The following is a 72,089-nucleotide window of genomic DNA, read 5'->3' on the forward strand; positions in this document are numbered from 1 at the left end:
CCCCGTTTATGGAATAGCCTCTCCAGTGAGGTTCGCCTGGCTTCATCACTTTGTTCTTTTAGACACCAGGTAAAGACCTATTTGTTCACCCGGGCCTTTTAAATGCTGATTTTCAGATCTGATCTGATTTTAAACTAAATTTAAAATGAGTTTTTAAGCTACTTTTGTATTTTCTTTTCTCCCTTTTTTCTGTTACGATTTAATGTCTTATGTGCTTTTATTGTATGTTTTAATCCTGTGTTGTGAGCCTCCCAAAGAACAATTTGTTATGGGGTGACTGACAAATAAAAGTTGTATTATTATTATTATTATTATTATTATTATTATTATTATTATTATGCGATTTACACACAGTCTACCAGATGTTATTGACTGGATTTGGTACTTATTGGGCCCTTTCCAAGGGTCTAAGATAACTAAAGAAAAATTAAAGATAGCATTGTAGTATTCGTGCTCTCCCGAGTAGTGTGGCCTTCTGTAGCTGATATGTCATTATTTTATCGATGCCCAAGGTGTCAAGATGGTGTTCAAGTTCTTTTGGTACTGTAACAACAACTATTGGCACCACTACTGCTTTCTTTTTCTAGAGCTGCTCAATTTCAAGCTGAAGATCCTTGTATTTAGTTGTTTTCTCCAGTTGTTTTTCGCCAACTTGTCTATCCCCTGGGATTGCAATATCAATTATCAGAACCTGATTCTTCTCAATGACTGTCAGATCCGGTGTATTATGCACTAAATGCCTATCAGTTTGTATTCGAAAATCCCAAAGGATTTTTGCTGCTTCCTCCTCCTCCTTATCTATTTACACACAGTCTACCAGATGTTATTGACTGGATTTGGTACTTTAATTATCGGGCCCTTTCCAAGGGTCTAGGATAACTAAAGAAAATTAAAGATAGCGTCATAGTATTAGTGTGGCCCAAGTAGTGTGGCCTTCAGTAGCTGATGTGTTGTAATTTTATCGATGCCCAAGATGGTGTTCAAGTTCTTTTGTTACTGCACCAAGGGCACCAACAACTATTGGCACCACTCCTCCTCCCCCCCTCCTCCTCCTATTATTATTATTATTATTATTATTATTATTATTATTATTATTATTATTATTATTATTTACTTTTTAAGGTGGTCATCTTAAATTCAGAGTTGTCTTTGATTCAGGTAAATATGGTAATCTGTAACACAAGGTCCAGACCTAGAGCAAGTAAACTAAGCTCAACTGCCTTGTGCTAGCACACTGTCTTTGCAAGAATAGCAAGGGTCCAAGTATATTATTCTCAGCAAAGAACAAAATCTTTTTGCAAATGTTGGGCATGATTGAAAATAAGGTAGTATTTTCCTCAAAATAGCAGTTTCTTTTCTTTTGAGCACTGTAATGTTTGAATCTGAGTTTACTGTACTTTGTTACTGTCTAGTGCCTCATTCAGTTCTTGGCATTACCCAAGCAGTATTTTTAATGGATGGACACCATTCCCACAGCTCCTTCAGCTGTCAAAGCCTTCCTAGGTTTCTAAGAGAAAGTCTATTCTCCCATAGCTGTGCTTCATCTCTAGCTCCAAGCAATTCTCACTTCTCAACCGGGGCATTGCTTTGGCTGAAATCCTTGACATTGCCTAACTATGCCATGCAGAAACCTCTACTAGTGTGCTTTCTTTCTGCTTTGGTCTGGATGGCACAAGCGGATCTGTTGCAGGAGAAAGGCTCACAAATGCAGGAGAAAGACTCATAGAAAGGCTCCTTCCTTTTAGACAGGTCATCGGACAGCATTGCCTTTTGGGTCTAAAGGTAAAGTGTGCCATTAAGTCGATTTTGACTCCTGGCTCCCACAGACCCCTGTGGTTTTCTTTGGTAGAATACCACGTAGTATGAGATGATGCCTTTCAGCATCTTCCTATATCACTGCTGCCCGATATAGTACCAGCAAGGATTTGAACCAGCAACCTTCTGCTTGTTAGTCAAACATTTCCCCGCTGTGCCACTTAAGGTGACTCCTGCCAGCATAATAATTCCCCTGGCAAGATGACCACCGAATGGTGGATAAGTGGCCAGAGTTTGTACAAGTGTGTGTTAGGAGCCATGGGCAGTGGTTGCCACGGATACAAATCTGGGGCCAGGTCTGGGAGAGCCAGGAACACACCACCGACAGTTACACTGGGATAGACAGTCAGGAGCCTGGGGGTCAAACAGGAGCCCAGAGCCAGGAATGTTGAAGGTCAAGACGAGTAAACAGTCGATAGCCAGAGGGTTGACCAAGTAATCAAGAATCAGGAATAAGCCGGAGATCACACCGAGCAGACAAACAGGAACCACAAGGACAATCAGAGGGGTTGTCAGTGGGGTGGGGGCTAGAACATGGGGAACATGATACTGAAGCAAGGCCTACCTCAACCAGGAAGACTTTTATACTTTCTGCTGCAGATGGATTCAGTAGATGATCCCCTGGAGTGCAGTGAAATGGATTGCTAAAACGGGCAGCAACATTCATAGCATAACTTAACAGTGGGTGGGTGCCAGCCCTAACTTCCTTTACTTCCTCCCAGATGGCTTTGCCCTACCTTTCTTTCTCTTGGTCTCTGTTTCCTTCAGTCCTCTCCTTGTCTTCAACTGCTACACCACCGACCTCTGTCTTTTAGTCTGCTGCTGACTGTGCCCTCAATTTCCTTATCACCTTCTCTTTCCCTAGGCAACCTAAGTAGCTTCACCCTAGATTTCCTTCATATAGCCCTGCTTAATCTGTACTTCATGTTCGAAGTACATAAATTGTTGAATTGTCTTGAATTGTCTAGTACATTCTTTGAGTACATTCCTTGAATTGTCTAGTACATTCCTGAGCATATTATGCTTTTATTCAATTGTGTTCTTTTAAAAATGTGCTTCAGTCTGCCACAAATGTGAAGAAACCCCTTTAATCAATTTAATGGCATATGGAATATATTTTTAGGATGGTTAGATTGTTATAGTATTGATCCTTAAAACTAACCATTTAAAAAAAATAGATCTGCTAAATCACCATCTTTAGAATATTATAGAGAAATCTGAGTGAATCTCTCACACTATCCCTCGCTCTTTCTCTCTTTAAACAAAACTTGTTCCATGCATTTACCTAGATTGAAGGACAAAAGCATTTTTCTGCAATATCCTCCTAGGAAATAACATTCTAAAATGTAAAAAATCCCCCAGACTGTATCTGTTCTGTGAACTTTGGGACCAATGTGTATTCCTTCATTTCTCTTCTATATTAACATTTTAGTTCTCTTTAATTTATCTTCAAACTTATTGTTTTGTTTTTAGATGTTAAAAATAAATAAGACATATTAATTAAAATTCATCATCTTAATCTCGGTGTTTTAAGGCAAATGGTTTCCATAACTGGGAGTAAGTTTGGAACATGTCATTTCCTAAGCAACCTTTTGAGCTAGTATTGCAACTGAAGCCTGGAACTGGAGAGTTCATTATACAAATTTACTCAGTTCAGAAATTCAATGTGAATTATTATTTAAAGCTAAACCTCTCTAAAGTGGATTAATTAGAAGTTGAGCCTAAAACTCTTCAAGGTTTGGGCTCAGCTCAGTTTGTTCATCTCCAGCTTTTCCAGCTGTCACCCTCCTTTCCTCTCTAAAATTAACTTGGCAGAGGCATCATCAAAGAGAAAGGATGCTGTACTGGCCTTTATTGGTCCTGATGCTGCAATGTGGCTGTGAAAACCCCTGGGCAGGGGTGTATTGGAGGGGGGACACACAGGGACGGAGTGCCAGTACTTCTCAGCTTCTCTGGCTGTTGGAGTGGGCATGGCCATGGGGGATGTCATGGAGAGCGGCAGCACTTCTGAATTTGCAGCTACATCACTGCCCCGGGGAAATGTAGTTTCTCAGGGGTCTATAATAAGATTGAGAAGCCCATGAAAATGACAGTTCCCAGGGATTCTAGCACCTTGCATGTGGTTCCAGCAACATAATAGGACAAATCAAACATGAAGCAGCTGCTTCACATGTTACTGCTGCCACCATCGTTGAGGGAAAAGGGGAGAGGTAGTGAGCTAAGGAGGGGCTGGAGGCAGAAAGGCCATGTCATATTCTTCAGTGGCAGGGAGTGGGGAGGACTCAGAAACGAATGGAAACATATTCTGGCTTTTCTGTATTCCCAATGGAATTATTGGAAACTTGATAGGATATAGAACTTGGAATGGGACTAAGCTTAAAACAAGCTGTTTATCTAGTTCACATATTTCCATAGCAAAACACAATCCCTAAGGCAGCTCATAGAGTGAATTTCAGTCTGATCTTAATCATGCCCAAATTAACACACTTTAAGGAAGCCCATGCCAAACTGAACTTGGGAAAGCTTGCCCATCACTTATTTGGATAAAATGACCCAACTTGCCAGTTATAGCTTGGAATTTCTAAACATGTGCTGTAAGTAGGGATGAGATGGATCTTTTAGCTATTCATGTCACCAAGTGCCTGCATACTGAGAAGGCCTTACCAATCTCCCAGGTGAATAAATATTACAGGTTCCCCAAATACAGCCTATTGCCTTCCCTTCCTTCTCACATGTATCTCTCCTGCCCACACTAATAAAGAGGTTCAGGGCAGGGGTGTAGCTAGGGGAGAGGGGGCCCATGTTCACTCCTCTCCCTGGAAGCCCCCCAGAGTGAGGGAGACAATGAAGAAAATAGGGAGGGGTGGAGCTGGGGCCCCCTCTGGAGCTGGGGACCCCGGGTTCTTTGAATCCATCCACTCAATTATTGCTATGCCCCTGGTTCAGGAGGAGGAAGTGAGCAGACACAATCACTGGCCAGCTTGCTTGCAACACATGAAATATGCAGATAAGAGCTGAGGAAGTGGTTCCCTTGGCAGTCTACAGACAGCTTCCATTTGGGATCATGTTGATATAACCATTTTGAGGACTCGGGCCATCAGTCCAAAAGTGAGCAGTTTAACAAAGTGATGAACACCATATTCTGCTGCACGCCCTTGTTTAAGAGCATATGTAAGTAATAATAATAAAAACACAAGAATCTAGATTTGCTATGAAAAACATGAACTACTTTACAGCTACCCAAAGCTGAGATCTTCCCTTGTTCTAGATATTCATGCAGTAAAGGAATTCAAGGAATTCTCTATTGTTTGGAACAAGAACAATAACCAAGGAAAGAATGCAGAATGAAATCTAGATGTGAAGAGTCTTAATGGGTGGGTAACTTTGCTGATGCATAAGTAAACTTTAAACTTTTTTGATCTAAAAGTGTGCATTATAATTAGGATGCAATAGATTGAACCCAAGTAAGCAATTTCCTTACAAATTGCAAGTGCAAATTGCCCCTTCGTAACAACATTGCAATTTTTGTGCCTGTTATTATATTTCATTTCGTTTCCAATTTTTGTAGGCAAAGCTATTAACAAAAGGAGATTCACCCCTCTCTTAATGCAGCAGATTTATCATTATAAACAATAAATGAAAGGCAATATGCACTTTATTGGTTTCATACTGTTTATTGCCACTCACAATAGAGTGCAATTAGAAACATTTAAACTCTGTGGACATTAAAAGGAAACTCTTGTCCATGCATCACTAGCAGTTCATTGTGGTACAAGCCTGGCCTTTGTCCTGGAGTTGTGCATTTGCTTATGTTGGTGCTCCAGGTTGAAAACATTTAACCATTTGCAGGAGGGGATCAATTGTTGGAAGCCCCAGTAGTGAATTGGAGTGCCATTTATGAGAAGAAAAATTCATACATTCATTCATTGGATTTCTATACCGCCCTTCCAAAAATGGCTCAGGGTGGTTCAGAGAAATAATAAATAAATAAGATGGATCCCTGTCCCCAAAGGGCTCACAATCTAAAAAGAAACATAAGATAGACACCAGCAACAGTCACTGGAGGTCCTGTGCTGGGGGTGGATAGAGCCAGTTACTCTCCCCCTGCTAAATAAAGAGAATCACCATGTTAAAAGGTGCCACTTTGCCAAGTTAGCAGGGGATGGCTAAAAATGGCTTAAAATCCTCACTGTAAGCGTGACACCTAGACAGCTGAGTCAGCCTTGTAGCATGTGGGTATGGATTAATGTACCACTGTATTAGATATAAAGGATGAGTACCCAAAACCATTTCATGGATATGCTTCAAACAGGGATATACTTCGAATGTTCCGATTCTCATACTAAGGAAAAATAAAGAATGTAAGCCCAGTCATGCTGAATCAGACCAAAGGACTTCATGAGCCCAACATGCACAGTCAGGGGAGGGACCTGCAGGTGAAGAGGAACTGCTGGAGTTCCTCACTCAACACATGTGACAGGTGGACTTTGCCCAGTCAATGAGCTTGAGACCAAGGACATGTGGGAGCCAGCCGGGCAATCTAGCCAAGCATATCACCACACCTGACACTGGTGGATGGGACTTCTCATGGACTCCACCCCTGGCCTGCCTTTAGAATGTTGAAGGAGGGACTAAAGGAAAATGTTGGATACCTTTTCCAGAGGGAGGTAGTCTGCTGACCATGAGGGGTGGGACCTGGCCATTGTCCCTGCTTAAAGAAGGAGATGGTCACTTTAAATCCATTGGATGGGGAGTCAGATTGAAGGCATGAAGGAAGAAGCTGAGCCCAGTCTGCTGGGAGACAGACTAGAGAGTAACACCACCTATTGTCCTGGAAATGCTGGGTGTAAATAAACATGCAAGAATGACCTACATTGTGCTGAAGTATTGTTTATGGAATTGATGAATAATCAGGGTCTCTTGCATATTGAGTTGCCACCCTGCAGGATGAGAGTCCCAAAGTCTATTTAGTCCAGCATCCTGTATCTCACAGTAGCCAACTGGATGCCTCTGGGAAGCCCATAAGTAGGAGATGAATACTGCCACCATTGCTCTCTTGCAAGGGGTATCCAAAGGGACAATGCTTCTGAACCTGGAAGCAGCATAGAGAAATCATGATTGGTAGCCACTGACTGATCTTATTATTTATTATTTCTCTGTGTAAACCACCCTGAGCCATTTTTGGAAGGGTAGTATAGAAATCGAATAAAAAAAACAAATAAATAAATAATCTTCCATGAATTGGTCTATTACCATTTTGATGCCACCTTGGCTAATTTGGAGCTACTATTACACATTGCTGAAGGCTCTATTTTATCTTCTGTATGTGATATTGATTTCCCACACAATTGTCTGTCTTCCATTGATTTAAAAGCCCAGAAAAATGTTTCTTCTTTTCATTGACAATATTATAGAAGAATACAATTGTCCTGAAATATGTTATCAACAGTTCAAAATATGCCTCAGCAGCTATATAGCATCACATGGGTGGCTGGGCACTGCATATGGTCATAGTGTGCATGCATGTGCCTCTTAATGGATGTGCACTAGAGATTAGATGCTCACCAACTGAAATTTAACTTCCATTGGCTCTGGTGAGGGAGCTGAACCTGGAAAAATGTTACTAGCAACTCACATTAACAAAAGAGAATTCCATGTGTAATGGAATCAGGCATGTTATTTTTATTATTAGTATTATTATTAAAAATATTCATAATCCGCCCCTCCAGTATATTACTGCTTAGGGTGGCTCATAACTTTAATAAAATAGATGCAATGTAAAGACCAGTAGTGGGCAGTATATAAATATGTTAATAAAATAAAATAAAATAATTCTAATACAGTTAAACAAGTTAAGAGATCATTGTTTAGTACTGCAACATCTTATTGAGAAGTATTCCTCACCTAGGACAACCTCTTTACATGCTGCATTTATTGATCTTAAGGCAGCTTTTGATTCGATCTCACGGGTAAAGCTTTGGAAGAAGCTGGGGACTTCCTCTACTGATCGCCGTTTGTTGTATCTGCTTCAAGTACTATATTCGGATACATCTTAGATGCAGCTCTCAAGGACATCTAACGAGAGCTATACCAACCCAGAAAGGTGTTAAGCAGGGTTGTATACTTGCCCCATTCCTGTTTAACTATTATATAAATTCGATGGTTGATCAACTTAGTCATTTAGACTTCCACCCTCCTAAGATGAGCAGGGAGGCATATATCAATATTACTATATGCTAACGATGCGGTTCTCCTTTCGAGGACACCCATAGGTCTTAGGAAAATGTTGAGAGCATTAAACCTATACTGTAAAAAGGAAGGATTGGAAGTCAACCTTCAGAAAACTAAAATAATGGCCTTTGCCAGGAGGCCTAAGATCCATGTTTGGAGGATCGAGGGACACCCAATTGAGCAAGTGAATTTTTTTTTAATATTTGGGAATAGTTTTCCATGCTGGGGGTACCAGAAAAGCTCATGGGAACTACGTAGCCTCTGAAGCTCAGAAAAGCTCGCTTGCTATTTTACAATATTTGCGATTAAAGGGTGGCTCTTACTTACCGTTAGCTCTTAAATTGTTTAAAGCCAAGCCATTGGCCCAACTGCTTATGGTGCACAGCTGGGCCTTTTTCCAAATATGGAGACCCTAGAACGTGTGCAGTCAAAATTTTTGAGAACTGCATTTTGTGTTCCAAGATCTGTTTCCAATACTGTCATCCGACTGGAGGCAGGTCTGATTAAGGTTGAAGCAAATGTTTGGATTACCATATTATGCTATTGGCTTAGATTAATTTACCAGCCAGTTGGCCTAGCTCCTTTGATTTTACAAGATGACCATCGATCTAGATGGTCTCAGAATATTGAGGCTAAAATAGCTACACTCGGCCTCTCTGCTACAATCTTGTCCACTGTGGGTTATGATCATGCGAAGTCGCTGATTAGACAGCGAGTTTTAGATTCTGAGCGGCAAAATGATCTCAGTAAGGTGTCTAACTTTTATATTGCAGAGGAGTGTAGATATATAGTTTCTGCAATGAGCTATTTCACTAGGATAGAAATCACGAGGTATAGAAAAGCTTTTACTTTAGCTCGCTGCCACAGTTTACCTTCAGCAGTACTTGATGGTCGCTATAAAGGAGTTCCATTTTCAGAGAGGCTTTGCCCTTGTGCGCTGGACCAGGTTGAAACCACTGAACACGTTTTACTATTTTGCTTGTTTTATAAGGATATTCGTGAACGTTTTATCACACCTCTATTATGTAAATTTCCAGGTCGACAGGATCAATATTATTGCTCTTTGTTGCTCTCCAACGCAGAGTCTGCTGTTACATCTAGAGTTGCTAGATACTGTGCTGCTGCCATTAATACTCGTCAGCGGATGATTAATAAGGGAATTTTATTGTTTTAATTTAATTTATAATATCTATTTTATTGTTATTGATACATTGTATCTTAACTAATTTTAAATTTTTATTTGCTGATTTCTGGTTCTGGTCAGTGACTGTAACATTAAAGACTGACTGACTGACTGAGATAAACTACATTTAAAATTACCATTTTTTTAAAAAAGTTTCCAATTAAAAGTCATCAATGAAAAGCTAAAAACTGAATAAAATTATAAAAAGCTAAAAATGTTTAAAATGTACAGTCACAGTTAAAAATGTACAGTCGCTTTTTCAATGACTGTAGCCATAAGCAAATTTTCAAGTTTATATTACATATACCCACTAGCAAGGTAAAATATCCTAGTACATAAGAACATAAGAACAGCCCTGCTGGATCAGGCCCAAGGCCCATCTAGTCCAGCATCCTGTTTCGCACAGTGGCCCACCAGATGCCGCTGGAAGCCACAGGCAGGAGTTGAGGGCATGCCCTCTCACCTGCCATTACTCCCCTGCAACTGGTACTCAGAGGCATCCTGCCTTTGAGGCTGGAGGTGGCCCTCAGCCCTCCGACTAGTAGCCATTGATAGACCTCTCCTCCATGAAGTCATCCAAACTCCTCTTAAAGCCATCCAGGTTGTTGGCTGTCACCACATTCTGTGGCAGAGAGTTCCACAAGTGGATCACGCGTTGTGTGAAAAAGTACTTCCGTTTGTTGGTCCTAGACCTCCTGGCAATCAGTTTCATGGAGTGACCCCTGGTTCTAGTGCTGTGTGAGAGGGAAAAGAATTTCTCTCTCTCCACTTTCTCCACACCATGCATGATTGTATAGACCTCTATCATGTCTCCCGCAGTCGTCTTTTTTCTAAACTAAAAAGCCCCAGGTGTTGTAGTCTTGCCTCATAAGAAAGGTGTTCTAGGCCCCTGATCATCTTGGTTGCCCTCTTCTGTACCTTCTCCAGTTCAACAATGTCCTTTTTAAGATGTGGTGACCAGAATTGTACGCAGTACTCCAAGTGTGGTCGCACCATAGTTTTGTATAAGGGCATTATAATGTTAGCCGTTTTATTTTCAATCCCCTTTCTAATGATCCCTAGCATTGAATTTGCCTTTTTCACAGCGGCCACACATTGAGTTGACACTTTCAACGAGCTGTCCACCACAACCCCAAGATCCTTCTCCTGGTCCGTCACCGACAGCTTGGATCCCATCAGCATATACTTGAAGTTGGGGTTTTTCGTCCCAATGTGCATCACTTTACACTTGCTAACATAGAACCGCATTTGCCATTTTGTCGCCCAGTGTAATTTTGTTGTTGTTTTGTAATTTTGTCGCCTAGTGTAAGGCTATATTTTTATAAAACCCTTACATATTAAAATAGTGTCTGAAACATGCAAAATACATTGGTAATGGAATCAGAAATGATGTCCAAAAATTCCGTTACGGACATATTTTGCATATTTCAAATACTATCTATAATATTTTAGGGTTTTGTAAAAATATGGCCTTATAGGAGGATGTATTCTCTTGCCAGTGAGTATATATAAAATGAACTTGAAAGTTAGCTTATGGCTACAGTAATTGAAAAAGTGGTAACATGCCTGTTTCCATTACCCTTAAAATTGCCCAAAACTGGAAACAAGGCATTACTGCCAAGAGGCAACAAATAGGGACACCGGCCCAGATCCAGAGCAACTAACTACATGCAGAATCAGCAACGTTAAAACATGGGGATTTGCAGAACTGTGCTATAGCACTATAGCGCTCTTGTACAAAAGTTCCCATTGAAAGAAAGGAGGTGTGCTACAATTGTGCAACTGTTCACAACTGTAAGTAGGTTTGTAGTTGTGCAACATGAATCTGGAGACAATCTCCAGACTTAGAGCAACTAGAGCAACTAGCTAGTACAGTAGTAGGGTGCTAGGGTAACGTCCTCCTGAATGCAGTTCATTGTTCTGGATGTTGGCCATTTAGTTACAGGGACTTGGGAATGGGACTACAGCTCTGTGACAAGTCCCAGGTTCATTTTCCAGGTTCACCACACAGGGATAGGAAAAATCCTTGTCTGAAGCAGAAGGCAGTACTGAACAAGATGGGCCAATGGTTTGACTTGATATAAGGCAGCATCCTAAGTTCTGCCCATACCCAGAAAACAGGGACTATTCTTGTTAAACAGGGGCAATTGGGGAATATGAAGTTGGCTGAAATGGCTTGACTTACCTATCAGGGCCCTGTGGGTCTCAGATGATTCCACAAAATTGGTGGTGTAGAATGCAAAATAGTTCAGTTAATGGGAATGTGGACAAGCAGTTCTTTGTGGAGGTGGCCTGGACATCTGGGAGGAATGCCAGAGTGTGAGGTTTCTGACTAATTCTGGGAGCCGAAGGGGGCTTCAGACTTATTTCTACTGAGCCACTCTTTCATAGGTGAAACTAGAGGCACTCAGTTTGTGTGCCTCTGGTTCTTGCAGTACAGAGAGAGGGGCAAAGGGGGAGAACTGCCCCCACATGCCTTCAGAAGGCTGTGGGCCCCTTACATATTGTTATGTAATTGGAGCTACACTGGCTGCAGATATGTTTCTGGGCAAAATACAAGGTGCTGGTTTTAACCTATAAAGCCCTAAACAGTTTGGGCCATGGGTATTTAAGAGAACGCCTTCTTCGTCATGAACCCCACCGCCCACTGAGATCTGCTGGAGAGGTCTGTCTGCAGTTGCCACTGGCTTGTCTGGTGGTCACTCAGGGACGGGCCTTCTCCACTGCTGCCCCGAGGCCTTGGAATGCGCTCCCTAGTGAAATAAGAGCCTCCCCATCTCTGACAGCTTCTAAAAAGTCTTTAAAGACTTTTAAAGTACCCAGAATGTTGGGGGCAATATGCTAAAATCATTGTAAACCGCTTAGAGAGCTCCGGCTATAAAGCGGTATATAAATGTAAGTGTTAGTGCTGCTAGTGCTAAAGATGCATCTTTTAATCCAGGCTTTTAATTAATATTGTTTTAATGGTTTTAATGTTGTTTTAAAATATTCTTTTAAAATTTTGAAATTGTAATGTGTTACATTTTTCATTTTTGTCTTAACTAATGTTTTACTTTGTTTTTATTTTGTTGTAAAGCACCCAGAGATGTAAGTTTTGGGTGGTATAAAAAAGTTCTAATAAATAAATAAATAAATAAATAATAAAATCTACATACTTTGGGCTTTGTGTGGCCTTGAGTTTTCTTACACCAAGGGCCATTTCATATTGATCCTCTGTCATCATTGCACACTCTAATTTGCTTGTTGCATTAATGTACTTGGAAGTAGCGTATCCTAGAATATGTTATCATCTACTACACTAGTTCAAAGCTAGCAGCTCTTTGTATTCAGGTTTCTATGTTGCATCTTTCCATGGAGAATGTCACTTTCTCAATAACCCCTGGTCCTTCTGGATCATGAACCTATGATGACAGGTGCCTTGTCTCAGATCTGCTTGTCCATCACTCTGTATGTCTTTGCCATGAAACTTGACCTTAAGCATCTTGGGTCAGGAGCTTCTAACTGTGTCCCGAAGGAAGGCCACCAGTCACCCGTATCTGCAAGAAATCAGATAGCCTCTGAAGCTAGGATGATTAATAGCCCAGTCCTAAAACTTACCACACCAGCAAATATCTGTTTTGCTTGGAATGTAGCTACTGCAGCATTAATGTACATAAAGTCAGCACACGCTGGAGTTGACAGCTATTCTTCAGCTGATGAGAGGAAATCAATAAAGAATATTTTTGATGCTGTTTTTATTTGGAAACTTTCCAGGTGTAATTGAAGAAAAATAATGAAAGTGCCTTAAGTGGGATAATGCTTTTTTCTGAGGATGCTAAGAATGGGTGACCTTTAAAGTTGCTTACACACTGAAAGTAGGCATTTACATGAATAAGACAGCAGGTGAAAAAATGAACAGGACAAAGATGACATCAAAGCAGTTAGAACTGTGAATGGATTAAAAAACATCAAGGGCCATAATGAACTCTGTATCTTCTCTGCCCACATATGTATTTTGTCAAAAGAGATGGATAGGAGCTAAGCAATAGATGCTTTAGAATGCAGGGTCAGTTTATACTAATTCTTAGTGGCTATCTATCTATCTATCTATCTATCTATCTATCTATCTATCTATCTATCTATCTATCTGGAAGGGTTTTATACTGTTTTCATTTGCCAAAGGCAACCCAAAGATATCTACAAACATATAACTAGTCATACAACATAATCAACAATAAAACAACCAACAAATACAGCAACAACAGTAAAAAGAATAATCAAACCACACTACAACTCAATCTGGGAAAACAAATAAGCAATCAGAAGGGCCATAGTGAGTGTAGAAGAAGAAATATACAGTACACCATCATGATCTTGAGCAGGAACTAGAGAGTAACCCGGGGTTTAGAAGGTCGTTTTAAAATTAGGTTCTTCTTGCACCAGGCTAGGAACAAACAAGGACCAAAACTCTATGATCATCCCACAAGTACTATTTCAGGCTGTAATCATGCATGTGTGTGAAGAAGGGGGCTGCATGTTTGAATAATCCCCCATAAAAGAAGGCTCTTTTCACATAAGAACTAGCATGAGAAGAGGCTGACCTAAACTTCTACCGGACATGTTATCTTTTCTATCTGAAGACTGTAAATTCTATTGTAAGAACAAACCATAACTACATGGAGGCTGGCATTCTGCACAGGTAAACACAAATGGTACAGACCCTCCTGCACTGCTGCATGCACCTTAAACAACGCAGGTGGTGTTGTGGAACAGGGAGTTAAGTTTCCAACAGCCCAATCTTATGCATGTATATCCAGAAATTCCTTATGTTGAGTGGAGCTTCTTCTCAGGTAAATGTTTATATGAGTGCAGCCTAAGCCATTCTAAGGGGTGGTCCGAAGGTGAATGAATCTGAACATTCTTTACGTGCAGTTGCGTGTAGATATACACCCACAGCTCCCATTATGTATGATGTTATGAGTCATGTACATCTCTTTATGAGACATACACAATGCCATGATTCTTCCATTCTGCACATACAGCACATGCACTCTCATCATGTTGGACAGGAGTGTGGACAGACACAAGCAGAGGCTCGAACTCCACCACACATAGGAAACCACTAGATTCACCATTTCATTACAGGATTGTCATTACGGTGATTACAACATATTATTGCATATTAAAAATGCGACATGGGATTAGCAGTGGCTTATTTTTACATGGCTAGCCTGCCCTTCCTCCAAAGGTGCTTACGGCAGTGTATACAGTTCATTTTATCCCCACAACAAACCTATGAGGTGGGTTAGTCTGAGAGGTAAGTGACTGGCCTGAAATCACCCAGTGCGCTTCATGGATGAAAGAGGATTTGAACCTGGGTCTCTCCAGTCCTGGTTTATTGATCTAACCACTACACCACATTGGCTTAGTGAAAGCACAGCTATTGTAGGAAACCCTTTTGTCGCTGAGGGCAGGTAGTGAGTGCCCAAAGAATAGTTACCAAAGAGCCAGCTCAGCTGCAGGCTCCTGACCTGCAGATGGCATTTGATCTGCATTTACTCCAATTTCAGGGTCATACTGGTTACGTTCTGGAAAGCCACCAATCCTGTTTCTTCTCTGCCCACTGCCCCTTCTCATTGGCTATGATTAAAGCAATTAAAGAAATAAAATAGATTAGTGCCTGCCGGAAAATTAGATTGGCTTCTCCAATGTACTCTGCAGGGTGGGAACTCCTGATAAGGGGAATCTTCATAAGGTAGGAGATAATAACAAACATTTCCTTATCTTGAATAAGGGCTTTTTGCAAGACATGCTTGGGCTTCAGATGATGCTGCCAGTATAATTTGATTCATGGAAGCAATTATATATATAAAACAAGTGTATAGTTGCAACGAGATAGTTGTTGTTTTCTTGGAGAAAAGTTCGAAATAGGGGTTCTCACAAAGAACTATATATTTAGCAATCCTTTTCTTGCTTTCCACTGTAGACAAATTTTGGGAAGTGGAATTTCTAAGTTATTTCGTTTATGGGCAAAAACCAATAACCCAACAATAATGGGCATATTAAAGCAGAGGGAAGTAATTAATGTTGAAGTGTAAAATTAAGTGCATGTAAAATTAGACATTTGGGGGAAATGTATTTATTGGAAAGGTTTTTTACAAAATACATGCTGCATTGCAGAAGAATGTTTTGCACATGCAAGAGGGAAGGGGCAATTTCTCCTGAAGTTTCCCTCTGCTGCCTCTATTCTTCCAAACATGTCCGTGAACATCCCCCGATGTTCAGGGACATATTTTTAAGAGAAATCACAGGAGAAGCAGAAGGAAGGCAGGATTTGTGGGAAGCAGCCCTTCCCCTTGTGCACTTGAGATGTTTTTCCACTTGTGAGATTAGTCTGTAGTGGAATTCAGACATAACAGGAAACTGGAAGTCACTTCACCTCCGGTTTCCTCACCCGCATGTCTGAATTTGGAAAAATGGAGTTTGTGGCAGAAAGGGACCCATGGTTTCCCTCCCCAAACTCCACTCTGAACCTTCGGTCAGAGTGGAGTTTTGCCACCGCAAACTCCATTTCTGTGGTGCCAGTGTCACATCCGAATGCTGGCAGATTCGTCCCCATGGAACTGGAGTTGAGGGAGGAAGCTCCAGCCCAACTGGCTGTGCAGGCTCTCCTTCCGTCAAGAAGGAAGCCCCCAAAGCTAGCCCTCCTGCCTCTCTGCAGTCTCATTGACTGCAGAGAGTCAATTCTTTTGAATATCTGAATGCGGATTGGAGACGGGGGGCGGGGAGGGAGTGCAGAACCATGGGTCCATTGGACCCGCGGTTCCATGTTATGTCTGATGATGGCCTGTATGTCATCTCTGATGTGCATCTAGATAGGAATGTCCTAGTCATGCACAGTCATACATGCAGCATACAATGTGGTCCCATTCACACTGCAAATCATGAGTTGTGGAAAGAGGGGGGCACACCTTTGATACAGAAATAGCAAGAGAAAAAGAGGTTATAGCTAAACAGCTACTACATAAAATCTGAGGCATTCCTAAGAAAGGATCTCAGGTGGTAGGGCTGGGAATGGTTTGTTTGTTTGTTTGTTTATTTTCATTTATATCCTGCTTTTCCTCCATGGACCCCAGATCCTGTGAGGTAGGTTAGGCAGATCGATACATGACTGGCCCAGAGTCACCCAGTTATGTCTCCCTGAGATCTTGGAGAGCTGTTGATGTTCAGGTAGACAATATTGGGCTAGATGGACCAATGGCCTGACTATGCATGAGGCAATTTCATATTCTTAAGAACTTGATGGAGGTGTTAAGGGCATTCACTGATAGCACAGAAGATGGCAGTCTAATACCATATGGTGACCTTGGAAAGCTGTTGCAGAAGTGAGATTTTCAGGAGGTATCTAAGGAGAAGTGAAATATTTCAGGCATAACCCCTATTAGGACATTAGGTTGTATATGCATACAGGTGTCTGCACATGTGTTTATGTGACTGGCTGTACCTGAGTTCATTAACAAAGTGAATCAGGTCCCCTCAAATGCATACAGGTGAGAAATGCATTGCTGTAAAATGTGAAGAACTGTATGTGCATATGGATTGGTACATGCATACATTGTACATTGATTGTACATGAATTGAACATAATGTGTGGATGGGGCTACAAGGGCACAGATGCAAATCTGAAAGTGGGAGGGAAAGCCCACAAGAGCCCTATTCAGATAGTAAGGCTGTTCTCATGAGCAGCCTAACCCAGGCTAGAGCTAGAGCCTGGGTTGGGTTGCTTGTGTGGAGTGCTGGGATCATTCATGATCCTGGCACTCCGACCCAGCCTGACCCAACTTTTAACCCCACCTTCAGCCAAGGTTAAGAGTGCTAGTGTGCCCTTAACCCTGGTGCCAAGTTTGTGTGTATACTTGGGCTGCACACAGAGACGGGCGCCCAGAGTTCCCAGCTCATGGGGGAATCCCTAAATGCATTGCACTGCTTGCTCACTTCCTTCTAAGGGTGCTTCTAGACATGAGCATCAGATTCATTGATAGTCAATACACTATCAAAACCAGTGCCAGCATCAGGTCAGAGATTCCTGGAGGCTGGGACTCATTTTACTGGCCTCTAGCAATCCATACTGCCGGGAGCAGTAGGGATCATGTGGGTGTGCTGGTGCTGGGGGAAAGTTTGGCCCAACCCTGCCTCCCCTGCCCACCACTTGCACGGTCACCTCCACGGCCTTATTATCTTGTACATGAGTTCAGGTGTCTGTAGTACACATGTAGAAGATTTGGTCTGAATGACTGAAAGTGAACCTGGGTACACACTCCCTGGAATTCAGGGTAGAGACAGGAAGTGTACTGCTGTACGGGCATTGAACATAACATGTGAATAAGTGTAGATCGGTATGTGTAAATACTGTACACAGATGGTACGTGTATTGAACAGAAAGGGTGAACAGTGCTAAAGAAAGGTCCCTCACATTTGCATGGACATTTTTCTTGACATTGCTACTGAGCTGGTGGTCTATAACATATAGCAAAACCTGACTGATCAAGAGCAGGAGCCCAGGAGCTTCAGCGAGGAAAACGACTGAGGGCCAGTACAGAGCCTGAGACCAATCTATATATTACTTTTATTCCTGCCAGGAATTGTTCTAGCAGGAGGGTCTAAATTCGTGAGTTGAAAGATAACAGGTGAGATGTCAGCCTGTCTTGCCAGAAACCAGTGTCCTACCTCATGCCAACAAGACACAGCAGGCCACAATAATGTTTGTTTGTTTGTTTGTTTATTAGATTTATATACTGCCCTTCCAAAATGGCTCAGGGCGGTTTACAGCATGATAAAAACAATTAAAACAAGCTAACAGTTGAAATCAAACTATAAAACAGAATAAAACCAATTAAACAATTCAAACAGCTAAAAAAACCCTGGAAATCAGGGCAGCAATTTAAAACCATTTAAAACAGTTACATTATGTTAATATGTATTGATATGTTAATCTGTATAATTATTATGCTAACAGGACAGAGCAGGTCAAAATAAAAGTGGCAGCCACCAGTTTGGCTGTCTCCCATAAAGGCACTGAGGTCTCCATGAACCAGGGGCGCTGGCACCGGTTTTGTTAGTCTGCTGATTCAGTGCATCTGATGCTCATGTGCAGTAGCACCCTTAGAAGGAAGAGAGGGAAGATAATTGAGGTCCTGATTTAGTTTCATCGCAAGATGTATTCAGTGGGATCGCAAACTGTGTTGAAAATATACACTGTTTCCCCTAAGGCAAGCTGGTAGGCTGGCTATTCCCTGACGTTGAAGGGCTCACTATCTGATCTAAATTGCATACAAAGTGAGAGTGTTTTAAGAAGTGAAAACTGCAAAATTAGATGAAGAATCTCACTGGTGAGCCTTGTTGGACTTCCCCTCTTTCTCTGTAGCAGCCACATAAAAGAGACAGATTATTTTACCGGATTTGTCAGCCACCCTGAATGTTTGGGAGCGGGTGAGACTTGTATCTAAATAAATGGCCAAATAACACACACCAAACACTGACATTTCAAAGTGGGGGAAAGTACTGGATCAGTCTAATATTCACCTCTTATGTTGGAAACATAAGGAAACAAAGACATACTGTATCAAATACACTAACATTTCAATGTTTCTTAATGATATTTTTTTTCTAATTTCAGTTTGGACCAGTTTGGATGATACTTCCCTGCCAAGTGGTTAGGAATGGGACACACTGATAACATGCCTGTCTAGATGTCCTCCATGAACATCCTGATGCCCTCCTGGCACATCTCGTTATTGCATGGAGGGTGCCCGTTCATGTGAATGGCCCTTTTACAGACACTCCAAATACTTTTTAAAACAAGTATTTGAAGTGTGTGTAAAGGGGGTATTTGGATGCTTGGAGGTGCTTGGAGGGTGTAGAGACATCCATGAGGACATGCCAATGGATGTGCTCTTGCTACGTGCCTTTCCTAATTGCATAGGTGTGGATGGTATCATCTGAAACAGCCCCCCATTAGACAACAGAATATGATGGATCAGGAACCCCCACTATCATGAGTACCAACTTCAGGGGGCAGGTTTTAGGTGGCCAGTGGTCTGTGTCTTGTTCTGTTCTGTTATACCAGGCTTATCTTGCTCTGTACTTCCCTTCCAAATATTTTACTTTAAGACTTTTCCTGTGTAATAACATTTGAAACAGACTCTGAAAAAAGCAAAGGTGTCTCAACTCAAAGATTTGCTTCGAATAACATTGTTGCAGAGCCATTTATGTTCGCAAGGTTGTGTCGAGTAGAAAGTTACTCCTTGGCACTTCTCAGATTATGCCTGACTCTGCAGTTATTTTATATGTTTCTCAGTGGTGTTTGTGTGATGCTTTTGTGAATGAAGAACTATTCAGGTACTACTGGGTTTCTTTCCTCTTTTTGTTAGCCCTGGCATTGCCACTGTTACCACTCTTCTGTTCTGTTTGCTGGCGTGTAGCATTTGATAGTAACAGGCCTTTCCAAAGTTTCCTTCCGAGTGTTTAAGTCGGTGTTCTGCTCCAGTACACCTCACAGGCCATTACCTGACTAATTGTTTGAGTTGCAGGACTCGCACAATGCCACAGATTGTCCTCAGCCATTTGGAGTAGAACATACCAAGGCTCTCCTGAAAAGGGAAGTGACCACATAACCTTTCACTTCTTGCTTCAACCTGTTGCCAGCATCTTAAAAACAGCCTCTCTTTTGTCTGGCTCTTGGCTGACCCTCTCACTGGGGCTCTAGAGATGTGTGTCTTATTATCAGCTTATTGGCACAAAGTCCTCTCACCGTACAGGGGATGAAGTGATCTGTGAAGTAAGCAGGCTGGACCTTTGTGTGTGCATGATGATTATGAATCACGTTTAGGCAATGATTGAAAGAATCTTCCAGAAGATAGAACATATTGTATGATTGCTAGCTTTCTGTTTCTATTGACAGCCAGAAGCCCGGAAAACATCCTCATGATCAACCTTGTAAAGGAGTGGTTACAGTTTTCTTTTCTTGCGTACCTAACCTTAATTTAGCCCTTCTTACAATGGAGCTAACAAAATAAATTATTTTATACAGCTTCATACTCACATATGTTTGAAGTCACTGGTGTTTTGGGGAAGATCTATTTAGGAATAAACATGGAGCAATAAAGGCTGGACTCATCAGTTTATAATCCTATCTGTTTGAAGCCACGGGTTAGTTCCATATACACCTTCCACTATGAGTTTAGTTCAAAAAGCTGTCATGTAGAGAAAGATGCAGATCAGCCCTATGTTCTGGGCCTGGTGGGTTGCACTTCTTTTTTGGAACCCTCCTCATGGATACTTGTTGAAGGTGTTAACTACTTTGGGGCACTCAAGACACATGGCCTTTTGCAGAGTGCTAGCACATGAAAGTATACATGCTCATACATATATGCACATGCATTTTAATTCACTGGGTGTCCCCAAATCTCCTTTCAGAAATGGCCTAATCCATCACCTCCCAGCTGATAAAATGATGAGTCTCTCTCAGTATTTGGTGAGCAGCACAGAAGATAGCAAGAGAGAGACTGAGAGAGACTCGCCCTTTATTTATTTGAAAACATTTATATCCTGATTTTTTGGGGTTTATGCAACATCCTAAACTTCTAACAAATGAAGTATCAAATACAACAAATAGAAAAGCTTCACCCCAACAGTGCAAAATATTTAGGTAACTTTTAAAACAACCAAACACATACAACACATAGGGCTGGTTCAAACGATACTTGCCCTCTCACATTATAAATCAACATAATATCTCACATGATAAAGATCTATGCTCTGGCAATGCATGCAGCAAAGAAGCAGTTCTTTTCTGCCTGCATTGCTTCTGCAAGCTTATGTCCCCAGGAGTTGTCTAGGGTTGTGAGAGGGCTAGTATATGCCCTTCCTCCCCTGAATGAGTATTTGGATCCATCAGTTACCTGATGTGACATTTTTAATGAGTTTTTCGCAGATAAAATATCTCATATTCGAGCTGAACTAGACTCCACAGTTCCTGCAGAGTCTACTGCGGAGGTGTCCAGTAGCTCCCCTTGCATGGTTAAATTGGATCAGTTTCAGTTTCTGATGCTTGAGGATGTGGACAAGATACTTGGGATGCTGTGCCTTACCACCTGTCCTCTTGAACCTTGCCCAACATGGTTTATACGATCGAGCAGAGAGATTATTGGAGAGGTTAAGATCATTAATGCTTCTCTGAGGGAGGGAAGGATGCCTCCTTGTCATAAGGAAGCAATTATTAGACCACTCTTTAAGAGGCCTGCATTGGATCCCTCAGAATTAGGCAATTATTATTATTACTACTTCAATTTCTATACCGCCCTTCCAGAAATGGCTTATGGCAGTTTACATAGAGAAATAATAAATAAATAAGATGGCTTTCTGTCCCCAAAGGGCTCACAATCTAAAAAGAAACATCCAATAGACACCAGCAACAATCACTGGAGGTACTGTGCTGGGGGTGGATAGGGCCAGTTACTCTCCTCCTGCTAAATAAAGAGAATCACCATGTTTAAAAGGTGCCTCTTTGCCAAGTTAGCATTATAGACCTGTTTCCAACCTCCCATGGTTGGGCGAGGTGATTGTGAGAGGGTGGTGGTGTCTCAGCTCCAGAATGTCTTGGAGGAAGCAGATTATCTGGACATGGAGATTATTTCTCCATGTCAACTTTGTCAGGAAATGGCCTAACTTCCCTAAACGCCTGCCTGGAGGCGGTAATGGGCTGAATGAGGGAGAACAAACTGAAGCTGAATCCAAGCAACACGGAGGTACTCATTGTGGGAGGTTTAGACCTGCTTGTTCTGGACGGGTTCACACTCCCCTGGAAGGAGCAGGTACGTAGTCTGGGAATACTTCTGGACCCAAACCTCTCCTTGGTTTCTCAGGCTGAGGCAGTGGCCAGGAGTGCTTTGTATCAAGTTCAGCAGATATGCCAGCTACATCCATTTCTGGAGAAAAATGACCTTAAAACAGTGGTGCATATGCTGGTAACATTCAGGCTTGACTACTGCAATGTGCTCTATATTGGGCTGCTTTTGTACATAGTTTGGAAACTGTAGTTAGTACAGAATGCAGCAGCCAGGTTCGTCTCGGGGGCTGCCTGAAGAGATCATATTATTACAACCATTCTGAAAGAACTACACTGGCTGCCAATAAGTTTCTGGGCAAAATACAAAGTTCTGCTTATTACCTATAAAGCCCTTAATGGCTTGGGTCCGAGATATTTAAGATAATATCTTCTTTTTCGTCAACCCCACCACTTCTCAAGATCATCTAGGGCTGTCTGGTTGAGGTTGCCACCAGCTAGGTTGGTGGCAATTCAAAACCAGGCCTTTTCTAGAGTGGCCCCAGAACTCTGGAACTTGCTTCCTAATGAAATTAGTGTTTTCCCTTTTCTGAATGTTTTTTTTTTTTAAAGAAGGAACTAAAAACATACCTGTTTAGTCAGGCTTTTAGATTATAGTTTTAAAGTTTTGGTTTTTAGAGTTTTTCTTGTATTTTAAATTGTTTAAATTATTTTAATGTTTTAATAGTTTTTATATTGTGAACCGCCCAGGGACCTTTTGTATAGGGCGGTATATAAATGTACTAAATAAATAAATAATGAAAATTAGAAGGGAATGTGCTGAGAGTGTGCCCATTGTGATGTTCTCTGTGGATATTCCAATGCCCTCTGAGCGTGTCCCTTTACTGCATGGGGAGGGGAGCTGTCCATCTGAATGTGAATTTGCACTAGGGATGTGCAAAACATTTCTACATTGAAATGTTTCAACTCTAAATAGGCCATTTCAAGTGTCTTGAGCTTGAAACAAAATGCCCTTTAAATAAAGGGCCTGTTTTGAAATTGGAACAAAACAACTCCATTTTGATTCGAAACACCAATGTTTTAAGCACCATTTGGGTGGCCTGTTTCCCCCTTACTGATTGGTTTTATGGCACTGGCTCCCTATTGGTTTGTGATCTATGGGGGTTTGGGGGGAAAGTTAAAAATTTGTTTAAAATTGCCTGCTTGCCCATTTCTTTTGTGGGTTGGGTGGTAGGTAGCAACAATCGTGCCCTACCACCCAACCCACTTTGGTGTCCCTAGGAGCTATACAGAACTGACTAAAAGAGGGAGGCAATATTGTAAAGTACAATTAAAAAAAACAGAATATCCCAATACTGCTGTATATATTCAAATAAAATGTTCTCAAAATAGCATATTGTACTTCAATGTTTATACATTACCTGATCTTACAAAAAGGCGCTTGGCTAAACATCATACAATACATGTTATATTGAATGAGCAACTTTGTATATACAAATATCTCAATGATAATAAATGAGAAACATCCAAAAAGTGGTAATCAATCTGAATACAATAGCTGAATGTCTCTAATAACTGGAAGAGTAATAATCAAACCCAACACAAATGAATGTCCTGGTGGCTGAAATAAAACCAAAAATGTGTTTTGAGCATATTTTTAAATATATAAATATATTTGTACAGCAGTACTGTGATAATCTCTTTTTCTTGATTGTCTCTAGGAAATAAGAGTCTGTTGAAATAAGAGTGTCCCCATCTCTGGCAACTTTTTAAAAGGCACTGAAGACATATTTATTCACCCAGACTTTTAATTAGATTTATGTTTTTAAATTTTTAATGTTGTTTTTAAATGATTTTAATGTTAATGATTTTAATGTTTAAATGATTTTAATTGTTTAATTTAGTTTTGATTTTAATTGTTAATTGATTTTAATTTTTTTTGTTTTGATGTAAACTGCCCTGAGCCATTTTTGGAAGGGTGGTATATCAATCAATCAATCAATCAATCAATCAATCAATCAAATAAATAGGAGCTACTCATGGGGAACAATGGGGTGTTCTGAGTTTCCCCATTGTTTCCTATGGAAGAAACACTCAAAACATTTTGAACAAACAGCTGAACAAACAGCTGAATCAACCGCTGTTTCGACGAAACATTTCAGCCACCTGCATTTCGTTTTGAACTCGAAACAAAATTCAGAATCCATTTCATACACATCCCTAACACACACTCCAAATACTTGTTTTAACAAGTATTTGGACCATGTGCAGAGAGGCCATTTGGATGAACAGCTGTCCCCATGTGATAAAGGGATGTGCTGGTATTGGGAAGCTTGCATAGGATGTCACAAGAGACATGCCCTCAGTACATCCCCTCCCTAATTATGTGGGCCTGTAAGATATCATAAACTATTATGATAAACTATTCTGCATCTGAGATCAGGAAACAAAATTATCCTTCCATTTACAAGAGAGATTCATGAAATGTGTAGGCCATATCATGTCTGCACAATTTGTGCCACACCAAGCCAAATGCAATTTAACAGTCATAGATGGCGGATAACCAGGGGCTCATTAAATCTCCTGTGTTTGCTGCCTGCTTAGCAATTTGCTGTACATGGCATGTGGACTGTGGTTTGGCTTGGTGGGTCTTGCAGTTTTGCAGGCCTGCACCAGAGATAGATAGCTGAGTCTGGTCTGAAGATACATGCTGCAGTAACCATGCTGAAGCAAAGCATGTTTAGACTGTTCATTGCCTATTTAGAAGACTGCCAGGTAGGGATGTGCGAACCGGTTCAGATCCGAACCGGTTCGGAGGTTCGGATCAAACCGAACCACCCCTGGTTCGGTTCGAATCCGAACCGAACTGGGGGTGGTTCGTTTCGAACCGGTTCGGACCGGTTCTGATCGGTTCGGAAAGCTGAAAATTGGTCAGATGGTAGCTGGCACCCAGGGGTACCTGTCAACCAAACCCCAAAGCAATCGGACACTCGTACGATTTTTTTATGAATTTTTGAAAAATATTTTTATTTTTCTCTCATAGGATATAATGGGACCCGAACCAGGCCATTATTTCTTATTGTGGAGCACTCATGGGTGCCAACAACCATGCAAACCCTGAAGCAATCAGACACCCCTATGATTTTTTATGAATATTTGAAATATTTTTAATTATTTTTCTCATTGAGTATAATGGGACCCGAACCAGTCCATATCCCCTGTTGTGGAGGACCTAGGAGCACAAAAGCAGGGTGGGTGGTAGACAGGCATGGGTGCCTACCACCCAAAAAATCTCAAGGCAATTGGACACTCCTCTGATTATTGGTGAATTGTTAAGTGTTTTTGAATTCCTCATAGAGAATAATTAGGATTGCAGCAAATGTATAGCTTCACGTCGGGGGGAAAGGGGTGTCGTAGAGTGCAGTGTGGTGGGTGGTAGTTCCTAGGGTGGGCAAGGAAGCTATCAGAATTATTTGAAAGGAATTGGGCAAAGAGGTGATTTTTAAGTGATTTTTGAAGTTTATGCGTCTTTAAGGTTTTTCCTCATAATAAGTTATAATGGAGCTTTCAGCAGCCCTATAAGTGCACATGGGGGTGCTGGGGTGGCCCAGAGCAAGTGGTGGTGTAGTGCACATAGGGTGCCAACCACCCCCATGGGTTTCTAACCCATGGGGTACAGGGATCTCTGGTAGGGGCACCCCCATGGGTACAGGGTTCTCTTGTTTCTGAGGTATTGAGTGTGGATTCTATGATAGCAAATGAGATTTTCAATGAGACACCATCAATCCACTCTAATATGCTATCATAGAATCCACACTCCGCCTCCTGCTTCTTCTCTGTGTGTGTGCTTAGTAGGGGTGTGCAATTTGGGATTTCGGGTGATTTGGCTCGGACCCGAACCGAATCACCCCTGTTCTGTTTTGTGCCCGAATCTGGGTCACCCGAATCACCCTTGATTTGGTTCGGATTCGGATTTAATCCGAATCCGAATCGATTCGGGGGGTAAAAAGGGGCCCAGGGGCAAAATTTTGGGGTGGGGTGGTAGTGCCCAATGGGTAGAGTCTACCACCCCAATTTCAGGGGGATTGGGCAAAGGGCTGATTTTTGGTGAATTTTTAAAGTTTTAGTGACTTTGGGGCAGTTCGGGGGCATAGCATGGGATCTGGGCAAAAGGAGTGGGGTGGGGTGGTAGTGTCTAATGGGTGCAGGCTACCACCCCAATTTCAGGGGGATTGGGCAAAGGGCTGATTTTTGGTAAATTTCTGAAAATTTCATGTCTTTGGGGCAGATTGGGGCAGATTGGGGCAGAAAGTGGGGCCTGGGGCAGAATAGTGGGGTGTGATGGTAGTGCCTAATGGGTGGAGGCTACCACCCCAATTTCAGGGGGTTTGGACAAAGGGGTGATTTTTTGAGAATTTTTGAAGTTTTAGTGACTTTGGGGCAGTTTGGGGGCAGAAAGTGGATCTGCCCCAAAAGAGTGGGGTGGGGTGGTAGTGCCTAATGGGTGGAGGCTACCACCCCAATTTCAGGGGGATTGGGCAGAGGGCTGATTTTTTGAGAATTTTTGAAGTTTGGGTGTCTTTGGGGCAGATTGGGGGCAGAAAGTGGATCTGCCCCAAAGGAGTGGGGTGGGCTGGTAGATAGTGCCTAATGGGTGGAGGCTACCACCCATCCCCAATTTAAGAGTGATGGGGGTGGTTCGGCAAAACCAAAACCGAACCACCTTGGTCCGGTTCGGACCCGGTTCGGATCCGAACCGAACCAGGAGAACCGGTTTTATGCACATCCCTACTGCCAGGGAGAGTCCCGCCATGGAGGAAAGAGCTGGAAAGACCTGAAAATGGGCTGAAATTGCTGAAAAATGACCTGGGAGAGACAGAGGGGAGGCTGGTGGTGGGAGGAGGAGCCACTGGAGACCTCCCCCGCGGCCACCAGAAGTGCCCCCTGAGGACCTCAGAGGTGGTATGTCTGCCATTAAAATTTTTAAAATAACAACCACGTGCCTGGCACCACCAATCTGAGCCTGAACCAGCTGGAATTTGAGCTGGGACAGGCCCCTCATTTGGGGTGCCAGTACTGAACTTGCCCAGTTCAGTTCGTGCCCAGTTCAGACTTGGATAAAACTGGGAAAAGTGGTTTTGTGAACATCCCCATTGTTCACTCTGCAACTCGCTGTGGCACATGGAATTCTGTAGACCATACCTCAGCCAGACACTCTTGTCACCTGTTGTATACACATGAACCTGGTAGAGATGTGCACAGAACTGGGTGGGGGAAGTTCAAAGGCGGGGGGTGGGTTTGACTTTAATGGCTGGGCATTACTCAGCCATTACTCACCCCCCCGCTGGTGCTCCATTTGCAAAAGGTCCATTGGACCCTACGTCAGTGGAAGTACCCGATGTGCCTGTGCATGTCAGCGCATGTGTATGTACATTGCACTTGTGCACTCAATGCACAGGTGTGTCGGGTACCTCCGCTGACGTAGGGTCCGACGAGGCAACAGGGCGGCAGGGAGGTACACTGCCGCCACAATGGACCCTTTGCAAATGGAGCACCAGCAGGGGGAAAGCAGAGGGAGGGGTAAGTCCACCCTCCCCACCCTAAAAGTCAACCCCCCACCTTCAAACTGGTGGAACCGCCAGTTGTTTGAACCAGTTCAGAAGCCCATAAAGGGCCTCCGAACCAGTTCCATGCACATCCCTAGATCCCTGCACCAGGGTTAAGGGAGTGCTTGCGCCCTTAACCCTAGCTAAAGGCTGGGTCAAAAAGTAGGGTTAGGCAGGGTGGGAGCTCTCGGATTGGGAATGATCCTGGCATTCCACATAAGCAGTCTTACCCAGACTTGGCTGTGAGAATAGCTTCATTTTGGAAATAATTCTTCTTCTTCTGGAGACATTTCGTATAAAACAATGTGCAAATTATTACTTAGGCATTTTATAATCCCTAATGGTCTCTAATGGTAAATGCATTTTTGGGGGTGAAATTCTGTATGGTCTACAGAATTCTGCACCTTCCTAATGCATTTTCTTCATTTTCTTTTTGAGTAACAAGTGCCTAATTATGCTTCCATTTATTCCTTCCTATTAAAACCTCTCAACGTGTGTAATTGTGCTTGACTCGGTAGTCATTATGGAATTATCTCAGATAGGAATTCAACTTTGCCGTCTTCTGAATGAGCTACTGTGAATGTTCTTCAGCTGTGCAGAATTTGCTTGCTTATTCAACCTTTTGCACCAGATGTTTCTTCAAGTTTTATTAAAGTTGTTATTAGAAACAACTGTAGTGAGCAAAATTTCACAAGGCTGGATATTGGTTGTATTCTTTCTGCCTGCTTGTAAAAAGGCTTCTGGAATTATGAACGGGCAAAGTTTAACAAGTACTAGCATCACACTGTTTCTTACTGATTCCTTGATACATTTCTGATTCAAAGCGGAGGTGTGAAATGTTCACTAAAATTTATAAAAGAGAATTTAGCTGCCTATAAAGAGACCCCAAAGCACGTCTCTACATCTGTTTTTTCTTATATCTAGATTAGCCTTAGGATGAACAATGGGATCTACATGCAATCACATCAGTGCTGCAGTGAGAACATGCATGCAGTGAGAACATGCATGCTCTGCATCCCAGTGTGACATCCTTAAATTGCGTTTACATCCTTAAATTGCATGTGATGGGTGTTTATCACAATCACTCCTCTACACATGTTACAAAGCTCTGTTTAAAGGGTGAAGGGCGATTCTGATGAACACCCCTCACATGCAATTAGAGAAGGTGCTGAGATCACATTGGCACATCTTTTCGTGATGTTGGGCAGGCATGTTCCCGCAGTGTCCCCCAATGCGATTGCTGAATGGGGACTATTATTCTTCTGAACTGGCCGCTATTCAGACATTATATTGTACCTGTGTTTAGATGTCTGTATACATCAGGGCTGCTCAACTTCGGCCCTCCTGCAGATGTTTATTATTTATTTTATTTTATTTTTGATTTCTATACCACCCTTCCAAAAATGGCTCAGGGCGGTTTACACAGAGAAATAATAAATAAATAAGATGGATCCCTGTCCCCAAAGGGCTCACAATCTAAAAAGAAACATAAGATAGACACCAGCAAGAGTCACTGGAGGTACTGTGCTGGGGGTGGATAGGGCCAGTTACTCTCCTACTGCTAAATAAAGAGAATCACCACTTTAAAAGGTGCCTCTTCTGCAAGTTAACAGATGTTGGCCTACAACTCCCATAGTACCTGGCTATTGGCCACTGTGGCTGGGGATTGTGGGAGTTGTAGGCCAAAAACAGCTGGGGGGGGCAAAGTTGAGCAGGCCTGGTATACATGTACATGCTTTTGCGTGAATGCCAACCTGTGCAGGATAGACAGGAAATATACTGATGTACTTTTGTTCAACATAACATGTTTATAGATCTGTAGTTGTGTACACTGTTAACAGTCTGTATGAGTACTGAACGCAGTGTATGAATAAGGCTGCTGCTATCAGAGAGAATAGCCTTTTGTTAGCCACATCCTTTGTGCTAATATGGGGCCTGCCTCCTGCATTCATTTTAAACAAATTAATGCCTGAAAAGGTCTTTCCTCTTCCATGTACACTTGGTAGCAAGCCTGGGTCTGCCTTTGTTTAATGTGCAAAATGACCACTCTGGCAAACCTAGGTTTGAACACAGGAAGTTGCTGTGTACCCTGCTAAGTGAGCAAAGAGACACCTTTTAAAGTGGTGATCTTCTTATATTTAGCAAAGAAGAGGAACTGTCCCTATCCAATCCCAGTACAACATCCCTCCAACGGTTGCGCTGGTATCTACCTTGTGTTTCTTTTTCGATTCTTATGAGTCCTCTTGAGACAGGGAATCATCTTATGTATGTATTATTTATTTATTCTTCTGTGTTAACTGCTTTCAACTTTTGTTGAAAAATAGCATACAAATATTTGTGTCGTGATAGTATATTGACTCAACCATTGGACCACTTTGTTCAGTATTGCCTACAATGACAGAGAGCTGCTCTTCAGAGTTTCAGAAAGTGGTCTTTTGTAGTTCTCCTTGGAGAGGCCAGGAATTAGACCAGGGACGCTTCCCAGAAAGTATGTGCTCTACCCCTGAGCTAGGCCCTCACTAATATTTGTTGTGTAATGTGTGCAGCACTCCTACATTGCCTTCAGTGAAAATGAAATCTGCTTATTTGGCACAGATTTGGATTCATTTTGCATGTAAAATTCCTTGTCTTAATTTTGTTTAGAAAGTAAAGGGAAACACATGCCAGACCCTGAATTAACAGGCATTGCTGAATACAGAGACTAGGCTCATCTGACAAAAGGATGGAATTATTGTGGAGAACCTAACAGGGGCCTGTTGATGAAAATAATTCTGCAAACAGCATCCTTGTCGAAGCCGGCGATCCTATATATATATATATATATATATATATATATATATATATATATATATATATAATCACTTGTAGTCATGCGATTAATTAGTTCATGCAAGGATTTCCCTTATCTTGTATAGGAAAGAGCAGGACTTGGGTAGCAGAGCGGAGTGTGAAAAAATATATTTTAACTGTCCCCAGGCAGCTGCTTAGGTATGGGCCAGTTTTATTAGCGATAAGAGAAGGATGTGCATAAGGAAGCATATACGGGAGAGAAAAGTTTAATTAGTTGAGGATGGACCTAAAGTGCTTCAGCAGTGTAGGGTGGGGCCTTGCTGTCTTTTGGTGCAAGGAGGACCAACTAGGTGAAATGCAGTTGTATGCTAGTTTGCTGTCTCATCAACAGAAGTTAGAATCCACGTGAGGAAAAGTTATCTAGTTGACATGGCATGACATGAGTCTATCCACTGGTAATCTTTCAGAGTGTTCTCCACTTTGTCAGTGAGTTCATGGCAGAGGTGAGATCCAAACCAGGGGTTTCCTGATTCAGAGCATACTCTATTGCCCACTACACGACTCGTTTTCTCAGATAATGGCTTGACTGCAAATAGGAGTAGATCTACCATTGAGCAGCCAAGTGCTTTGCCCACAGGCCAATCCAGGGATGTGGGGGGGATACCGAGGAGATCTGCCATAGGTCCCATCATTCACTAGATCAGCTGCAACCCTCCAGCTGCCTGTCCCTCCACTAGTTGCCACCTCTGGTGCCTCCTCTACAGTCCCCCCACCCCCTGCCTTCCCTTCCACCACTGACCTCTGCAGCTGCTGCTAACTGCTGTTGTCATCACTGCAGCTGGCTTGCAACATTGCAAGCCAGCTGATTGCAACTATGTCAAGCTATATGCAGCAGGGACAGGAAATGACCTCATGGTCTCCTTTGATCACTTCCTGGTTTGGCCTAAGGGGGGAAATCCTATGTCGCTAACAACTTACAAGTACCCTAAAGATGCTCTATGCAACTTTTCCTGCAGCTGCCAAAATGTGGGGTGTACACTGGCGTTGTGCTATCTTCATCATAACCACCATTGTTGCTGAGCTAAACATAGAGGGCAAAAGTACCCCTTCACCCAAGTTTACTAAGATTAAAGCTGGTGAAATGGAAGGCACTGACAGCCTTGACACGTCCATTGCTCCGCCAACTGAAGAAAACCTCTTCACTCAAGTGGCCGAAACCAGTGAGACGACGACGGAGTTGTCCACTCCAAACTATGCCTTCCGAACAGCCACCACCCTTTTTCCTTTTGAGAACTTTACTCTTGACACTGCTGACTTCTTCTTTAACTGCTGTGATTGCTGTGCTGCAACACCAGGGGAAAAGGGGGACCCTGGAATGCCTGGACTGCAAGGTATGAAAAAGGGAATGTTACAGTATGATGGAATGATCATGATGATATTTTGCTAAGCATGTTTTACAGGGGGGAAAAATCAATTGGAACAAGTGTGAATTGGGAAAATATCAAGCCACTAGGCATCATGGGTATGGGAAAAAGAGATGGGGATGCCAGCAGAAGCCTAGACAGTCCTACTGAACCACACCATAGGTCCATCTAGCCCAGATTCTATTTCTAATAGTATGTAGCCTCTGGCCTGGAGGCTTCTCAGTGGGATAAAAATGAAAGAGTCTCTGTGTGTGTGTGTGTGTGTGATATAGATATAGAATAGTATAGATATAGAAATGAATGCTTCTAGGATGCTTACTGTAATAGTATAGTTCTGTTGTTCGTCCCATCATCTAGCATTTAGAGATACACTGCCACTGGACACAGACTTGTATCCAGACTAAACTACTCATGAATAGTCCCATTGAACTTAGGTAAATTAGTCATGACTAACATTTCTCATTAATTCCTGTGGGACTGTTTATGAGTAATTTTGCCTGGCTGTCAGCCACTGATATTCCATTTAACTTCAATGGCAAACTGTCTACACGTCTCATTTGAGGTTCTAAGGGTAGCAACAACAACTACAACTACTATTGCTACTCCCACTAGTACATCATCTGTGAAAGTCAGGTATAGTTCAAAGAAGCCTACAATCTGTGTGATCTTGCTGTGGTCTTATTTTTCAGTGGACATATAATATGGTTTTTTGTTGTTGTTATTCTCTTCAGCCATGTGATGTGAAGATACTTTCACTTAAAATATGTTTTCAAATGACTTTTTATAGGGCTTAAAGGAGAAATAGGAGAAAAAGGCCACCCAGGTCCACCAGGAATTCCTGGTGTGCTAGGCCCAAAAGGATTTAAAGGAGAAAAAGGTAAGGATAGGTCCATGATTTATGTAAAAAATGAATAAAGTTTTGTTTGTATAGCAGTGTTTTCCAGGGACAAAAGGAGTAACCCATAGCCCTTTGAACATGTGTTCAACCATAGCCCTCTCCACACATGTATACATAAATATACAGATTAAAAAGGGAACATTCAAATGTTCTAGCCCTAATTTGTGATCTGAAATGGTAACGTTTAGCATATATCCATTATGTGAGGCTACTGACTGTGTGTAGCTTGGCTCTTAGAAGGGAATCAAAAGTGCAAGGTATAATATCAGGATGGTGGAGCCAGGAGATCAGTCTGGAGTTCTTATCTGAAAGAACTTTTCATAAATTGTGAAAATTATGTGTGAAAATTATATTGTGAAAATGATGAATCACAATATTCACAGAGTAAAGATGGCCAGTTTAGAGACTGAATATTTGCATCTGCTATCATTACAAACCACATCCATGGGGGCCAAGATAAAAAATGAATTTATTCTATTATTTCTATTGGCATGATAAGACTCAAATTGACCAGCTCTGTATTGGGAGTCCTTCTTCCACAGGCTGTAATGGCCAAACACATAGCTGTATTCATGGAAACGAACCTAACATTTTCATGTGCATTAAATTTGGCACCTGTTCTAACTCAAAGAGAAGACAACATGAAGAATAGCATAAGTCACTAAACAAGTAGCAATGCTTCAAAGAATGCTAATAACAGAACCTATCATGGTGGAAATTTCTTAGGAGATAAAGGAGAACATGGTGACCAAGGACCAAATGGAACCCCAGGATATCCAGGAAAACCAGGAGAACAAGGTATGTAAACTGAGAGGAATTGAGCAGATAAGTATATTACCCTTTAAAGCTCCCCTCCCCCTTTAGCTGCCTCTCTTCAATTGTCACAAGGTCGACAACGCCTCCCTTGCTCCCCCGCCCCATCATATTATAATACCATTAGCACACAGTTTGGACGCCTGCAATGAAGGAGGCCTGGTAGTATAGTAACAGGGCACAGAAAATGACTAGGACAGGGTTAGGCAATGTGTGGCTCTCCAGACGTTGCTGAACTACATCTCCCATCACCCCCAGCTGCAATTTATTACACCTGGAGGGGATGGGGTTTGTAGTTCAGCAACATCTGAAGAGCCACACGTTGCCCTATCCCTGAAACAGGACATGGGAAAAGCACAGATGGGAGATGGATCAGGAGCAAATGTTAGGTTGTGGGAGGGGGAAAGGAAGGCAATGTACTGCTACCTAATAATACTTAGTCACCTTAAGTGGCACAGCGGTGAAATGCTTGACTAACAAGCAGAAGGTTGCCAGTTCGAATCCACGCTGGTATGTTTCCCAGACTATGGGAAATGCCTTTATCGGGCAGCAGCGATATAGGAAAGATGCAATGGTAAATGGTAAAAGATGCAATGGTAAAGATGCAATGGCAATGGTAAACCCCTCCAAAAAAGAAAACCACAGGGTTCAGTGGGTTCCAAGAATCAAAATCAACTTGATGGCACACTTTACCTTTACCCACCTTAAGTGGTGCAGCGGGGCAATCCTTGACCAACAAGCAGAAGGTTGCTGGTTCGAATCCCTGCTGGTACTATATCGGGCAGCAGCGATATAGGAAGATGCTGAAAGGCATAATCTCATACTGTATGGGAGGAGGCAATGGTAAACCCCTCCTGTATTCTACCAAAGAAAACCTCAGGGCTCTGTGGGCACCAGGAATTGAAATCAACTTGACAGCACACTTTACCTTTAATAATACTTGCATTTGTATATGTTTAAAGCACCTCACATTGTCTCGTTGTAACTCTTATACCAACTCTAGCCCTATTCACATGTATGTCCAATGCATGCACTTCTTGTATATGGCATGCCATACATTTCAAGGTACTCAGGTTCACTTTTAAAGTGATCACATGAACAGTCATTCACAAGAAAAATGGCCATGTGTGCAGATATCTGAATGCGCATAAAGCATAATCTCTGAATAGGGTTCCTGTAAGTTAAGTAAGAATTAGTATCCCCAAAATGCATTTGGGTCTGAGAAGGAGGGGCCTGCCTAAGTCCATCTAGGGAGTTCATGGCCAAGGAGAGATTTGAACCAGGGGAATCCTGATCCTTAGCGTTGTCTCTGTTACTTCACAACATCAGCTTTCAGATACTAAAACATTGTGTTGGAGAAGCGAACACAAGTGTGGCACATGTCACACGCTCCCTATCTCACGCTCCCAAACGCTCCAGCTGCCAGATTCGGGACTAGCTGCAGTTAATTTTCAGGGACATATTGCAGCCGCCATATGTCAAAGGCATGGGCAATTGTGACCAGATAAGTCCCTTGTTGTGGCGAAAGAACTCCTTGTCTCCACTATGCACCTCCTGTAAAATATAATGTGAGGGCTTCACACATGCAGCTGTCCACACAACATTCACATACGCTTCCCTGGAGATTAACTATGCATATTAGGCCAACGTACATACAGTTTAGGGATCTGCACAAAGAGCTTTGTTCATGTCTCAGGGGAAGGGGAGTGGTACCTTTAAAAGGAGGCAGGTAGGTCCTACTTGCTCCTCTGGTGAGAAGCCACCTCCCACTGCCCCATCGCAGCGCTGTCATGACTAAAACTTAACTTAAAAGCAACCGCCACACTGCTGTCCTCTTTAAAACTCCATGCCACGCCACATCGATAGGATGCTTCTCCCAGCAGCCCTCATGCAGCATCGGACAGCAGTGTGGCTGCTGTTTTTAAGTTAAGTTTTAAACATGACAGTACTGCAATGGGGCGGCGAGGGGCAGTGGCAGCTCATCAGAGGAGCAGGTTGGACCTGCCTGCCTCCTTTTAAAGGTACCCCTTGCCCCGCGCCAAAATACTTCAGCTGCAGGAGCCCAAATAGTTTTGGCACATCTCCAAAGAGATGCCAAAATGATTCGGGCACATCCCTAATACAGTTCTACTTCTAAAGTCCTTAAATCACGTTATGGGTGGTAGGAAGAGACAGCACTTGTCCTGCCACTGCAGGAAGACCTTCAATGGCTTGGTAGTGCATGGACCAAGCCATAGCGTCACTTGAGGTTTGTTTTCCCTTATGACCCTGTATTTCTGTCTTTGTAGGTGAAACTGGATTTAAAGGAGACAAAGGACACTATGGACTGCCGGGCGTAAAGGGGCAAAAGGGTTCCAAGGGGGACACTTGTGAGAACGGGACCAAAGGAGAGAAGGGAGACAAAGGGGAGTTGGGATTACCAGGCACTGACGGGGATAATGGAGAGAAGGGAGAAAAGGGGGACCTTGGTGAGAAGGGCCACTGTGGAGATCCTGGTGATAAGGGAGAAACAGGGGAGAGGGGGGAGATTGGGCTCAAAGGGGAAAAGGGTATCAAAGGAGACGTGGGAGTGGAAGGTGTCCATGGTGTGGATGGGCTAAAAGGAGAAAAGGGTGATCTAGGTATTAGAGGTGAAAAAGGTCATCCTGGACCCCCTGGGATCATGGGACCTCTTGGGCCAAAAGGAATTCCTGGATTCAAAGGGACCCGGGGAGCTCCTGGGAAGAAAGGTGCCAGAGGTCCAAAGGGCGCAAAGGGGGAGGCTCCAAATAGCCCAAGGTCAGCGTTCAGTGTTGGCTTATCCAAGCCTTTCCCACCCCCTAACGTGCCTATTAAGTTTGACAAGATTCTATACAATGATCAGGAAGATTATAACTCCATGACAGGGAAGTTCAACTGCAGCATTGCTGGGGCTTATATCTTCTCCTACCATATGACCATTCGAGGGCGGCCAGCCCGAATTAGCATTGTGGCCCAAAACAAGAAGATGGTCAGAACTCGGGAGACCCTCTATGGCCAAGAGATCGACCAGGCTTCATTCCTTACCATTTTGAAATTAAACATAGGAGATCAGGTTTGGCTGGAGGTCACGCGAGACTGGAATGGTGTTTATGTTAGTGCTGAAGATGACAGCATATTCTCTGGTTTCCTTTTATATCCAGATGAAATAGTTGACACCTTACTGTAAATATGGCATGTGGCTTTAAATGAATTACAAAGAAATACTTCCTTGATTTCTTATTTTAGGGAAGTATATTTCATAATCCATCACACACACACACACATACTCTCTCTCTCTCTCTCTCTCTCTCTCTCTCTCTCTCTCTCTCTCATCCATAAAGTATGTGATCTCTCCTCTGAGGTAATTTTCATTGCCACATAAGTAGGCATTATAGACGTGCATTTAAATGGACCAAATGAAAGCTCTGAAGAGTTTTCACATTTCCGTTCTGTGGTAATTAGCTAATTTAAATTACACTGAGATATTAATTAAGTTTTAGATTAATCTGGACACAGTAAAGTCTTGCACTTCTTATGAAATCATGGTCCCCTTTAGAGATGATATTCTAGAATCTGCATAAGGATTGTAGGATTTTACTCAGAGGCGTCTGCATGTAATTGTTAAAGATATAATTTGATCATTTCTTCCAATCACATTAATAGATTTAAGAAAGTGTTTTTATTAATACACTATCATGTGGTAACATAATGCAATGAGAGTTAATTTAGAAATTGTATCATATAATCAGTGTATTTAAAAATACCCTATCCACTTATGAAATTGTTGTTGTACTTCAGCAAATTGTATTCCTTCCAAGAATTCTGTAATAAAGTAAGATGGCTGCTTGATATTCATTTATTTATTTATTTATTTATTTATTTATTTATGGAAATCGCTTTGGGAAAATCGCTTTTGTTGAAAATCGGTCTATAAATATTCGTTATAGCAGTTGGTAACTCGGAAAGCTGGCAAACAACAATCGTGATTGAAAGTGTTTTCTTTGGCATAATGTGTACAAATGAAACAAGATTTTGTACAAATTGAGTAACTGGGTGATGAGAAGTCAAAGGATGAATATGAATATGTGGACCAGCCTATAATTTGAGAGGCACAAACAATTGTTTTCTTGATAGAAAATGCATTATGACAAAATTTGGCAATATAATCGACAGCATTAAATGCTATTTTTAATTTGCATCCCTAATTCATGGTGAGTAACTTTTCTTTCAGGCTCAGGCCCTTTGCTGTTGAGTTACCAAACTCTGGCTGATATAATGAGGAAAATTACTCAAAGTAGTCGCACTGACATTTCAATGGATCTTCTGCTATGAGTATTTTCCTTCATCATGTCAGCTTCCATTAGGATCTTTTAAAAGACAATCTTCTGACTTCCTTTAGTTCTGTAACTTCTCCATCTACTTATAACCCTTCAAACATTGTGAACAATGTCACAAGGCCATCCCTTCTCTTTCTTGCCACTGGAAAGATCAAGTAGAAAAAGGGAGTCGAGAACTGAAGGGAAGAAGGTTAGAGGAGTGAGCAGGTAGGCAGGGGGCTTCCTATGTGTGTATGCATAAGGATGGAAAGGAAGAAGCCCCGCCTCTGCCCCATCCCTGGCACCCAGGGAGTGTAAGCATATGAGTGCATGTGGATCTGTGTGTCTGGTTAAAAGAGGTGGGCTAAAGGGTTCACTTCCTTTGCCCTGGTCCCCTATTAGTCAAATAGATATTTGTGTGCATGACAAAAGTACGTGTGTGTGCATGTCCGTGTGTGTGCGCGCATACAGCATATACCATATACTGTAATCCAAGACTAGTCCCCCGCCTCCAAGTTCCTTGATGTTAGAAATTGGGAGGTCCTCTTAAATTCAGTGCTCCTTTTGGGTAAATCCAGGTATAACCTGGATTTAACCTGTATTTTTAAGGGAGTCGCCTTAAATTAAAAGTAGTCTTCAATTGGGGTAAATATGGTATATGTACTAGATGGGTGGTGCAGCAGGGAAATGACTTGACTAGCAAGCCAGAGGTTGCTGGTTCGAATCCCCGTGGGTATGTTTCCCAGACTATGGGAAACACCTATATTGGGCAGCAGCGATATAGGAAGATGCTGAAAGGCATCATCTCATACTGCGTGGGAGAAGGCAATGGTAAACCCCTTCTGTATTCTACCAACAACAACCACAGGGCTCTGTGGTCTCCAGGAGTTGACACGGACTCAATGGCACACTTTACTAGATGGGCATGTGGAGGCAGATGTGTGTGCCTGCATATCTGCATTGACTGAAAAGAGCAGATATATAGGTCTGTCCCTTTATCCCCACCACTACAAATCAGCGCACATATCTGCTTCTTTCTCTCTATTTACTGGTTCCGATAGTTCTAAAACTCTCACCTCAAACATGTGACATTGCTAACGTGTGGCACTGTTGCTTACGTCTGGAGTAGGTGCTGTGATGACACATTTGATATGGAACAAAATGACTCTGCTGGTGTGTCTGGCCCCTTTCTCATCCTGTTTTCAGGAGCATTATGTTTGGGGGTGATACAGTTTGCTTTCAGACAGGCATAGGCATAACTATGGGGGGGCGGGGGGGCACGTGCCCCGGGCGCCATTTGGCAGGGGGCGCCAAAAAGTGCCCCCACCGATTTGCTGAAAAAAAATTTTTTTGATATATATTTTTTTGCAGAGCAGCCCCCCTCCCCCGGTCCCGCCCCCCCCCCCCATTGGCATTGCTCATCCAGCACTGGGCGCCGCAACGTCTTCGTAGTCCAAGTCTCTGACTCTCACTCCCCGGTGCGCCCCGCCACCCCGCCACCTGTCGCGCATGCGTCGAGAGGAGGACACGCACCAGAGCAAACTTCCTGAACTCCCTCTTCTGAACAACTTCCTGAACGCCCGAACCAGTTCCCCTTTTTGCTCATTCAAGTCCTTCCTCCCCTATAATCTAACCACGTTTTAACTGAAAAGGTTCAGGGAGGGGGAGATGGGGGGATGTGGAACCTTGGGTTCCACATCCCCCCATCTCTCCCTTCCTGAACTTTTTCACTATGTAATGTAAGCTAATTTAATTATATGTCATCATCAAAATGGATTAGCTGTTTCAGCCCATCAGGAAAGTCTAAACCTCCACAGATTTAATTAACCAGACTGAAAATCAGATGAACAGAGAATGTTTTAATGAAAGGTGGTATATAAATTTAACAATAAGTAAAACTATCATTAGGAGCAATTAGCGATTACTTAAACATTGGTTCTGCCAAGCAATTTGTAAATAAAACTTGATGCCCTTTGAAAATAAGCTGGAATTAATTGTAGGTTGGGCAGGGGGTGAAAGTATATACTTCTAAACATTTATTGTTAAATTTATATTTCACCTTTCATTAAAAACAACCCCAAAGTGGTTTGGTTTTAGTCATGGATTTTAATTTTAATTGCTCTTTTTGCCAATGTGATTAAGATTAGTTAAATCTGAGTGGTTTTAGGCAACCAATGTTGCATCTGAAATGCCATTTCATTTTTTATTGTCATAAATATTCTCCAACCAATTTAAATAGCAAAGGTGTATATTATCGCTTTATTCAATTGCAGGGAATCTCAAAAAAGCAGGATTTGCAACTAAGGCAGTGCATATCTTCTCTAAAATGGCCCTTTTATAGTTTTTCTAACTTTGAAATCGTAACATAAAACAAAGCATAAATGCATAAATGCTTCCCCCTCCATTTGAAACCTTTTCTGGTGTAAATAGTGCGCGGTTTTGGAAAAGGGGAGTCTTTCTTTAACAGCGGGAGAATAAGGAGTCTTTAGCACTATCACCCTAGTTCCTCAAATTACTTTGGAGTCCTTGGTTTTAGTTTTGTTAAAATACAGTCACTCACAAGGGAAAGTCAGGAACAGAACCAGGGCGTGAGGGAGGGGCATCATAATCATAATAATCATCATTGCATCATAATTCTGATGTTTGAGATACAAGCCAACTTCACAGGGTTGTTGTGAGGAAAAACCTAAGTATGTAGTGCATTTTGAAATTTTTGGTAATTTTTGTAATTTTTTAAATTTTTAAAATAAAAGTTTTCTAAAACATGTGTGTCAGTCAGATGTATGTTGGGGGGCGGCGGCTGGGGGGGCGCAATTTCAGTGCTTGCCCCGGGCGCCGTTTTCCCTAGTTACACCTCTGCAGACAGGATCACATCCTAGCCTGAGCCACTGAATGTTTGCTGGGAGGACTACAGCCACTGGCATGGATTGAGATTTTGCTGTGGTTGCCTTAATAAGTTGCTTGATGTAATCATCCGTCGCCAACAGTGCGTGCTTCCTTAGCATGCCCCATTTGTCACTGTTGTTAACCTGTAGCTCACTAAGACATCCTGACTCAGTAGAGCATCCTTTCACCTCCTGTCTCAGGTGCATGAAGGAGAACTCTTACAGGTAGGAAGTGAAGAGCTCAGCTGCCAGGTAAGCAGGCATCTTGTGCTCTGGGGAGCAGTTTGACGCAATAAATCAGGCATCCCCAAACTGCGGCCCTCCAGATGTGGCTGAACTACTACTCCCAGCATCCCTAGACACAATTTTTTGTGGCTGGGTATGCTGGAGGTTGTAGTTCGGCAACATCTGGAGGGCCACAGTTTGGGGATGCCTGCAATAAATGAAGCTCCATCAGTGAAGGCACAATGATCTCATAAAAACCAATTCAGGATATGACAACCTTGAAGTAGAGATTTCCAATGAAAGGAGCATCATATTATTTAAAGCAAAAGCCATGCGGGTTGTAAGAACTGGAGCTGAGCCAAATTTTCATGGGATTGAATTTAGATGGGGAAAAGTGACTGTGCATCATTCCGTGCACATTTTAATGAAACGTGCACACAGTTGCACAAGAGTGCTGTTGTATGAATACAAAAATTGTTCAGGTGCAGCTGTGCAATGGATGGCCATTTTTTCCAGTGGCCATCCATCATGCAACTCCTTTAGCATAATGTCATGCATTTGCACAAGAGTGCAGGACATCCTGCCTTTTGACCCCTTCAAACTCTCCAGGATGACTTACAAGATAAAAGAAACCATCAGCTATAAGACAACACAAATAAAACACAACACAAGAGAGCAAATCAAATGTATAGAAAATCCAAAATGCCACCAATGACTCTAGAACAAACAGATTACCTTTTTCAACTTTTAATAAACAGAAGCATAAGCGATCATAGATATTTTAAACTGGAATTGAAAACTCAGTAAGGTGGGTGTCTGTCAAATATAGTCAGGGAGGGTTTCAAAATTTAGACAGGAAAAGGCACTGTCTTGAGTTGCTACCAACCCATGCTGACCTTAATGTGTGGGCATGGTAACATAGGAAGAGGTAAACCTTCAAATATCCTAGTCCCAGTTGCTTTATTTCCCATAATTTCATAATTTCCCCTCCTGGTCCTGCTCCCTCCTCACCAGATCCACTTCCTAGACCAGAGGCCGGTGCTTTCTCCTCACTTTTGGGTGTGAACTCTGGCCTGGGGCTGGAGCATTGCTGCTTGTTATCAGACAGTGAGGCTATTCCCACGATCGATGGAAAACTTAGCCCACTTTCCGTTGACCAAAACCACCAGGCTAGTGGGCGAGTCCTGTGCTCCCAAGGCAGCTTGCCCACCTATAACACCCTCCCCTTAAATGAGGTTAATGGAGTGAGAGCTCCATTAACCTCATTTCTTTGCTCATGTGTCGCTGCGGCGCATGGCGACACATGACTAGACCCCCGACTGGGAGGCTGCAGCCAGCCTCCCGGACTCAGGGGTCTCTCCACGATGCCCCACGCACTCACGTGGGGCATCTTGGGACATCTGGGGCCTGTGCGGACCCCAATGCCTACAGCCCCCGCCGGCTCCATGACAGAGCCAGCAGTCATGTGGGCGGCTGCCCCAGCTGCCCCAGGGCTGCCCTTTGATTGTCTGCAGGGAGAACAAACCCGCTCTCCAAGCAGACCTGACAGAAGCTCTTCTCTCACGGATCGTGAGAAGAGCTTCAGTGTGTGTGCATCCTGCTTTGCTGGCCTCTCTCTCTGTTGCCACGCTGTTCCTCCCAGCACCAATCTTGTCTGGTTTTGGTACTGGAGGGACCAGGGAGAGAAGTGGGAGAGCACGAGCTGCTCACTGGTGCTGGCGCAGTGGTGGCAGCAAGAGTAGACTGGCCAACATAGCTGAATGCATGCTGCCTAGTCTTGTCGCCACTGCTGCACCAGTACCAGGGACTGGCTCACTCTCTTACACTGTGGGGCTGTTCTCATGAGCAACCAAGCCCAGCATTAGGCAACCAAGCCTGGCTTAGCTGCCCATGAGAACTGCTGGGATCCATGTGGATCCTGGTGGTCCCACAGCACCAAATCCAGCACCAAAGGCCAGCTCTTAGCAAATGTGCCTTTAACCAGGTGGCCGGGATTGTGTTTCAGCGCACTTGCGGCTCAGGCTGACACAGACAGGCATCTAGAGTGTCCATCTCCTGGAGTGTCCAGAGACACATCTAGAGCATCCATCTCCCCACTGCATGGTACCCAGTACACTGTGGGATACCCAGAGGCCAGGATAACAAGTCCTGGCCTTAGCTGAGATCTACACTGCTCCCAGCAGTGTGGGTCTTGTGGGTGCACAGCTTACATGACACAGGGGCAAAGAGCGATCATCTGGGGGTAGACAGGTTGAAACCTGCCTTACCCCTGGCCCTCCCACGCAGTCATGTGAATAGCCCCTGTGTCTCTCCAGCAGACAAGTTTGACGTTCCAGCAAACAAGTTTGAAAGCACATTGACAGTGAGAGATAAGCCCCATTCATGTGTTTTGAGTGCCAGCCACACTTGCACTTACTTACAACTGCAAAAGCGGGGAGGAAGTCCTGCCCCATGCTGTCATTCAGCCCTCCAGTTGTCCTGTTCATGCTCACAGCCCTGTTAGTCTAAAGAGGGAGGCATTGTAAGCAATGCATAAGGGTTGGTGCTTCTGTGAGCTGCTATATGGATCATCTGAAGTTACGGCTCAGAGAACCATCAGCCGTCACGTTTATGATGCCTCCCTCTTCAGACAAACGGGGCCGTAAGTGTGAATGGACTGGCTGGAGGGGATGAGTGACAGCGTGGGGTGGGACTTCATCTCCACTTTTGCGGTTGTAAGCATGAACATGGTTGGCACTCATAATGTGTGAATAGGGCTAGAGAGGCCAGAGAAACTGGATGCACACATGCAGCCAGCTACAGAATGCATGTCTGGAAGATGAGGGGAAAGGGGACGACATCAGTTCTGGTCTCTGGCCCAGCATGCAGGGCTGGTGAGGAGAGGACATGGCTGGTTAGCACTGGGCTCATCCAAGGGGCAGGGGAGGTGAGAGGGACAAGGCAGCATTCAAACGGCCACTGGCAATGAGCCACTTCTAATCAATAAGGAAAAATGGAGGGTGTGGCATAATTTGGTGGTGATGTATGATGTGGTCCAAAAATAATGAATTGTACTTATTATCCTTATATGCATCATAATACAATACAATACAACACAACGCAATACAATAGTGGGACTGTAGAAGTGAGAGTTTCACCCTTCACAATAAGATGAATATGGGTGGACATTTCAAGAAGTCTGGTAAATAAATTCCTAAAAATTGAGGGCAATTTTCAGCAGCACCAGAAAAGAAATCATGAGTAGTTTTGGCTCTGCTTTTATAAGACACAAGACTGATTCTTAAACTAAGACCACAAGCAACTAGGTTCAGACCTGGCACTTTATATCCCATTCCACCAGGGTTGTGCTTCTGATATAAGCCTTGAAAACTAGATTCTGCTCTTCAAGGGTGCCACCTGGTATAATAGCTGCCTTGGGATCTACTGAATTCTCAGTCAGCTGACCACCAAGGACCAGCCCACCAAGCCTCAGTACTTGCTTCTCATTCTGAGCAACTTATAAGAGGACTTTGTCCAGGCTAACCTCTCTGAGTGTGCTTTGCCCCATAGTTATCTGACTACCTGTTACAAAGCTTGATCAACTGTATGGTTGATACCTGCTTGGTTCAAGACTGCCATTCCAGACAGTGTAAATATGAAGCTGGAGACACACAGCATATTTGTCACCATGGCTGCTATGGATTTCAAAGCAAGCTTCAATGCTGTGTTCAGAAGCAGCAGTTCCAGAAGCAGTGTTTCTGCAGGTTTCCCCATTTGCGACAATGGGGAAACCTGCAGTAACACTGCTTCCTCATCATGGCAATGGTAGGCTGCACATTGTATCAGCCATTGTCATCTCCACTGAAATGCCTAGGGAAGTCCTTGTGGACTGGCCAATTTTTTTGTGAGTTTCACAGAAAATGGTTGACGTCGGCCATGGTCTGTATAATTTCAAAAGCATCTCCACAGTCACGGACTCCACAGTTACAGCAGACATATATTTTTGTTTTTGTTTTTAAATACAAGTTGATGTCAGGATGTTCTGTCAGGTATCAGCTTCTTTGTGAAATTCCCTGAGGACATAATCTCAGAAGAATAGCACTCCTGACTCCCTTAATATTTGCATTTACAGAGATGGGGGGGGGGGGGCGGGATATGGATAAATTAGTTGAACACGTGCATTTTTATTATTCTGTATAAATGTAGGTTGGTTGTTGAGAGGCAGAAATGACTACAGAATCCTTGCCCCTAGCAATAACTTGTAGAGATAAAGCTGTCAAACTGAGCACAGAGAGCTATAAAACATAACCCCAAAGATTAAGATAATGTTTTTCACTCTTTGATGGGTAGCCCTTCTAATATGTGGTGTCTGGTCAAGGTGCCTCAGGCTGTGAAGAATACACTTGAATTGCATTCACCTCGTCTCATATACCTTCCATTTTAGTGGATTAGTTATAGAATAAATTATGGGAATATGCCTTTTTTCCCTTTTAAAATTATTTGCATATGTCTAGGAATTACAGGATGCCAGGTGATGCTATTTATCTGCATTTTGTTCATTAAAAGTGACTCTTCTGATTCTTCTTCCTTGCCAATTGAGCAGAGAGGTGCGTTTCTAAAGTGGTGATTCTCTTTATTTAGCAGGGAAAGAGCAATTGGCCCAATCCACCCCCAACACAGCATCCCTCCAGTGGCTGTTGCTGGTGTCTGGCTTATGTTTCTTTTTAGATTGTGAGCCCTTTGGACACAGGGGCCATTTTATTTATTTATATTTATGTAAACCACTTTGGAAACTTTTGTTGAAAAGCAGTATATAAATATTTATTGTATTTGTATTCTTCTCTGTATTTCTGTCCCAGTAAGTGGAGTTAAAATAATGACCCATCTTGGCTTTTCATAATAAATAGCGACCCATCTAAATAATCTATGACCCATATGACCCTCATACATAGTGCATGATCCATAAATAGTGACCAACCTTGGCATTTCATTGGCCTTTCACTAAATAAGGAGAAAAGCAGTCTAACACAGGAACATAGAAAGCTGCCTTATACTAAGTCAGACTATTGGTCTATGTAGTTCTACAGTTCTGGTGGTCTACACTGATTGACAGTGGCTCTCCAAGGTTTCAGGCAGGAGTCTTTCCCACACCTATCTGCAGATGGCGGGGACTGAACCTGGGATCTTCTGCATGCAAAACATTTGCTATATACTGAGCTACCTACTGCCCCATCCCCTAAGAGGAATGTCTTACAGCAGACAGTGTTCATAAGTAGTCACCCATCCAAATGCAAGCCAAGGTGAATCCTGCTTAGCAAAGGTGACCATTCATGCTCGCTACCACAAGACTGGCTCTCCATCCCCTATAACTGGGGTAGACAACCTTGGATCTCCAACTGTTGTTGAACTGCAACTCTCATTTATTGTGGCTGAGGATGATGGCAGCTGGGAAGCCAAGGTTGCCTACATCTGCTGTACAACATTCTGACCCTACTGGGTTAGGTAGAGCTCATTTCAGATATCACATGACATATTTTGCATTATGCAGATTACCACTGCTCCTTGCCTCTGCAGCGGTAGTGGTCTCACTTTGATGGTCCACCCCAGGCGCTTTATGGATCCTGATGGTTTTGGGAAGGCTCTTGGGGATGTTCCCAGCAATCTGGTGGGCACCTCTCCAGAGCAGCTCATTGAGGCCTGGAACATCAAGGCCATGAAGGCTCTGGATGAGATTGCCCCTAAGCAGACTCTCAAGATTAGTGGATCCTGGCTTCCTTGGTTTACTCAGGAGCTTAGGAAGATGAAGCACCTTAAGAGATGCCTGGAGAGCTGCTGAAGGAACACTAATGCCAAAGACGACCAGGCATGGTTACTCTCTTATCTTCGGGAGTATTCCATGGCGATAAGGGCAGTGAAGTCTGCTCACTTCTCCGCTGTTATTGCATCAGCTGACTCTCATCCAGTGGCCTTATTTTGGATTACCTGTTCCCTGCTTGGGGATGTGGATCCAATGGAGGTTCCATCTGACCACTGTGACATATTTGCTAGATTATTCTTTGCTGATAAAGTTGCTCGCCTTCGGCGAGAGTTGGACTCCAATTGCACAGGATCCGATGAGATGACGGAGACTTCGTCATGTGATGTCATCTGGGATACTTTTGAGTCTGCTGAGGCCCTATTTTGAAGAAGACCTCTCTCGATCTTGAGGTCCTTGATAATTATAGATCAATCTCCAACCTTCCTTTCCTTGCAAAGGTTTTGGAGAAGGTTGTATGTGCTCAGTTTGAGAGAGCTCTGGATGAAGCTGATTTTCTAGATCCTTGTCAGTTGGGTTTCAGGCCATGGCATGGCACAGAAATGGCACTGGTAGCTCTAGTTGATGACTTGTATCCTGACCTTGATGAGGTCCTTGATGAGGTCCTTGACCTTGATGAGGTCCTTGATGAGGCCCCTCTCTTGGTCCTTTTAGATTTCTCAGCAGCTTTCGATACCATTGGCCATGGTATCCTTCTGGAGCGCCTGCACGGGTTGGGTATTGGGGGCACTGTTTAGCAGTGGTTCCATTTCTTCCTCAGTGGGCACTTTCAGCCAGTGTGCATTGGTGGTGAGTGCTCTGCCCTGTGGCTACTCCTTTGTGTGGTGACTCAGGGCTCGGTTCTCTCACCTATTCTTTTTAACATCTACATGAAGCCACTGGGTGGCGAAATCCGTCGATTTGGGGTGAGATTCCATCAATATGCCAATGATACTCAGTTGTATGTTGCCACCTCAGGCCGCTCTGGAGATTCCATTCCTGTGCTTGCCCTGTGTCTGGAGGCTGTCAGGGTCTGGATGGGCCAAAACAAGCTCAGACTTAATCCCTCCAAGACTGAGTTGCTCTTGCTTCTCAATCTGGCCAATTGCCGAATCTGAGTCTCTCCCAGGACAGGGCTGCACTGCCCCTGAAGGAGGTGCTCCGCAACTTGGGGGTCCTCTTGGACTCATGGCTCCTGCTCAAGCAGCAGGTGGAGGCCATGGCCAGAGGTGCCTATGCCCAGCTTTGGCTGGTCTGCCAGTTGCTGCCTTATCTCAACTGGCAGGCCCTGGCAATGGTAACTCATGGCCTCGTCATCTCTCATCTGGATTACTGTAATGTTCTCTATCTGGGGTTGCCTTTGAAGATGACCCAGAAGCTTCACTTGGTCCAGAATGTGGTGGCCTGCCTGCTTATGGGTGCGAGGAGATATGATAGTGTGACACCTCTCTTGTGGTCGCTGCATTGGTTACCTATTTGCTTCCAGGTCCAATTAAAAGTGCTGGTTCTCACCTTCAAAACCCTTTAGGGCCTAGCACCTGCTTACCTGCAGGACCGCCTCTTCCGGCCAGTCCTGTCTTGTCCTGTGAGAGCTTCTCAGGTTGCCCTTCTTTCGGACCCTGGTCTCAGAGAGGTCCATAGTACTAGGGCCCATGGAAGGGCTTTCTCTGTTGCTGCCCCTTCAATTTGGAATCCTCTTCCCCCCAGATTTAGTCTGCCTTCTCCCTTTCAGCCTTCAAAACCTTATTGAAGACATTTCTTTTCCGCCAGGCATTTGCCCTTTATTTTTTTTTGGGGGGGGGGGTTATTTATCACCTCACCCCAAATCTCGTGTGCTGTTCTTGTTTGTACATCACCCTGAGTCTGTTGATTGGGTGGTATATTAAATTTCCTAATAAATAAATACATACATTTTCCTTTCCGACTTTTAAAAATGTATACAGGGACAGAGCTGGTATTCAGACCTCACTGATTCTGAACGTGTAAATTTAATTCAAATATCTCAGTGCTCAAGAGAAATAGCATGCTACAAACAGGATGCCAACCCACAAAAATATTTTACTTCATTCAGCCAATGAAGTGCCTTTAACTGCAACAGGTCATTCACATGACCTTTTGTTGGGCCGGGAAGGGTGGGGAGGGAAAGTAGGATAGCATCTACCCGCCCCCCCCACTTACAATCCAGGGACAATCTGAGCTGCATGGCCCATGTGTCCACATGATGGGCACTGCCATGAGCCACACAGCATTTTGGAGGCTGGGAAAATGCATCCCGGCCTCCAGATATCCCACAATGCACCACGCGATGAGGACAGTTCAGCGAAGGATTTCCCCTCAAGCCAGGCACTCTACTCAGGCTGCTCAGGCTGCTTGCAGCCCAAGCAGACACATGACCCTGGGCCTGGGCAAAAATTGCAGGCTACACAGGGAGGCAGTGTCGGGATCGGCCTCAATCCTGATGCTTCACATGAGCAGCCCTACCCAGGTAGGGCTGCCCAAGCCAGGGTAGGGCTGCTTGTGTGAATAGCCTCTATGGGTGTCTAACTGCTTGCACCACCACTGCAGCTTAGGAAGAATCCTATGCACCTATCTGCTGTGATATGGATATTGTTGGAAAAATAGTATGCAAATATGTCAGATCTTTAAGGTCTCCAGTTGTTGGACTTCCCAATGATTCCTGGGATACTGCATAAAGATTGTCTTGTCTTGTCATTGCTCCCTTCACAGCACTATTATTCCATAGTAAGGGCAGGGGATGCTAGTTGTCACAGCGTGGTTGAGCACTTGGATTAGAGTCTTCTGGGGCTGGTGCAATATCAAAAGGCATTACAGTTGTTCCTAAGTGCACCAGGTGTGACACAACTATCTCTGGTAATATTGTTTGTAATCTAGTCGACTCCAAACTGTTTCTTCTTCAACAATTCAACACAGTGGAAGAAACCATGGAGACACAGCTTGAACAACTGCCAGTTGGAAACAGCAGGGCCACAGCAGTGTTGGCACCAATGTCTTCCATTCCCCTTCAACTTGTGCATCATGTCAGCCAGCGGGCTCTATTGTGCCTTCCCATCTGATGCTGCCATTGTCTTCCATTTCTTTTCAGTTTAATTTTATTTTTCTCTTCAATGGTTCCACAAGGGAGATTGAGGAGCAGGAGAGATTAGCGGAGTGAGGTAACTAGAGGCAGTTGAAGGGGAAATGTGGTCAGGCCCGTGCTACTTCTTTACTTCTCGGTCTGATGTCACAGACAGCCCTTCCAGCTTTTCTCAAATTTCAGGAGGAGTCTTCAGAATTCTAAACAGAACCTGGAGGCTTTCATGTGGTTAGTATAACATGTAGCTAGACTCAAAGCAACCACCAGCCATCCTTCACACCCATGCCTGCCATTTTGTTCCTCTTCCTTTAAGAGTTTCACCTCTTTATGCTACAACCTATGGCTCTCCGCTGAGAAATCATTTCTACTAAGTGAAATTTAAGTCTTGAATTTATGCCTACGTTGTTAGCCTTAACGGGTCTCCATTCTGGCCTCCAGTTATTAGAAACACTATGTAGGAAAATTGGATTTTGTTTCAATGAGGACAAACTAATAAAACAACTACTGGTTTTTATTTTAGTTGGGATGTGATTTAAGCAAGTAATACTCCATTTTATGGGACCCTTGGAATACTAGTCTGACATTTCTAGAGGTCTACATAAACTTTCATGGCCCTATAACAGTATATTAAGCTACGGGTTCTTCATAAATATGCAAAATAGCTTTAATAAGATCACTGGCTATGATTATTCATCAATTTGGTATTGAAAGAGCACCAATTTAGTCAATAAAAATGTCGGCCTATAGTGCTCATGCTCTCTAAGTTTATTTTATTTCATTTAAACAGGTTAATAAAATGTTAGAATAATAGAGTCACATTACTTATAGAGGGAATTTGTTCATATGGACATTCTGGGAGCTCAGCCTATTGGTACATACTTAGATAAGTATTATCAATAAGTGATGGGCAGGGCAACCCCAAGCAGGTTACCTTGGAAGTAAGTCCTGCTGAGTTCAATGAGATTTATGCCCTAATATGTGTATGTAGAATTGCATCCTTAGTTTGGCGGACAACAGAAAATTGTTTAATAAACCCAAATGCTATGATTATGATCTCAGAGAGCAATAGTTAGTGCATAAAGTGTATGTGTTTTATATTGTTAGGTTAAAAATTTATACCAGAAAATGGAGTTAGATCATTATTATTAATAGTTTGATAGCATTTTTATTCCTTCATCATAAACACATCCATTTGGAAGGAAATGCACTTGGTTGCAATGGGATATGTATCTAAATATGTGTGCTGGTGATCCAAGCTTTATAACCCAGTAGCAGAGCAAAGTATAGCACTGATAGTTTAGAGTAGCTTACAGCATCCTCAACTGCCTTTTACAATCTTCTCTGAACAACCTCATCAAGTCAGGGCCCAATATCTCTTCGGTCCTTACTTCTATTTGTCAGGCTTCCCTCATCCAGTTTGGTAGCGCTTTCTTAACTCCCCAACACCTACAGCTGTTGGCTTAACCAGACCTGTGTCCTGTACTTGATTCCTTCAGGGCCATATTCCATTCAGGCTTCCCTCCAAGTCCACAAAGTATACTCGAAAGGGCAGGATCCCTATAAAGATATGTCCCAAACTGGCAACGATCCAGTGTAAACAACTAATACCGACAAGTCTACAGCCAACCATCAGTATTTGTCAAAGGCAGTCCCAGGGTCGATGGCAAAACCAGAGTTTCAGCAGTATGATTTTTATCACTTTCTCAAAGGAGAAGTTTCAGGCTAGAAGTCTGAAAGTTTTGTTCCTACCTTATCATGACAAAAGAATGAGGAATGCTTCCCCCATTGCCTTAATTGATTGCTGTCCCAATTCAGGTAACATAAATGCTGTGTTCAAAAGTTTTTCATTAACTTCTGTGTTTCCCTTCTAGTGTTAGTGACCTGGGGAAATCTAATTATCTAGGAAAAGTTCTATCCAGGAGTAGCACCTGTCTTTCAATGGGGCCCTGCTGTTTCCACAGCTTTTGTGACAGGGTTGATGAAGGTGCAGTCAAGTCAAGGGAATAGGCCATGAAAAAACTCATCAGTGACTTAGGCATCACTATAAGATCTTAGGACCTTTAGGGTGCCCAATTATCTACTCTAAACACAAGACTAAACTGTCCTTGAAGAGTAGCTGCTTCTATTGGTGACATGTTAGGATGCCTTTTCTCCCATAAAAAGTGTAACTAATGCCATTGCAAATTAACTCTTCCCAGCAATTCCCCCTGCTATCCTATAAAATGTGGAGGGAAACTGGGTCAGTGCATTTAATAGAGTGGCATAGACACTGTGGATCTACCAGTTCACAGTAATACAGCCTGTGTTCTTCCATTAAACTGTAAATGGGTGGAGAGAATATCTGTAGGCTGATCATTTTCTGATGTCACTTTTGGTATTGCGGGAGGGAAAGGGTTATTTTTCAGGTGCTGCTTAGAAGAATGCAGTACTCATAGATGCTGGAGACTGATCTGGTCAGCTTCTCTGGGATGACAAATGTGGCACATAATCTTAGTGGCACACACTCTTCTTGGACATATGCTTCTTGGGTTAATCATCATGGGGAAGTGACAGTAGCTTTTGGGAAAGAGAGAAGGAGATCTGGTTTTGTGGTAGCAAGTATGAATTGTCCCCTTTGTTAAGAAGGATCTGCCCTGGTTTGCATTTGAATGGGAGACTACATGCATGAACACTGTAAGATATTTCCTTCAGGTGATGGGGCTGCTCTGGGAGGAGCATCAGAATGTTCCAGGTTCCCACTCTGGCTTCTCCAAGATAGGGCTGAGAGAGACACCTCTCCTGCCTGCAACCTTGGAGAAGCTGCTGCCAGTCTATGAAGACAATACTGCGCTAGACGGACCAATGGTCTGACTTGGTATAAGGCAACTTCCTGTGTTCCAATCTGTCTGCTAGGAGCTTAACAGACCCTCTGTTTAACAGACCCTCTGCTTAACAGACCCTCTGCTGGAGCAAAACCAGGGTGCATAGTCATCCTTTGGTGGGACCACATGAATACTTGGTGGGGTGCATTTGGAAAAGAAGGAAAGTTTAAAGGGGAAAAGTCTGCTGCTACATCTTTTTACAGATGTAAGAGAAGCTCCCACTGGTGCTGCATCACAGGAAGGGAAGGGAAGCTGCTGCCACGTACTGCCTGGCATGTTAAGGGTAGGGGGCAAGTGTGTGTTGGCAGGATATCTCCATGCCGAAAAGAATTTTTGAGGCTTCAGGGGTTTGATTCTCCTCTCAGAGTGAGCTTTTTGAGCCCCTCAGATTCTTTTTCAAGCCTGAGCAGCAGTAAAATCAGTAACACTCTACAAGTATTTCATTCCAATTCTGAACAGGCAGCTGCTTTAAAAATGTCATTAGGCCAAGGTCTGCTTCAAGTCTGATGGGTTGCTTCATAGGAGGAATTGGAGGCTGAAGGTATTTGTCTAATCTGACCATGGCTGCCCCAAGGCATTTCGGTGCCTCCAGCAGAATATAAAAATGGCACCTGTCTCCCCCTAATACAGAGCACAATCCATTGGGAGGGGGTTACTTCTGAGATGAACAGAAGCTGTGTAAAAGCACAATTTAGCTTAGCTCTTGTACATTTCAGTTGTACTTGTGCGGAATAACGTCTGGTGGGTTGTGTCCCAAGGGTGCAAGGTGTCTCTCTGTTTCCCTGCCTCCTTTAATTGCAACTAAAATCTGCTCCCTGTGGCAGATGCTTCTTGTTGCCTGGTGGTAGGACCTCTGAGACTACCTCAGAAGTTGTTAATAGAATATGAAGAAGTAGCTTTGTTTTTGTCGTGCACACCGGCATTTCACTGATGAACAGAAGGACATGCTTATGAATGCATAGGGTGTGTAGTCGATATTCCCTGTAGCAGGGATTCCTAGATGCTATTGACTACAACTCCTCCCATAATCCCCAGCCAAAGGACATTGCAGCTTGGGATTGTGGGAGTTGTAGTCAACATCTGAGAATCAGATATAGGGAACACTGGGTGTGGCCAAGCAACCTGGGAGGCATGGCACATTGTTTTGATTAAAAGCATGGTGCACATGAAAAGCAGGCGATAAAGTGCATGCAGAACACATTATTCCACAATAGTAAAGCAGATGAGTCAAACCCAACCTCAGAGTGTGCCCTGAGAGGAAAGCATGAAAGGAGGCACCCGGGCAAGGGGAGAGCATAACATCGGCCCCCATAGAGACCAGCTCTAGCCTGTGAGGATTGATGGGGCAGCCCCCCCCCTTACCAGGAATATTGAAAGACCAGTGTGTCCTGAGAGGAAGGCAAGAAATGATGCACCCAGGCTAGGGAGCTCTTGTCCTCAGCTCCTGAAAAGACCAACAGCTTGAGACAACTATTTAAAAATCTTCTGTAATTTGCTTCTTTTAATATTGTAAACCACTTTGGGTGCCTTTGTCAATGCAGAAAGGTGGTATAAAAATGTAGTTAATAACAACAACAACAACAACAACCTTCCAACATTTCACAGATGAAAATAGGGATATACTTGCAACAACCAATTCTCAGACCAAGGATCAGACCCTCACCCACTAATACACGTTGTCGAAGACTGGATTCCACCCACTATATGCTGTGTCCACTGCAAAGTGCCTGCAAAGTGCCTTACCCATTTACATGCAGGTGCACGAGCAGGGGCATAACTATAATAGGGCAAGGGGCAAGGCAGTTGTCTGGGGGCCCAGTGCCTTGGTGTGCCCCCCAGAGGCAAGTTACATGACTGACTTCCCCAGCCGCACACCGCCCGGGCTTCCTTCAGTTGTATTCATCCTCCGAAACTGATGTGAGTGTTAAGACCTGGAGCTACTAGAACAGCATTTCTTTCTCTAGTACCATTAAAAGATTTGCATTGTCCACAATTTACAAAACCATTTAAAAATAATTCAGGGTGATGTTCTATTGTGGCACATAGGTGATCTCTCTCTCTCTCTCTCTCTCTCTCTCTCTCTCTCTCTCTCTCTCTCTGCTTTTTGTTACCACTATTCAGCCTCATTTAAGATTTCTTTACTTCATGAGCTGAGCTTCAGTGGGGGACGGGACATTTTAAAATCTTATCTCTGAGCCCACTCCAACCTTGCTACACCCCTGTGCACGAGACACATGAGGCATCCACCCACCCCCTTGGGGATTTAATTTCTAGAGTCTCTGGGGAAGGGGCTGAATCCTGAACAATGACAACTATAACACCTGACATGGAAAAATAAAATTGAACAAGGCATCCCTAAGAGGCAAAAATAGGGACAAAATGGGGACAGTGACTTAGCAGGGACTGGTGCCAGAAAGCAAGAATTGTCTTTGCTTTCTAGACAGGTTTGTTTTGTTTGTGGAAGAACAGCACCCACTTTACTCCTCCTTGCTGCAATGATGCATTTGCTGGGCCATGGTGCAGATCAGGAGGCCTGTACACACCTCTTGTATTCCCAGCCAGCCCTCCCTCTTGCCTGGTGCTGGTTTCCCATGCAGGCACTGACCAAATCTAGACCTGCTTTGCTTTTGTGTGGTTCACCACTCAAATTCTACATGCTTCTGTTCAATTGTCACTTTTAGCTTGCCTGACAACTGTAATGTTTACTGTCATGTGGAGGAGTTAAATAAAATTTAAATTGTGTTTATTTGAATTCAGGATATAAATTCAGCTCAGAGACCCAGTGGCAGTTTATATGAGTGAACTGGAACAGTCTTCTCCCTCTGCACATCATGCATTTGTAATGTGGCATATGCTAAAGCTGGTGTATTAAGTGCATCGGTTGCAGTTACATTGTCCAAAGACTGAACATTTTTGTAATTTTTAGAAAAACATAAGCGGGAATATTAAAATGCATGAGTACATCTTCAGGTAGAACATTCTAGCCATAGCCTTTTGTATTTCCTTTTTCTTTTGTGACAGCAAAGAGCAAGAAATCAGCAGCAGAGGGCAGTGTTGCTCTACAACAGGCGAAAAGGTATTGAACTAGATTTTAAAAATCGGATATTTAGGTATATGGAATGAGTCGGAAAAGGGGACTCCTAACATCCGACTCTCCTTTGCTTTGACTCTGAACTTGATATATCTAAAGAACAGGGGGTGAAGAACAAAATATGGTGTCACTGGAGACAGAAGAAGTTGGAAATCCCTGGAGCCATGTCTCATATTCTTAGGATATCAAAATGCTGTTGAGATTTGACAGCATCAGTCTCATGTTTGGAGATTATAGGGGATTATATCCAGACCCACCTACTCCCCGCCACCTGCCCTCTTTGGATGGAGAATGAAGGGGCAGTCTTGATTCTGACTTCACAGCCCTCCCAATGGGGATCAGTGCTGTGGTGCTGACCATCTCTTGGGTGGCTAGGCATATGAAACAGTGCATAGGTTTTCTATTGATGGACCACAGCGTATTTGAAATTATCAGTTTATTTCCAGGGGAACAGGTAAAGTATTATTAACAGGGTGGATAACAGGGTGAGTACTCAGGTATAACTGCAAGGGGTAGCAAGAGGCAATAGGCACCCACCCCCAATTTTTCCTGCTTCCCCTTTCATTCCTTCATCCACCTGACTGGAATTTTACCGCAAACTAATATACAGTCTTTGAAGTCATTCACACAATCATAAACTATGTTCTACCCGGGTTTAGGAGCTTTGTGTGCTCTCAGTTTTTAGTTGTGTAGAAGCAAAGTAGGAGGAAAACCTGGGTAGAAGTGATTGTGCGGAAGCAAGGTGGGAGGAAACCTGGGTAGAAGTGATCGTGTGGAAGCAAGGTGGGAGGAAACCTGGGTAGCTTTTCCTGCTACCTTGCTTCCACACAATCACTTCTACCCAGGCTTTCCTCCTACCTTACTTCCACAAATTGGGAGCAATCACAGCTTGTAAACCCGAGTAGGACATTTTTTGATTGTGTGAATGACCTCTTTGTATTTTACAAAGTCATAGTATGAAGTTACAGCATGCTATGATCCTATAGCTTGAATTCTCTCTCTCTATAATTCTCTTAAATGTACCTGTCACTAATCTCATGTCTGGCAGCTCTCACGAGAATTCACGAGCGAGCTGCCGGGGGGGAAAGCGAATGGGCAGGCTAATGGCTGGCCGGCCAGCCGAGAGAAAGTGGTGCTGGGGGAAGTGGTGGCTGGGGAGGCAGGAAAGCGACCCGCGGGCCCGATGGTTCTGATGATAACTGAAAACCGGGCTGGGCTCCCCTAGCCAGGTTTTCAGTGATCATCAGAATAGCTTCAGTGTTTTCTAAGAGGAATCTGGTCCATTGTCTGAATAAGTTTGCAAATGTCAAGCAAGCTTCAAGGTAAGTAAACTAAGAACGTCAATGACCTTCCCTCCGTAATTCTTCAATATTCAGCAAAACATTCCCTTGATAACATTCTTTGCTTCCCCAAACTAGTTGTTCTTGAGTCATCCCAAGGATAGTTTTAATCCTGTAGGCACTACCAGCACCCTGGACTTCTAAAAGCTGCTTCTGCCAGCCCTATCAAGACAGCTGTTTCCCCCCTTGCCTAGATATTATGTATTGATGTATCAAATTTGTATGCCGCCCCAAATGTCTGTCTCTGGGCAGCTTTCTCTTTCAAGTCAAGAAAACAAACAAACAAAATAGTTGAGCCCTATCCTGGCAGATGGATGTGATTTGCATTCCAGATGCTTAGAACATCAAATTGCTTATTGGGACATTTATTTCTTCCTAAACTACCCATGCTGAGCCTAGGAAGAGGGGCCTTCCTTGCATAACAGAATGACATGGCTTGGATCACTAGTTTTGCATTAATGTACCCTTTATGCCATGTAACACGGCGACGTTATGAAAAACAGGTACAAGCTTATTATGAATAATTTATAGAGTACTCTTAACTGTCTAAAGTACTTTACATTTCTTATATTATGTTTCTGCGTAATTCTAGCTCTATGCAGATAGTCACTGTGTGTGTACAGTCCTATGTGGGGAAGTCTATCAGAGGCTCTAGGCCACTATGGCTATGTGGAACTTCCATATTCAGAGAGACTATATCTCTGAATTACAGCTACTGAGGAACAATGGTGGGAAAGGGCTATTGCCTTCATGCTCGGTTTATGGGCTTCCTGGAGACATCTTGTTGGCCACTGTGGCCAACCATGGCCACAACAGAATGTTGGACTTGGTGGAGCTGATGGAGAAGAGCTTTCCTTGGGGTGATGGTAGTGGGATTAAGATCATGCCCACTGTCCCCTCCACCTTGTTATATGCAACCTCTATGCGTTGGAGGTGACCTCTGCACAGGGGGCCCAACTGTATATAAATAAATTAATGTTTGTAGGCTCTGTGCATGCAATATGCATCTTTAAAAATGGAGCATATTACTTGCTGATCAGCAATGGTGGGGGGCTATTGCCTCTGTGCCCTGTTTAAGGGTTTCCTGGAAGCATCTGATTGGCTACCATGAGAAGCAGGATCAAGGACAAGATGGAGGATTCTAGACTAGATGAACCTTTGGTTTTATGCAGAAAGACTCACATGGTGAACTTTCCTGATAAAGTTTATGATCCTTATATCTTTCTTGCAGTTCTTCAGAAATGTCATATTCCATTTCTGTACTAGCGGTAGGTCTGACCATTTAAGCTCAATTTGTAGTTCAGCTAGTTAAGGAATGGCAGTAGAGTGGATTATTCTACTAATTCAGAGCAGCAGTATAGGGATGCTACTCTGTGTTGTGGTAGATATGACCCCTGAAGTGCGGTGAGGTGCACCTGGCCTGGTTATTCAGTATTGAGGGAAATGCATTCTATATGTGTTCAGAAGTGATTTCTTGTCTGGAAGGTCTAATGAAAGTCATGATTTGGTAGGTATGATCCTTGAATTGGTGGAAGGTCTGGTGGCTGTATCAATGTGTCATCTTTCTTGGCCTCTGGGCAGACAACACCTCCAAAGTATATAGGCTGGGCATAGCAAGGGGGCATGGTCAGTGAATGTGAACCTGATACCCCTGCATATACCTGTACAGGGCTTCTAAGAGATGGTGACATGTCCAAGTTCCTCTAATGCACATCACAACATTTGCACTTGGATTATCTTGCACCAGCAGAACACTCTGTTCCCTGCAGCATGCTGGATTCTTATAAGACTCTGTTTGTAGGCTTTACAAAACTGGAAGTATAAAGGTGCACAATTAAAAAGTATATGTGAATAGACAAAACTGGAAGCCCAATCCATTCTGAGTTGTAAATACTATAATTTGGCCATGGATTTTAATTGCTTTGTTAATTATGCATCCAAATGCTGTAATCCACTGCTGTGATTGATTTTTTGGATGTCAGATTGCTAGTACATAATTAGAGACAGGGAAAAAAGAGGCAAAAATGCATCCATTAGCACACAGTATTTATAGGAATTATTCCTTATGGGCAGAAGCAGCTCAGTTTTAAGAAAAGAAGCTCCCATATGTGGATAGAGATCTCTTCAGACCATTCTTAGTGCTCTCACAGGAGAAGACTGTTCTCACATTAAAAGAACACTTTGCAGGACGTGGGATCAAGACTGTTTGTTTGTTTGTTTGTTTATACATTTATATCGCGCTCTTCCTCTGAGGAGCCTAGAGGTGGCCCAGAGTCACCCACTGAGATAAATGGCTTAATGGGGATTTGAACTTGGGTATCCCCAAGCTTAGTCAAGCTAACCACTGCAGCACGAACTAGTGTGAGTCTGAAGACACACAATAGCATTTCCGAGAGTTAAAGGTAGGATGACAGAATCACAGAGCTAGAGGGAGTCTTGTAGGCCCTATAGTTCCATCTCCAATAAAGCACTAGGTCCAATCCCCTGCATGATGCAGGAAATCTAGAATTACACCATCCCCAACAGAGGCTGTCCAGCCTCTGTTTGAAGACCTCCAGCAAGGGAGAGCTGGGAATCAATTCTATTCTCCCAGAGAATCAATTCTATTCTCAAATTGCTTGGTTTCTCCTGATGTTAAAATGAAATCTTCTTTTCTGTTACTTAAACCCATTAGCTCTAGCCTTGCCCGCTGGGGCAACAGAGAATAAACAGGAACATAGGCCTTAGACTGAGTCAGGCTACTGACCATCTAGCTCAGTACTGTCAAAACAGACTGGCAGTGGCTCCCCAAGGTTTCAGGCAGGAGTCTTTTCCTACCTGGAGATGCTGTCGGGGATTTAGCGTGGGACCTTCTGCACACAAGAAGATGCTCTTCCTCTGAGCTCCACCACCACTCGCCAGGCACCGCCAATCCTCCCATCAGTCAGCAGCCCGACCAATAGGACGATGGGCAGAGTCGGGTGAGCTGTCTAAGGAGGCAGCTGGCAGCACACACCACTGCTCACCCTGCTCTGCCCAGCCTCCTTCTTAGGCTGCCTGGCTGATGGGAGGAGACGAACAGAGCCAGACGAGCCATGGTGGACAACATGGAATGCATAACCTGAATTGTGTGTGAAGTGCTCCCTGATAGCTCACAGGGACTTTGGGGTAAAGCTGACCGATAAGTGAAGGCATACTCGCCATTCCAGAGGAGATGCGAGCTAAAAGCCCTGTGTGGAAAACACCCAGGGGACATACCTAGTTCTTTCAGACTTCTCTCACAAGGCTTGTTTTCCAGACCCTTGGCCATTTTCACTGCCTTCCTTTGAATCCATTCCAGTTTGTCTACATCCTTCTTAAAGTGTGGTCTCCAGAATCAGGTTTGCCAGGTGAGGGCTTATCAGTGTGGAGTAAAGTGGGACTATTTCTTCTTATGACTTGAAAACGAGAGTTCTGTTAACACAGCCTAAAATCACATTTGCTTTCTTTTGCAGTTGCTTCATACTGCTTACTCATGTTCAGCTTGTGATATACTACAATCTCAAGATCCATTTCACATGTGCTACTGCAAAGCCAAGTATACCCACTCCCCGTCCTGTGTCTGTGCATTTGAATATTTTTCTGTGTATGTGCAGAACTTTGCATTTTTCTATGCTGAATTTCATTTTAGTTTCAGCCCTGTCTTCCATTCTGTCAAGGTCATTCTGAATTGTATTTCTGTCTTTGGAGGTTGTAGTTATTCCTCCCAGTTTTGTGTCATCTGGAGATCTGATGAGGATTTATTCCACCCTTTCATGTCATCAGTAAAAATGTTGACGAGGCCTGGGCCCCAGAGGCGTAACTATAGGGGGGGCAGGGGGGGCACGTGCCCCGGGCGCCATATTTTCTGGTCATGTGGGGGGCGCCGCCATGACCAAATTTTAAATTTTTTTAAAAATTTTTTTGTTAATACAAATGTTTCCTGCTCAGTGCAGCAGCGCTGCAGCAGTCAAGGGAGTGTGTCGGTGCCCCCTTCCCCACGAGCGGCCCCTTCCGCGCCGCCTGCGCCCCCCCCCATTGCTTTGCTGGCGCCTGGCAGCCAGTCAGTGGCCTGGATTGGCAGTGACGGCGGGCGCTTGTGAGGAAAAACCTAAGTATAATGTAGTATGTTGGGGGGTGGGGGCACGGTGGGGGGGGCGCCATTTCAGTGCTTGCCCCGGGCGCCGTTTTCCCTAGTTACGCCTCTGCTGGGCCCAGGACAGAGCTTGCAGCACCCCTCTTGAAACCTCCTTCCAATTTGATGAGGAGCCACTGATGACAACTTATCCATTTAGTTTTTCAACCATTTGTGAATCCTCTTGTGGTATTAGCATCTAGCCTGTATTTGACCAGTTTGCGAACCAAAATACAATGGGGATTTTTTCCAAATGTTTTGCTAAAATAAAGAAAAATTATGACCATAGTATTCCTGCAGTGCAGTAAGCTAGTGCAGTAAGCTAGTAACCTGCTGAGAGAGAGAGAGAGAGAGAGAGAGAGAGAGAGAGAGAGAGAGAGAGAGAGAGAGAGAGATCATTCACATGACCAGAAGGGGAGGCTGGGGGAAAGGCAGGAGCCTACCTGCCTTTCTGTAGATGACTAGAACCTGATCAGCACTCTGCCACTCATATGCCCACATGAATGGCACAGTGAGGAGACAACCAGCGATCGGGGGTGGGGGGAAGCCGGGTTTCCAGGTATCACAAAATGCACTGTGTAAGCAGTGCGGTGCATTAGGAAAGCTCCCTGCTGTCTGGCTGCTCCTTTCCCTGGGCATTTTGATCATGATGGCCCATATGACCAGGGAGTGAGGTAGGAGCAGGGATGTGCAAACTGGCTTGGAATCAAGCTGCTTCTGGTTCGAACTGGTTTGGTTTGAAGGCTTGACCTTGAGCCAAGCTGGAACTGGTTCAGTTTGAGCTCAAATGGAAACAGGTTTGGATGGTTCGGAATGGTCCGATGCCCTAACGGTAAAGGGGAATCTGGTGAGGATTCCCTTTTACTGGTAAAGTGGCTTGCGATGTGGTGGTGGGGAGTTTCCCTAAGCATAGAGGGAAGTAAGAAGTACTTACAACTCGTGCAGGCGCCAATGGCCATGGAGCAGCTGCTTCCCCCACCCCCACCGGCCTCCTCCTGAGTCTCCAGGGCTGACTGCGGCCTGGTTCAGGCCTGGTTCTGGCCTTCTCCTGCCCATTTTGGGTGTTTGCGCAGGCATGGAGGCCATTTTAGAGACCTCAGTGCACGTGCATGGGCCATTTGGGTGACCATACATTTAGAAGCCCCTTAGACTATTCCTTGAGTAGTCTATCGAGAAGCCTAGAAGTCTGGGCTACTTGTCTGTATATGTTCTTGATGATCTGGCCTTCCTTCCATTTCTTTAAGGTGTTCTTTTACATTTTTCAGCTTGTTACTAAGCTCTCTCTGTGCATCTACACTGACTTTTTAAAAAGATATTTCCCATATTTCTTTTTCATTGAATTGTTTGTGAATGAGTCTTTAGTAATTCCTTCTCCAGGAATTCCCACTCATCTTGGGCTCCTTTCCTCGTTAGGTTATCTAGCTATGGAATCCTACCTACTGCTTTCCTGAACTTTTAAACTAAGCTTAAGAACACAAGAACAGCCCAGCTGGTTCAGGCCAAAGGCCTATCTAGTCCAGCAGCCTGTTTCACATAGTAGTCCATCAGGTTGATCTGGGAAGCTCACAGGCAAGAGCTGAGGGTGTGCCCTCTCTCCTGCTGCTACTCTGCAACTGGTATTTAGAGGCATTTTGCCTCCAAGGCAGGAGGTGGCCTATAGCCTCCAGACTAGTAACCATTGATAGAATTGTCTTCCATGAATTTATGTTTTTAAAAGCCATCCAGGCTGGTGGCTGTCAACAGATCTTGTGGCAGAGAATTCAATAGATCAATTATGTGTTGCATGAAAAAGTTCTTCCTTTTGTCAGTCCTAAATTTCTCGGCAATCAGTTTCATGGGATGACCCCTGGTCCTAGTGCTATGCAAGAAGGAGAAAATTTTTTCTCTATCCACTCTTTCCACACCATGCATAATTTTATAGACCTCTATCATGTCGCCCCTCAGTCATATTTTTCCTAGCCTAAAAAGCCGCAGGTGTTCTAGCCTTTCCTCATAAAGAAAGTGCTCTAGGTCTCTTGGCTGCCCTCTTCTGCACCCTTCTCCAGTTCTATAATGTCCTTTCTGATGTATGGTGACCAGAACTGCACACAGTACTCCAAATGTGGCTGCACCATAGATTTGTATAAGGGCATGATGATATTAAAACTGCTAATATCATCATGCCCTTATACAAATCTGTTTTCAACTCCTTCCTAATGATTCCAAGCATGGAATTGTCCCCACCCCCCAGCTATTGTGAACAATTGGCCCTTTTCACATTGTATTGACACTTTCAACAAGCTGGCCACCACGATGCCAAGATTCCTCTCCTGGGACTTTTACTCACAGAAGTTTTTACCACAGGTTTACGGGCAGGCTTTACTGAGAACTTGAAGTTATCCCCCAAACCTGCCATAAATAGTGGATTTTTTAAATCCCAGATATAAATCGGGCTACACTTTAATGAGCAGTGAAAAACCTGAATTGTGTATGAACTGCTCCCTGATAACTCACCGGGGTTTCGGGGTAAATCTAGCCAATGTATGAACACACACCCTCCATTCTGGAGGAGAGGGCTCCAAAAGCCCCATGTGAAAAAGCAGATCAGTGTGGATGGTCATAGGCTCTATTTAGACTTTCACATGGATTCACGGAGGTTAGGAGCAGGGAAAGCAGGTGCAATCTCTATCCTGTCTACACATTCATTGAACATCTGAAAGGGCTTCAGTGAAACCTGATTGATTGCACTTTCAATAAGCAACACTTTAAAATACCTGCAGACAAGTTTAGCTTGACCTTTAGCTGAAGACCACTTCTTCTGGATGAGAATTCTGTTCATCCCTTGGGTTGTGGTTTCACTGTACTTAATCACTGAATTTCAAATGTCAAACAACTTAAATAGAAAGATTTACCGAGCACCACATATAAAATTAAAGTACTTGAAAGTTGAAACATTTCATTTTCTAAGGACTTCAACAATGTAGCCCATTTAGCTTTCTTAAATTTGCACCTTCCTGAATATATTTTAATGTCCCTGAATGATGGTCCAAGGAGGGTCTTCAGATCCAAAACTTTTTGTATAATTCTGGCTTGAAACAAGCCAGATTTTACCATTCTAAGCCATTTTTTAATCCCTCTCATCCCCAAAAAATCACCAACTATCAGAGAAGTGACTCATACCTTGGAAAGAAAATACAGAGTGTCCTTCCAATGTGGACTTGATATGTGCCAGATTTCATAACTGTATGCCCATCCATTCCAGAAATATAAAAGGGGGGTGGGCAAAGGGGGCATGTTGTTACCCCCTTTGATGAAGGCAAAGGGAACATTCCTTCACATGGTAGAATGATAGTCAAAAGAGGGTCTTCAGTTTCAGACATTTTTGTGAAGTTTTGGGTTGAAACAAGCCAGATTTCACCATTTTTAGATGACTTCAAAAATTCACAAAAAATCAGCGGATTGTCCAGTTCTCTTCAAATTCACTAGAGGACTCTGACTGCCTTCCCCACATGTGTGACAGGTTTCAAGGCTCTAGGTCCAACCAGTGATTTCTGGTGATTTTTTAATTTGCCCATTGACTGTTTTGGGGAAAAATCCAAATCCAAATCCAAATTCTAAATCTGATCCAATATCTGACATTGCCAGAGCCCATAGATTCTTAATCCGATATTGTCAAATTTGGATCGGTTAAAATCCAAATCCAAATCTGAATTTGGTATGGCCCAGGGCCTTGCAGAGGCCATTTGCACATACGTGGCGGCAGGCAAAATGGCCGCCACGCCTACTTACGGAGGCCCGAATGGGCCAGAAACTACAGCAAAATGGACCAAGCTGGTGATTACCGAGGCTGGCAGGGGGGAGGGGGAACCTTCAAGAGACACCCCCCATGGCCTTTAGGAAGCCCCCCAAAGGGGCTAGAGGTAAATTTTATATATATATATATATATATATATATATATATATATATATATATATATATGTGTATATATATATATATATATATATATATATATATATATATATATATATTTGTGAACCCCCCAGACGAACGGAACTGGGGGGGGGTCAAAGGGGGGGGCGTACCGAGGCAGTTCGCACTCGAACCGAACTGGGCCAGCCAGTTCTGTGCACACCCCTAATGCACAGGCCTATTTTTATTGGAATAATGGCCTGTGAGGAAAGAGTTAAGTATTGGAAGCAACAAAATCAATCCAACAGCTGCTTAAAAATAAAGGAAAAATAGCAACAGTACCAGCTGTGTAGGCAAAAAAAAAAAGTATATTTAATTGGGAATTAAAGATACTATTTCTGTTTATGCAGCTGGTACAATTGCTGTTTTTATCCTGTATAAAAGAGGTTCTCAAACTTGGATCCTCAGATGTTGCTGGACTACAGATCCCATCATCCTCAGCCACTATGGCCACTGGGGATGATGAGAGTTGTAGTCCAAGAACACCTGGGGAGCAACATTTGAAACCCGTGCTGTAAAAGTACCACTATTTTGATCAAATCTGAACCTCCCTGAAGGATTTCATTAAAGAAAATATTGGGGCACTGCTCATGCACTTCTTGCATCTTACCTCTTTGGTCCTAAACAGTTTTCTGACTGTGTTATGAGGGACCTCAGGGTTCCTCAGGGGCATATCAGGGAACTCCTCAATGAGAAGGAAAGTAATGGTGGACAAGCATCCCTGAAAGACAGCTTGCCCATTACTACTGACAAGTGGAATGCTGGGTGATTTCTTAGTCCAAGCAGGGTGTGTGAAGGGCAATCCAGACACTATATGCAAATGCATGTAACAAATCCCTGACAGTTAAAATGAAAAGCAGCATTGGTGGGCTGCAATTCTGAGTGGATGAACTGTAGGTGGAGGAGTGTCGGGTGTGTAATATGTTCCGTGCCAGCAAAAAAGTTCCCTCAAGGCAGAAAGCCACTGATGTAACTATCAATAGTGCTTCTTTCCGAATTCAGCACTTATGTACTAAAGCATTAGATAGATGCAATCACCTACTCATCTTTCCCTTTAATGGGGTTTGTACTTGTTTTTGTGTTGAATGGGAGAAAAATGTTAAACGTTCTGACACTTGCTGCTTAAAGCATTCCTGCTTGAGAACAACAGATTCTGTTTGAAAAACAAAAGAGTTCATTTTCAAAGGAGTGCTTGGGGGTCTCTTGACAAGGCTCCTCTGGACAGAATGAACAAAATTTGTCACCAGGAAGGGTCTGTCTTTCAAACGGGGTATTGGGCCTCACTTTTAAATGTCTTCCAACCGTCATCGGAACTCATGGACTGGAGAGTCATTGAGAGTCTTTGAGTGAAGTGTCTTCAAATTAGGATATGATCCTTAGTAAATTTAACTTTCAAATCTATTGCAAATAACAGGAGAGTTCAGCTAGTTTGGGAATTGTGGCTGATAAATAGAGCAAGGCTGCACTGATGCAGTGAAAGAGCAGCTTAACAGAAGCTCAGTCCGAACTGACTGAACGGGTGCAGTGGGGAAGGGGCATTTTTATGCCCCCCCCTTCCCCAGGATGTTCTCTGTGCCATCCCAAAATACCTGAGGGTTGCACAGGGACATGTTTTGGGGTGGCCTGGGGAAGGGGAGGGCATCAAAATTATGCACTGCGGGTAGCTGCATCTCCAGGGAAGGACCAGCGTACGAGTCAATGGAGCCCCCTCCCTGGGTTTCCAACTGAAACTGTTCCTGGATATCCCCCACCACAATATTTTCTACCATCTCAAGCTATTAAAACCCCCAGGATTGCTTTCAAGAGTAGGGATGTGCACTGAATTGATTTGGTGCACATCTAAGGGAGGCTTGGGGTTCCCTTAGGAGGAGGCGGGCAGCCCGTCCTACCTGCCTCTCCTCCAAGGCCCTGCCGGCTCACCACGGCACTATTGTTAAGGAAAGACATCCATGCAAGCGGCAGCTTGTGTCCCTTGCTCCTTTAAAATGCCACGCTGTGGCAATGGAATGTGTCTTCGGTATCCGTCATGCGGCGTGGGCACGTAAATGGCGTCGGCATATGCGCCCATGCCATTTACGTGCCCATGCCACAGAAGGATGCCAGGGACACATCCCATCGCCTCAGTGCGGCATTTGAGAGGAGCAAACAATAGTGCCATGGTGGGCTGGCAGGAGCTTGGAGGACGGGCAGGTAGGACCTGCCCACCACCTTTTAAGAGAACCCTGTGCTCCGGCCAAAACGTTTTGTCATCAGGGAGCCAAAGCATTTCAGCACCTCTCCAAAGAGGATCTGGAATGCTTCAGGCTCATTCCTATTCAAGAGTTTCTTGATCTCAGTCCCTGGAGAATTCAGGCCAGTTCTGGAGAGTTGGTAACCTTATTGGCTGATCTTCAGACCCTGTGCAGTGTACTGACCATTGTCCAGACTAGGAGGCCTAGGCACACTTTCTTACACAACTGCAGGTGCTGTTCTCTTTCCTGGAGCCTAATTTTGCAAATTACTAATGAGAGGCTCAAATAAATCATGGAGTGAGGCACTGGGGAAGAGAGACATGTCTGGAAGTGCATGATGGAAATGCGTGCTGGAAGTGCATGCTCTGTCTGGGCAAGGGCCGTTATGCACTGAAGAACAGCACTGAGAGAGGGCCAGGGAGGAAGGGAAGGGGGCTATACTATATGTGTAGAGATACACATATAGTATATCTCTTCACTATATAGTATATCTATATAGTATATCTATATAGTATATCTATATATCACTATATAGTATATTTCTTCACTATATAGTATATCTCTTCACATATAGTCATCATTTGATCTATCTGTGATGCAGTTCTAGCTTCGTTTTCAGCCTAACCATAGAGACTGTAGGCAAGGCTCCAATGTTATCAGGACACACTTCAGGCCCCTCAAGCAATATACACAGTTTAAATTTTATATGTCTTTCTCCTTTCCCCTATAGGATGATCAGGTGCAAAGGAAGATGGTAGACTTTTAACAGTTATGTAAGAAAGGGCTATGTAAGGGATGAGAAAAGGTGAAATCAATCTTCTACACCAGGGCTGCTCAACTTTGGCCCTCCTGCCAGATGTTGGCCTACATTTCCCATAATTCCTAGCTATTGGCCACTATGGATGGGGATTATGGGAGTCCAAAAACAGCTGTGGGTGCCTAAATTGAGCAGGTATTTTCTACACCAACGGTTTCCAACCTTGGTTTCCCAGATGTTGCCACTGTGGCAGGGGTTGATGGGAAATATAGTCCAACAGCATCTTGGGAAGACTGCTGTGGCTGAGAGTAACAGTCCAACAACATCTGGGGACCCAAGGTTGGTAATCCCTGTTCTGTTCAAAGGTGCAGGAGCCTTTCACTTTTCCCTTGCAACACGTGGTAATTCATTCTCTCCCTCCCTCCCCCCCTCTCTCTTAAGGAAAACAACAACAACAAACAGTGCTTGTGCTCTTGGTGTAACCCACCCATAGGTGGCATCACCTATGGTGAAAGTGGCAGGACCTTCTGTACAAGGAGTTTGCCCTCTCACTGCCCCTTCCCATTGAAGGACCCCAAATGTAACTTGAAGGAAAGAGATTTTTCAAAACTTTATTTATATATGTATTGACTGATGCTATTGTCATCAATCAATATATATAAATGGCAGTTCCCCATTGACTCACTTCCATCTAACTGTGACAACACTGAGGTAGAAAAAGGACTGCTTAATTTTCTCAATACCTGGGAGTGTGAATGTGAAATACATCACTATTCCTTTTCCAGAAATCTTATTTGTGGGACAAAGTTTATGCCCTGAAATGCATCTTGCATTTTCCATGGCCTCCCTATATTGAGGGAAGGCCGTAGTTCAGCGGTTTAACATCTGCTTAGCATGAAGAGGGTCCCAGATTCAATGTCTGGCTTTCCAGGTAGGGCTGGGAAAGACTCCTGCTGCCAGTCAGTGCAGAACAAGATGAACCAATGGTTCAACTCAGTATATGGCAGCTTCCTATGTTCTTATGTGTATATATTTTTTCTGATGCTACCACTAAACGCATCTAGGGTCACGGCATTGCCAACTTGTGGATCCTGATCCACCAGTAAGTCCAACATGTTAGGCAATGTCATGTGAAAAAATGTTAAAGGCTGGTAAAGATCTGGGTAATTATAGTTACAGCTGTTGTGATATATTTTCTTAGATCTCTTTACCATGGTGGAGTATTCTTGCTTCTAAAACGGTAGGAAAAAAAATCTTGTGGTATAAACTTTCCCCCAATAAAGGTGTCCTTGAAAAACTCAAATTTGTTCTGAAGAAGTGTGTCTAGTTAGGAAGGAAGTCTTGGTTGACTTGAACTAAGTGTCATAAAACTAGAAATATCTGCTAATGAGATGCAATGTCTGGGACAAAAGGAGTAAAGGAATTGGTGGGGGGGAGAAAAAGAAACCCTTGACAGAGAAAAATAAAAGCACAATTATTAGGTAGGCGAGCAACCGAAGTTGAATCTGCTTTAGAAGATTTTGAAAGGGTCAGAATAAATTAGCATGTGTATTCTTTTCAAAAGCTACTTGTTTGAAATCAGGCACACCTATTACGTAAAAATTCCAGCACCTGTTATACTATTCTTTACCTTATCAGGAGAATGGATATAAGGAGTTGAGCATCTGCAGCAAAATTGCAGTGTGAGACTAAATAGCCATTGCCTTGATTTCCTCCCAAGTCCCAGTTAAAAAAAATCTTAGGGTCAAACTAGACAAGAGTTCAACTTCAGCCACGTTATCTGACCTTGCAGGTTTAAGTTTTTCCCTGGCTGGGGGAAGCTTGGGGGCATCAGGAATGCAGTGACTGGGAGGGGGAATTTAATGCTTCATTAGTCCCAGAGGTCATTTGCACAAGTGAAAAGTGTGTCCTACCCAGGTTTGGGAGCTGTGTGTGCTCCCAATTTTTGGTTGTGTGGGTAGGAGGAAGGAGAAGTGATTGTGTGGAAGGAAGGTGGAGGAAAAGCTACCCAGGTTTTCCTCCTATCTTACTTCCACACAATCACTTCTCCTTCCACCTACTCAGTTTGCACACACAACTGAAAACTGGGAGCACACACAGCTCCCAAACCTGGGTAAAACACAGATTTTGCTTGTTTGAATGACCTCCCAGTCTGGATCAAGACCCAATATGGTAGCTATTGCTCCAGGAGAGAGGCTGCCATCAATGAGGTTCTTCAGTGATTTGATCCCACAAATGATCTAGAGAGGTCAATCTAGAATGGTTCTAATGGTTAAAACCTTTATTGTGATTTCCAGACTGAATTTGTTAAAGCCAACTTATTGGCATCTATATGACCACCTGAATTTCCACATGAATCTGACCAAATATTAAGAATGTCTCCTAAGGTCTTCTCCAGGTACCTGTTTCTTCCAAGGTCGGGTTGGTGGTGACTGAGAGGAAGGGCCTTTTCAGTCCTGGAGCACTGCAGTGCTTTGCCTGGTATCAGGGCTGGGCCATGGGCAGCACCTGCAGGAGAGTCAGGACTGGGAGTGAGTGAAGAAATCAGGCCCAAAAGCCAGACCAGGGTACACAATATTATGTTTCTTCATGTATGAATTGGCATTCAGGCTTAATCTTTGGCAAATTTTCAGCAAGATCTGCAACTGTCAGAACCTTTTTAAGAAGAGGGGGCAAGATAGGGGGCACATATGGGTGGAGATCCAAAGTATGGTTCAATATTTGAACAGATTGATCCTTTCCATTCAGTAAAAGTAAAATCTTGAACAGATTGATCCTTTCTAAGGCAGTAAAAATTAATCAGTTAGAATATAACCCCAGGTTCAAGAATTATTTCAGCCTTTTAGGTTATGTCATGAGCATGTGGACAGACTCCGAGGAGGAGGAGGAAGAGATGGAGGGGATGGCAGCAGAGGTGGAAGTGCAAGGTCCAGAACTTGCAGAGGAGAGTGGGACCAGCCCACGGGAGGCTGGAGAAGAGTTAGAGCCTGTCATGGCAGCTCCTGTGGAAGGAGGATGGCCGGTCTCAGCAGTGGAGAGGCATCGCTCAAAAAGACAGCAGGAGATTAAGGACTGCATGTGCAGAATGGCTAGACTAACAAGAAAGGCTGCTGAGTCAGGGAACCATGATTAGCAGCACATGGTTTCAGCCTATATAGGCCGGCTTTGCCACAGCCGCAGTGCTGGTATCAACGTTGTTCATCACTGAGTTACCTAGCTGTGTTCCTGTTTGCTGTCCCTGTGTTTTGACTTTGGACCATTTGGACTCTGTTTGTGGATTACGATTTAGACTCTGTTCAACTGACTGGTGATATTACCACCCAGACTGACTCTGGTTTGAAGAAACTGCTTACTGCATGGCTTTGCTGTTTGACTTCTGCCCCTATCTGTTCCACTCTCCGGTGGTTGAGATTTATAGCTCCAGATTAGTGGGACAGGTTTACAGCAGGTTATTACATTGACACAGGATGCAGTGGCTAACATATTGTACAGCATTAGGTTTGAGGTGTTCCTCAAGAGCACTGTTGCATAAGTGCAAACATTGTGTGGTGTAGTGGTTAGAGTGCTGGACTAGGACCGGGGAGACCCGAGTTCAAATCCCCATTCAGCCATAAAACTAGCTGGGTGACTCTGGGCCAGTCACTTCTCTCTCAGCCTAACCTACTTCACAAGGTTGTTGTGAAAGAGAAACTCAAGTATGTAGTGCACCACTCTGGGCTCCTTGGAGGAAGAGCAGGATATAAATGTAATAATAATAATAATAATAATAATAATAATAATAATAATAATAATAAAATCCCCCAGTGAGGCACTACCTTGGCCCCCCCAGTGAGGCACTACCTTGGCCCCCCC

General features: G+C 43.5%; 1 protein-coding gene across 1 annotated transcript; it reads left to right on the forward strand.

Moving 5' to 3' along the window:
• The first annotated feature begins 14,947 nt into the window (after window positions 1–14,947).
• On the forward strand, window positions 14,948–46,824 carry OTOL1 (otolin 1). The gene is made up of 6 exons (XM_053309013.1): window positions 14,948–14,963; window positions 31,465–31,839; window positions 32,660–32,749; window positions 33,497–33,568; window positions 35,872–36,766; window positions 46,563–46,824. The coding sequence occupies exons 2-6, from the start codon at window positions 31,473–31,475 to the stop codon at window positions 46,822–46,824; spliced, it is 1,686 nt and encodes a 561-aa protein (XP_053164988.1). The 5' UTR covers window positions 14,948–14,963; window positions 31,465–31,472.
• The last annotated feature ends 25,265 nt before the right edge of the window (window positions 46,825–72,089 follow it).

The sequence above is a fragment of the Hemicordylus capensis genome, chromosome 3 (assembly GCF_027244095.1).
Source record: "Hemicordylus capensis ecotype Gifberg chromosome 3, rHemCap1.1.pri, whole genome shotgun sequence".
NCBI classification, from domain to species: domain Eukaryota; kingdom Metazoa; phylum Chordata; class Lepidosauria; order Squamata; family Cordylidae; genus Hemicordylus; species Hemicordylus capensis.

Excerpts from the sequence above, each read along its gene's own strand:
- OTOL1 (XM_053309013.1), top strand. The coding sequence starts at position 31,473 with ATGTGGGGTGTACACTGGCGTTGTGCTATCTTCATCATAACCACCATT. Across the intron at positions 33,569-35,871 it reads AGGAAAACCAGGAGAACAAG|GTGAAACTGGATTTAAAGGA; the intron begins GTATGTAAACTG and ends CTGTCTTTGTAG. Across the intron at positions 36,767-46,562 it reads GAAATAGTTGACACCTTACT|CGGTAGTGGTCTCACTTTGA; the intron begins GTAAATATGGCA and ends TTGCCTCTGCAG.